We start from the raw sequence: 72,089 nt of genomic DNA, 5'->3' as shown, positions 1-72,089 counted from the left end.
GGAGGTGGTGAGGAGACGTGGGGATAGCAGATCAGCACTGGGAGGGACACAGAGAGCTGCAGCAAAGTCTGGAGAAACCTGAGAGAGCACATAGGCTTCATGTTCCTTCCTTTCCTGGGTCCAAACTAGCTGTGAGTTGTGTGCAGGTAGAACAGGCACTAACTGGTATCCAGTTTGATAGCTAATGACTGAATGTGGGTTGCACAGAAGTGGTGGGTTTACTAGAGCTCCTCATCCTTGGAGCCTAGGAGTCTAAGGACCCATGGGTGGGAATTGTCAGGAAGCAGCCCTTTCTAGGCTGATAATAGCTCTGGGAGTTGGGGTTGATGGGTCTGGGTAGCTCAGTTCGCTCTTTTTTGTCTCTTTGCTTCTCCAGTTGCTGACTGGTGTGGCCAGGGAAAAAAGGGACCCAAGAGTGACCACAGTTTGTGGCTTTTGACCACTCACCTCTGGAAAGATGACTGAGCTGAGCCTGAAGGCTCCGGTTTTCTTCCCTAAGGACTCTGTTCTCACTGCAGAGCTGAGGCGTGGACTCCAGGCTTGGATTGTAGAAGTTAGAGGTGGGTCCTGTCTCGGGAAGTGCAAGCAGGCAAGTCACACAGTTGGGTATCAGAGCCTCCCTGTGTTGCTCACTCTGTGTCTCCAAACACACTGTCTCAACCCAGCAGAAAACCCTGAGGACTTGAGTCCTGGGCCTAAAGCCTGTTGGGCCGAATGCCTGGCTTTCGAGGGGCTCCTCTGCATGGGTTCTTTGCATGCATTTCACATGCCCTGGCTGCAGCTGTTCAGGAGGCTCTCCTCCCTAAATAGCGGCTGCTGCGGTGTGGGCAGGACAAGGGCGTGTGGAAGGGACGGCCTCCAAGTGTCAGCAGCCTGCGGGAGAGTGTGGGGAGGAAGGCCACCTCGGGAAGCGGCTGGGGGAGGCCCTGCAGACCTGGCTCTACCACTTGCCAATCACAGGACCAGGGCACAGAAGTCAGCAGGCAGCATGTGAGCAGGTTAAGGATGGATGAGAGAGAGGATTCTGGGGACCATAGCTGGTTAGATGTGCAGTGAGGAAAGCTACTCTCTGAGCTCAGATGCAGCTGCAAAGGGAGGAGAATAGTACTTACCCCCCTGCCTTGTTGACTGTAAGGAGCAAGTGGAGGGAAGCAGACCAAGGTGCTTTGAAAATTTTGAAGCTCTGCCCAAGGGCAACTTTCATATTCTCCCTAATTTATGACCAGAAATAGGAAGCCGAGGGCCTCTCCTACCGCTTCCGTGGGCAGTGGAGCTGAGCCTGTGTTCCAGCCGCTCCCCCAGGCAGTCGTTAATGCAGATGGACTCCTCCAGGCGCTGGCGCAGGTTCTGGATTTCACCAAGATGCTCATGTAGCAGGTCAGTCCCTGCAGCCACCCAGCAGGGCAGGAGGAGGTTGGAGATGAGAAGCTGGCCCCCTGCCTTTGGAGCCCACGTTAGGGGCTGGGGCTCTGCCAGCAAGATCCCTAAACATCACTGTCCTCTCACAGGGGCATCTAGAAGCTCAGGTGACTTGTTTAAAGAGTCAGTTGGCTTCAAACACAGGACAGCTGATGCTAACCAAGCCCCATGGGCCTCCTCCATACAGGGGTGTGTGTAAGGGAGTTGTAAGTGCACATGTACAGTTACTAGGGTAGGTGCTAAGTGTCAGGGGTTTCACATGGTTTAAAGAAAAATCACTGAAGGGACTCTCTTGGTGGCGCAGTGGTTAAGAATCCCCCTGCCAGTTCGGGGACATGGGTTCGATCCCTGGTCTGGGAAGATCCCACATGCAACTAAGCCCATGCGCCACAACTACTGAGCCCATGTGTCACAAGTACTGAAGCCCATACACCTAGAGCCCCTGCTCTGCAACATGAGAAGCCACCACAATGAGAAGCCCACATGCAGTAACAAAGACCCAATGCAGCCAATAAATAAATACATTAATAAATAAATTTTTAAAAAATCACTGAAGGCTGTGGAAGTCGGCCTAGCACTTGCTAAACGTCTGGCCATCTCCTGAGCTAAGTTTGCACGTAATGAGGCAGGCCTCTCCTCTACCCTACTACCTTTCCTCTTACTGACCCTTGACTGAACATTTGTTAGCAAAGGACAAAGCCCTTCCTCCACCCTTAGAGAGAAGGCCTAAGGTAAAAGTTAGGTCCTCACGTCAGCTCATCCTATGTGGTTAATGACTACTACTCAATGCTTCCTTCAAATTACTTTTAACGTGAAAGGAAGAAAGCCCACTTAACTGTTTCCACAGGGACATGTCAGGTGGTGTCCACTGCAGAGGAGCTGGAGTGATTGTACTACTGCCTTCCCTTAGTGTTTCAACGAACCGTTCCATTGCCTCGTCAAGGCCAGTGCCTTTGGTGGCTGAAGTTTTCAATACTTGCCATTCCTAGTCCTCCAAGCTGGTAACCCAAGTGAATATGCCATCTCCAAGGGAGACATGGCCTGGCCCATGTCTTTTTTACTAGCAAACAGCACTAAAATGGCTTTTCTCTGCTCTTCTTCCTCCAACACAGAAACTAACTCTGATTTAGAAAAGCCAGTTAGGTCTCGGTCACAACTGTCCACCACACGAATGGCTGCATCTGTGTTTGCCTAATAACATCTCCAGTAGGGCCTGCTCCTTGTCAGTATGGCACCGATCCAGGGGTCTGAAAGCTGATTCGAGAGTTGGGAAAAACACCCCCAAGAAAAGAAAAAGGATGCAGAAAAGAGCAGTGGGAGGGGTGCCAATGACAGACTACGTCAACTGCCTCATTTTGCTTTAGACACAGCCTTTTTCTGAAGATCACAGTTCTCTTGCTGTTGGCACTGAGCTGCATCCCAGCGTTCTCCCGTACAGCTACACCTGTCCAGGTGGTGAGATGCCTCTTGGACCTGACCAGGGGAGCTAGGAGTGAGAGGGAGAGTTTGAATTGGGTTTTCTCCACAAGACATGTTTATGGGGTGGGGATCTGTGTAGAAATGCCTCCCTTTCTGTACAACTCCTGACTGATGGAAGAATGTTCTGTGACTGTTGGTGCCTGGCATTCTGGAAGGGTCTGAGAGTGGGCTGCGAGGGGCCCAGGCTGCAGGGACAGAGAAGGACATGAATGTGAGAGCACAGAGGTGGCCGCGGACTTGCTCCTACCCCTGCTCAGCACCGAGGCCCTGGGCAGGGAGAATAACGGATGCACTCAGGAAGGACTAAGCACTGAAAGGGCCCTTTCCTTTTATCCCCACGCCGTGAGCCAGACACCAGAGGAGAAATGGAAGAGCCACCCAGGTAGGAAAGGGGTGGCTCCTCAACGAGATTTCACTTCACAGGCTGAGCTGCTCGGCTGTGTGCTTTACCTGTGGGTTTGGATCTGGGCTGATACCCGCAGGAGCCCGGGGAGAGGTCCCCACATATGCTCTCTGCCGGAGGCCACATCCTGTCCCATGGCCACTGCTGCCCAGCCCTGTGCTGCCCCTGGAGGAGAGTGGGGCTGGGCGGGGTTGGGCCCCCATCCTGGGAAAGGAGACATTTCTCCTTGAGAGGCCACCTTGCCAAGGGACGTGCTGTACTTAAGCTGCGTCATCCTTGTTGCCACTGGGGATTCCTAGGCTGTTTCTTTAATGGTTCGGCCTTTCCTTGCATGAGAATCTCCTTCAGATTTTTGTCTGAAATGCAGTTTCTTGTGCCGTCTCCCCAGAAGTTTTTAACAGTCCCATAGTGACCGTGACGTAGTGTTCTATAGGGTGCAGCTAGTGCCCAGGGATTGGAGCCTGTCTGCTGCATGATATCACAGTTACTCATCCAAGGTTAATACTATTTTCTCTCTTTTACATTGTACAGTGTTCTCTATTAAACTTGCGATCCATATGTTCCAAGGGGGTAATGAAATCACCATGTAAAGCAAGCTAGGTGCATGGTGGAGTTGGTATTTGCATCTTGGACTGCTTTTCCTAGGACTGTGCTTTCATTGCTTTTGCACAGACCTAGGGTAGAAACTGATCGGAATTAGGGTAGAGAGTAGATGACACTGGTAAAAGTTAGTAACTCCTGGTAACTAGCAGTACATAAATACTGCTTGACAAGTATTTACTGAATGTTCTATGTGGCAGGCTCTTGAGCAGGCACTGGGGAGGAGGGGGGAACAAGGCACGCAGAGCACCTGCTCTCAGGAAGATGACCCATAACACAGGAGCCAGATGTTTGTAGAGAATCACATACATATTGATATATTTTTTAAATTAATGACCATGATGTATTTAATACTCATGGGTACCTTGGTCCCATTGTGTCAGCCAGGATTGATAACTGAGTATCAACAGAAGACTATTGAACAGCAATAAAATTATTTTTGGAGAATGTCCTTCAGTTTTTTTTTTAATTACTTAACATTTTTTGGCTACATTGGGTCTTTGTTGCTACTTATGGGCTTTATTTCTAGTTGTGGCTAGCGGGGCTACTTCATTGCAGTGTGCAGGCTTCCCATTGCGGTGGCTTCTCTTGCCGCAGAGCACAGGCTCTAGACGTATGGGCTTCAGTAGATGTGGCTCGAGGGCTCTAGAGCACAGCCTTAGGAGTTGTGGCGCACCGGCTTAGTTGCTCTGCAGCATGTGGTATCTTCCCCGCCCAGGGATCGAACCCGTGTTTCCTGCATTGGCAGGTGGATTCGTAACCACTGTGTAACCAGGGGAGTCCCCCTTCAGATATTTTTGTCTTACTAATGGAAATACGTATGTTTGATCTAACGTCCCCTGAAATTCAACCATGGGTTCCTGGTGCTTTTGGACAGAAAGGCTTATGGTCAAGGTTTGTGTGGTGACTCTGCTGCCACCAAGTGGTGTGGGCATGTAGGGAACATCTCCATACAGATCTCAGCTTCCTGGTCAGTAAGATAAGGTTATTCAGGTTCTCCAAACTCCCTTCTTGCTGAATTTTTTTCCGAGGGCACGAGAGACTGAGATGCATGTTAAATGTGCGCTGGGACCCGCAGCCAAGAGCTGACCTTGGTCCCTTCTCTGTGTGTCCCCTACAGGAGCCTCAACTGAGCTCACACACCAAAAACACAGAAATGAGGGAGGAGATGGAAGAAAGAAAATCAACTGGTCTGAAGGATGAGAAAAATCCAGAGAAAAACAAGGTAATGGTATGGGAGGTGGTTGCCAAGGGAGGTGAGACGAAGGACAAGCTGAGTCCAGAAACATCAAGGGATAGTGAGGCGTGCACAGAGCATCGTCCAGGTCCTCAAGGAGCACCTCAGCTGAGCAGGGAGGACTGGGAGAGTAAGTTACTCCACAGTGAACTTGCGCACCTGCCGAGGAGATCCACAGGTTGGTTCAGGGTTGGCTTATACTTCTGGGAAGCACCAACTCCAGGGGGAAGAGGATGGGACCTTGATGCTCTGTCCTAGACCCCCCAAACTCAAACTTGGAGCTTCCCAGTGGTGGATGCCCTCCCAAGTAAGTGTTCACTAAGACGGATAAATAGTGTGTGGAGAAGAATTAGAGATATTCATTCTTCCCAGGGACCAGGCTAATGGGACCCTTGTTTCTGAAGCAGAGAGAGTAATAATATTCTTCTGCATTTACCGTTTCAAAGGCTTTACATACAACATCTCTGAACTATATGTTGAGTGCTTAATTTGCCTTATGTTGTGTTAACAATTTGGAGTTCCTATATGAGTAATATTTCCATGAGGAGATTAAAGCAGTGAGAGGAAGAATACAAGTGCATAGTTTCAACAAAACGTGGTGGCCCTCAGTTGGGATTTTGTGGCAGCCCAGAGGATGGGAGGGGAGGCCAAGGACTTCTCTTCCTAATGACAGAGTGAACCATTGAGAGGAATCCCTGAGGACAGTTGTGTCTTCATCAGAGTCACCACAGGCAGGTGTCCTAGGATGAGGATAGCGTAGGGAAGGCTCCTATTAAGGAAAGGGATGCTACATCCTGGGAGAAAGCAGAGCATCCCTGACAGGACAGTTGGACAGAAATGTCGTTAAGATGAGTGGAGACTTGCAAGCATGTTTATTCAGTCAGTGAACAAATATTGCCGAGAGCCTCCTCGGTTCTTGACTCAGTGCCAGGAGTCATGCACACAGACGAATCAAATGTTGTCCCAAACTTCATGGAGCTCTCCATCGAGTAACAACAAAATCATGAGAGGTGTATTGGTGGTGGGCTCATTGGAAGAGATGATCAGCGCTGCTTAGGGATGACCTCATGGGTGGTCCTGGTCCCCCTTCTCTTTTTTCCAACGGCTACATGGTCTCTCCTGGCCCAAGAACCCTGGTTCTCAGCCAGATTTCAGCTTCTCAGGATACAACTCACACCTGGGCTCCATGTTGGCTCAAGGCATTCAACACTGTCACGGTCTTCAGAGATAACTGCTAATATCTGTAGCTACTGACTATGTCCTGGGCAGCTGGAGAGACAACGAGGCAAGTTTGATTTGTCTTATAGGTTCATCCTTGTCATCATGATGCGTGATTAGCTGTTTCCTCTCAAAGTTAAATACTCTCCAGTCTTCAAGATTCTCTCTCCATATCAAAAATCATTTAAATATCAGCCATATTTCTAGACTTGTAGAATTTGGTGTTTTATCTCTAATTGTAGATCAAATAACTAAAGTGAAAAGGAGTAAAGCAAACTCCAAGTTTGCAGTGAGATGTAGGATGGTCTGGGATTGAAATCCTGGCTTTTGATATTCAGATGGTTGATAAACCCAATGACTTTTGTTTTCTTAAAAACAGAATTACCTAACACTCCCGAATTCCCTCCTCTTCTTTGTCCTATCAAGTTCTATGAAATATAACATTTCTGCTCGTCTAGATAACTTGGATTCTCAGTTAGTGGAGCTCCATGAAGACATTACTGAGCCCTTGTGAGTAAATCACTATGGTCATTCCACAGGAGGATACAAAAGGAGGATACATAAATCTTTACTGAAAGAAGTTGAAAGGTGATGGTGCCCAGCTCAGCCTGGGTGTCTGTAGGTGAGAACATCAATAGCAGACAGCAATAGCCTCATCCTGATCAAAGGGAAGATGTGAACAGGAGCAATGACAGCACCTGGCTTTCTACCTCCTGAAGAGTCAGGTTACAAAGCACCTAGAGAGTCTCCTCCAGAAAGTGTCCTGGGTACCAACTGTCATATTTGACTGTCACAAATTCTTGGCATGGGCTCCCTCGCTGTGTTTCCTTTCCCAGATTCTGTTTAGATGGTAGCAAATTCAAGAGAAAAAGCAGAGGGTTGGACTTGAAAAGAATGAATAATGTGTGGTTGGGCAATGAATCTTTAAAAGATCAAGATCCCACTCAGAAAGTGAGGTTTCAGGGAATGCAGTGCATGGGTGGGGTTTAGTGTCATGTAGTGAGAGAAAATGTATTGCCTTTAGAGGCACCTAATGACTTGTGAAGGCAGCACATTCCTCAAATAACCCAAATGATAACCCTTCCTACCAAATGACAAAGAGAGCCTTTCACTTCCACTGGTCTTATGGAAACAAGGGGCCCTTAATGCACTTAAATTAGATGAGCTTGAAAATGGCTCTTCCTCTAGGGCCATGGAATGAAACAGATCCCATGGTCGGTGACCTAGGAAGAGGCAGAGCAGGTTTTATGACAATAGCCACAGGTGGTGGAGAAAAATGTCTTGAGCTTTTGGAGCTGCAAATGAGTTCGCTCGGAAGAAACTTCCATGTAACAAAAACATGTTTAGCAAAATTTTGTATCCCATGGACACTAACTGTTCAGCCCATTATCTGCAATCATCCTGTACATAATTAATCTGTATTGTCTTGGACCACCAAGGACCTTTGAGAGGAGTTCAGGAACCTGCACATCAGCACACATACCTGAAATGGAAATGGCATATTTTTTTCACAAGCTAAAAATAATAAAGTTCTTTCTCATTTTCAAATTATAGTCTTTGACCTAACTGAAGAGTTGACTACCAAAATATTAATGGGTAATCATGCTCACTAATATGCAGCTTTACACACAGCTTATGATGATTTTGATAAACAACAATGTATAGCAATTGTTTGTACAGATTGCCACAATGTCATCCTGGAATGTCAATGGAAGTAGTGAGTGACATTATACCACCTGTCAGACCCCCCACAGGAAACAGGTAAAAAGGACGGGGTCAGCCAGCTCACTGTATACAATGGTATGTAATGTACATAACTCTTAAATTGGTTGATCATAAACCACTGAGAGTAAATCTATGTTTATACTGAGTTTTGGGTCCAGTCAAATAGGCAGAACATTCAGAAACAACTGTTTGGACTGTGAAAAGAATGGAAATAAATTCTTTGCTCATGAGTTAGAAGACTCACTATTTTTGAGGTGTCAATTTTCCCCAGTTTGATTCAGCGCAATCCAACTAATAAACACAGTGAGCACCTTTGATGGTAACTGATCAGCTGATTTTAAAATGAATTTGTAAATGCACAAGACATAGCAGAGTCAAAACACTTTCTATAAAATGAGGAACAAAGTTGGATGGCTAACTCTACCTGGTTTCAAGAACTATTTTCAAGTTGTAGTAATCAAATCACTATGGTATTCTGTAGTGGTCAGTCAACAGATTAATGGAAGAGAATAAAGAGTCCCCAAATAAACCCATATTTATAAAGAGCCTGACCTTTTTTGACCAATGAAAAAAGGTAATCCAGAAAAGATACTCTTTTCAACAAATGGTGAAGAAATCTTTCAAACGGTGATGATCTCTTTCAACCTTTTCAGCTAGTGGATATCTATATCCATACGAAAAGTAGTTAACTAAATGAGCAGAATCCATATCTCACACCATGTACAAATAAGTAACTCAAGATATATCATAGATCTAAATATAAACCTTAAAACTGTAAAACTTGTAGAAGAAAACATCGAGGAAAGTAGTTGTGACTTCAGCTTAGACAGAGATTTCTTAGCTCAATACCAAAGATATAATCAATAGAACAATACGTTGATAAAAAGGACTTCATAACCATTGAAAACTTTTGGTCTTTAAAAGGCACTAGGGGGCTTCTCTGGTGGCCCAGTGGTAAAGAATCTGCCTTCCAATGCATGGGACACAAGTTCAATCCCTGGTCCGGGAACTAAGATCCCACATACCATGGGACAACGAAGCCCACGAGCTGCAACTACTGAGCATGCAAGCCACAACTAGAGAGCCAGTGTGCCACAACTACAGAGCCCACGTGCCGTAACTACTGAGCCCACACACCACAACTAGAGAGAGAAGCCCACATGCCACAACAAAGAACCTGTGCGCCACAACAAAAGATCCTGTATGCCACAGTAAAGATCCCGTATGCCCCAGCTAAGATCCAGTGCAGCTAAATCAATATATATTTAAAAGGCACTGGTAAGTAATGGCAAGTCAAGCCACAGTTAGTAAAAAATATTTATAAATTGCATATCTGATAGAGGACTTATACCCAGACTATACAGAAACTCTTAAAACTGAAAAAGAAGACAAAGAGATCAACTTTACATTGGGGAAAAGATTTGTATAGTAATTCTGGAAACAGGCAATGTAAGTCATCCACCTAACTCTTCTCTTGTAAAACTGCTTTGATGAATCAAGAACATTCAAATTTCTATATATCTTTTAGAATTAGCTTATAAATGTCTACCAAAATATCTTCTGGAAGTTTGATTGGGTTTGTAGAGATCTGTTGATTAATTTGGTGAGAATTGACATTTAAAACATTGAGTCATCTAATCTACAAGTTTCCCATTTATTTATTCTCCATTTATTCAGTTCTTTAATTTGTCAAAGTAATGTTCTGGGTTTTCATTGTACTGTTCTTACACATGTTTTGTACGATAAGACAGTGCAATAAAAAAATTGGTTGGGGGTTGGGGTGGGATGAATTGGAAGATTGAGATTGCCATATATACATTACTAATAAGAAAATAATTATCAAATTGTACACTTTAAATATATGCAGTTTATTGTGTGTCTATTGTACTTCAATAAATGCTCTAAAAAATTAAAAATATTAAAATAAATAAATAAATTAAAAAAAAAGAATTGGTCAAAAGACCTGATGAAATATGAAGTTTTTGCAGAGTCTCGACAGTGTGGGCAGAAATGTGCAGATGTGCATTGTCATGCAAGATTACCATGCCCTTGGATAGCAGTCCTCTGCATTTAATCTGAAGTTTAGGCTTCAGCTCTTCAATAAACATCTCACTGTAACAAGCACTGTTGATTGTTGAACATTTTTCCTGGCAATGTTCCAATATTGACCCTTGGGAATCGCAGGAAATTGTAAGCATCAATTTTCCTGATGATGGTTGAGTTTTGAACTTTTTCTTGGTCAGTGGTTGAGGATGTTTCCATTCCATCCTCTTCCATTTACTCTGAAGCTCATAGTGATGAATCCACAGCTCATCACCAGTAATGATTCTCTTTAAGAAACTTTCACCTTCCTTAGAGTATGGCTCCAAATTTTCTTTGCAGATATCCAAGCACTTCTGTTTATGCTGTTCCATGAGTTGTTTTGGGTACCCATCTCACAGACACTTTTTGAAACCTAAGTCTATCATGGATTACTTCGTTTTGAGGTGTTAAAGTGGCCTCCCTATAGTTCTGATCTTGCTCCATTGAACTTTCACCTGTTTGGTGCCCTGAAAACATCCCTATGAGGACGAAGATTCACTTCTGATGAAGAAGTGAAGACAGTGGTGCATTCGTGGCTCGCAGCTCAGCCTAAAACATTTTTTAATGAGGGAATATGAAAGTTTTTTAACACACGGACAAAGTGTATTGAAAAGCAAGGAGATTATGTTGGAAAATGATGTATTTGTCTTTTCTAAAAGTTAAACTAAATTCTACAGCCAGAACGTGGATAATTTTTGACTCACCTTCTTGATGAGTCTACAAAGCTACAGTAGTCAAGACAGTATGGTACTGGCACAAAAACAGAAATATAGATCAATGGACCAGGATAGAAAGCCCAGAGGTAAACGCATGCACATACGGGCACCTTATCTTTGACAAAGGAGGCAAGAATATGCAATGGAGAAAAGAGAGCCTCTTCAATAAGTGGTGCTGGGAAAACTGGACAGCTACATGTAAAAGAATGAAATGAGAACACCAAACACAGAAATAAATCTGAAATAGACTAAAGACCTAAATATGAGGCCAGACACTATAAAACTCTTAGAGGAAAACATAGGCAGAACACTCCATGACATAAATGACAGCAAGATCCTTTTTGACCCACCTCCTAAGAGGAATGGAAATAAAAACAAAAATAAACAAATGGGACCTAATGAAACTTGAAAGTTAAGAAGATGAAAAGACAACCCTCAGAATGGGAGAAAAAATTTGCAAATGAAGCAACTAACAAAGGATTAACCTCCAAAATATACAAGCAGCTCATGCAGCTCAATATCAGAAAAACAAACAACCCAATCCAAAAATGGGCAGAAGACCTAAATAGACATTTCTCCAAAGAAGACCTACAGATAGCCAAGAGGCACATGAAAAGATGCCCATCACTTATCATTAGAGAAATGCAAATCAAACCTGCTGTATCACCTCACACTGGTCAGAATAGCCATCATCAAAAACCCTAGGAACAACACATGCTGGAGAGGGTGTGGAGAAAAGGGAAAGTAAACTGTTGGTGGGAATGTAAATAGATACAGCTACTGTGGAAAGCAGTATGGAGATTCCTTAAAAAACTAAAAATAGAACTACCATATGACCCAGCAATCCCATTACTGGGCATATACCCTGAGAAAACCATAATTCAAAAAGATACATGTACCACAGTGTTCACTGCAGTACTGTTTACAATAGCCAGTACGTGGAAACATTAGCACTGTTTACAATAGCCAGGACATGTGTCATGTCTATCGACACATGAATGGATAAAGAAGATGTGGCACATATACACAATGGAATATTACTCAGCCATAAAACGGAATGAAATTGAGTTATTTGTAGTGAGGCGGATGGACCTAGAGACTGTCATACAGAGTGAAGTAAGTCACAAAGAGAGAAACAAATACCGTATGCTAACGTATATATATGGAATCTAGAAAAATAATACTGGCGAATAGCATGGCAGAGTGGGAATAAAGATGCAGGTGTAGAGAACGGACTAGAGAACACAGAAGGAAAAGGGAAAAATGAGGTGTAGTGAGAGAGTAGCATTGACATATATACACTACCAAAGGTAAAATAGATAGCTGGTGGGAAGCTACTGCATACAGAGGGAGATAAGCTCGGTCCTCTGTGACAATCGAGAGGGATGGGATAGGGAGGGTGGGAGGGAGGCTGAAGAGGGAGGAGATATGGGAATATATGTATACATATAGCTGAGTCACTTAGTTGTATAGCAGAAATTAGCACAACATTGTAAAGCAATTATACTCCAATAAAGGTGTATAAACAATAACCAATAAAAAGAAAAGATGCATGTATAAACAGAGCTGATATATTCATACAAATGGAATACTACTTAGCAATAAAAAGCACGAACTGTTGATGCATATAGTAAGATGGATATACTTTAATCATTATGCTGCATGAAGGAAAGCAGACAGAAAAGAGTATATATATGGATCCACTTATATAAAGTTGTTAAAAAGGCAGATTCATCTATTCTGGCAGTGGTTGCCTGTGGCTGAGAGTTGAGGGAGTGCTGGACTGCAAAGGGGCACAGGAAAGTTGTGACAGAAGGGAAATACCCTGGATCTTGATTGTAGCTGTGGTTTTAATAGTATATACATCTATCAAAATGCGTTGAATTGTATACTTTATTTTTTTCAGTATCTACCCAGAAGTGAAGCATGTCACTTCCACGCATATTGCTTTGGCCAAAGTAAGTCACAGAGCTATTCCTAACTTTTTTTTTTGGCAAAAATTTATTTATTTATTTATTTATTTATTTATTTATTTATTTATTTATTTACTTACTACCTTACTTACTTACTTATTGGTTGTGTTGGGTCTTCGTTGCTGCACACAGGCTTTCTGTAGTTTTGGTGTGTGGGGGATACTCTTCATTGTGGTGTGCAGGCTCCTCATTGTGGTGGCTTCTCTTGCTGTGGAGCACAGCTCTAGGTGCGCAGGCTTCAGTAATTGTGGGACACAGGCTCAACAGTTGTGTTGTACAGGCTTAGTTGTTCCACAGTATGTGGGATGTCATTGGGACAGGGATCGAACCCATATCCCCTGCAATGGCAGGCAGATTTGTCACCACTGCGCCACCTACGAAGTCCCTTATTGTATACTTTAAAGTGGTGCAGTCTCTTCTACCTGTATCATATCTCAAGAGGATCCATATAAAAATCCACTGCAATTCTTTCTTCATACTAGCAGTGTTTAGAAAATAAAATTCAGTGAAACATAATAGAGATTCACATCCATAATCATTAAATGCTTAAGAACACATATACTGAAGACTCCTGAAAACCATTGCTGAGAGAAATTAAAGACCTAAATAAATGGAAACATATGTCATATACATAAATTAGATGAGTCAATATTTTTAGAATGTCAAATCAATGTTATTCCGAATAATATTGCAGCAGGCATTTTGTGGGGGAATTTGCAGGCTAATTATGAAATGTATATGAAGTCAAAGTATGTAGATTGGCCAAGACACACTGAAGAAAAATTAAGTTGGAAGACTTACTCTACTGGATTTCAAAATTCAGGTGAAAACTATAGTAATTAAGACACTATACTATTGGTGTATGTAAACACAACACAATTATATCAATGTGAAAGAGTAGAGAGTAAAAAATTTACCCACATCCGTATGCAATTATTTGATTTTTTAAATAAAGTCACCAATATGCATAGCAGAGTAATGAAAAGCTTTTCTGCAAAATATGATAAAACAAATGACTATTCATTTAGAAATAATTTAATATTAAAAATCACTTCTTTATAAAAACAGATGATTGAACTTGGTGTACCCCCCCCCAAAAAAAAAAAAAAAAAAAGAATTCCAGCCAACACATGGGACAGGATAACAGAAAAAAAAAAAAAAAATCACTTCTCTCCATATACTAAAGTTAATTGGAGATGTTCTTTTTAAAATTGCAATGCTTTTTAAAGAATGATGGAATGTTTTCTTGACTAAGGCATAGACAAAAATTTCTTATACAAAATGGCAAGGCACTCACCACAGATTAAAAAATTGAATAAACTGGATTTCATACATTATTGAATCTTTAACTTACCATAATTTCCATTTAAAAAGTGAAAAGGCAACCCATAGACCCGCAGTTATTCCTTGCAATACATATATCTGACAAGAGACTTCTGTAAAATATATAAAGAACTTTTATATATCACAAAGAAAATTACAAACAATGTAGTGTATTTTTGAGCAGGAGATTTGAAGCAGCATTTCTCAGTAGAAGATAGCCAAATGACCAATCAGCTTTTGGAAACCGAAATGGGAAGCCACTATAGACGTCAGAATGGCTAAAATTTAAAAGACTGAATATATAAAGTATGTGGGAACATACAGAAACTGGAACAGCTCTATATTGGGGGGAGAAATGTAAAATGACGCAACGATTTTGCAACCTCTGTGTCAGTTTCCATTCATTGACCAAGCAATTCTCTTCTTAGGTGTATGTACCTAGGAGAAACACGTGGATGTGTGGACAAAATAATTTGTGCACCATTATTCATACTTACTTTGTGCAGAGTAGCCAAAAACAAATCTGTTTATTACCTGAAAAATGGATAGTCCAATTGTGCTATAATCATAAAACAGAATATTTCTTAGCATAAAAATAAAGCCAAATTATCGACGTGGCCAATTAAGATTGAACCTCAAAACCAGATATCGTGTGAAAGAACCCAGGAAAAAGAGAACATACTGCATCATGCCATTCATATGAAGTGCAAGAGTAAACAAAATTATCTCTGATGAGGAGATCAAAACATGTTTGTCTTTGGCAGAAGGGGATGGTCTGGCAAGCAACGCAACAGAACTTTGGGGAACGGTGGGGAATGTTCTATACCTTGATCTGGATGGTGATGATACAATGCATCCGTATGTTAAATTCACTGATCTGTACTTCTAGGTTTTGTGCATTTTGTTCTAGGCAAATTACACCTCAATGTAGAACTGAAGGCATTGAAAAGAGGGATGACAAAGGGTAAAACAAGTGATAAACGACAGAAAATAGATGAGATATTCAACATATAAATAACAGGCTCCCTTGAGAAGAAACCCAAAGCAATGGAACAAAACAAACACTCAAAAGTATACTTAATGAGAAAAGTAATAAAATTTAAAAGTCCAAATGATATTAAAATGACACACTGCCCCCTTGGGAAAAATCACCCTAGAACAACAAATGCAGATGTAGTCTTGTAAAAGTACCGCCATTGAGTTTAATATAAAGGTACAGGGTTGCCTTTGAAGGACAAATTGAAATGGTTTCTAATGATCAAACCTCTCCTTGCCAAATTTTGATGTCAGGAAGTTTTATAACCATTCTGAGCTTTTGTGTCATGAGGAAAAGAACAACACCTGACTTATAAGATTGTTCAGAGGATTAAATATGATCACTTGAACTATAACAAGTGCTAAGAACATACTTGACTTTGTTCTCCTTTATTCACCTTAAACTGATAGAATGCAATTGGCAGAGAACACATAATGTGTCCTAAAATAAGTATTTTCCCACCATTTCTAGAAAGAAGTCCTGTTAATAGTAGAAAGAATTGGAGAGGGACAAGAGCCTTTTGAACAGCCATCCTTCAACCCTGGAGCATGGCTAGTTTCCTTCTAAAAGAGAGATGAAAGTCTTGACCAGGGCTCACCCCTGCAGTCTTCCCTGTCTGGAATGAAATGAGGAAGTCCACTATAGCTTTAGAACAACCTTGACTCCCAAGTGCCCCTCAGAAAAACAATCAGTTGTTCCACTCTAAAGATACTGAACAATTTTTGAAACCAGGAGGGGTCAAGGCTAAACTGAACCACATCACCAGAACTCTCACTTGAATCACAGCCAGGATAGTAATACGGTTTCCCAGATCGCTGTTATAGCACATGAAGGCTCCACTGCACTGGGTGACAAGCCTGTGGATATCAATCAGGTCTGTCACTGTATATATACAATGTATATATATTCATTGATAGGAAACAAAATTCAAACATGTCCCCCATCCTAAAAACCCAAGGAAGTTCTCATTCGAAGCAATGCGTTGGAAAACACCCAGGCATAATCTTTGTAATCTTTGATGAGGTAATGATTTCTTAGATGACATCTTAAGCAAAAACAACAGTGAATAAATAGATCAAAGGATTTCATCAAAATTAAAATCTTTTGTGCTTCATGGTGTCTTAACCCTGTGAGCTACCGAGGGGAGTGGTATGATTTGTCAATAAGAACGCTGACCAATACAAGGTCTTTATTTTCCAGCCCTGACAAGTTTCTTCAGCCTCCCTCTTGGCCCTTTCCCCACGTGCTTCATGCTATGATCTGACTGATTAAAAATATCTGAAGTCACCAAACACTTCATTCTTTCTCTGGCTCCTGGGTTTTTCTACATGATGTTCCCTGTGTTTGAGACATTCTTACCTGCCCTTTATTTACCTATTTATTACTCTTATTCAGTTTTCAGGTTCTATCTTGTTGTCACTTTGCCTGGAAATTCTTTCCTGACTCTCAAGCCTGTGTGAAAGGTCCCTTTCTGACCGGTACTTCCTGAGCTGCAACCCATAAACTATTGCATTTTCATAGACTATTAACTCATTTATATCTACCTCTGGATTATGAGAAAATAACATGTTTATATGATTCATCCTTTGCAATGAACACCTATTGTTCTGCCTGCCCATTCTTGCTCTTATTCTGGAAAATATTCTGTTTAATTCAGAATGGGACTGCTATCTTTTTACTGATTCCAACCTCCCTGGTAATTAGTAGGGTGGAAACCTGATGCAAGCTGGGCCATTCAGAGCCCTCTGTTAGGATTTTTGAACAAGAAAGGTGACAAAGTGGCCTTCAGATCCATTCAAGTTCCAAATTTTGAGATGCGGGTCTGGGGATTTTAGAGGCCATACCTCTTGTGTTATTTATCTATTGTACAACAAAATACCACAAACCAAAACACATTAAAACAGCACACATTTATAAAAAAAAAATTAAAATCTTTTGTGCTTCAGTGGATATGAATAGGGAAGTGCAAAGACAATCCACAAAACCAGAGAAAAGTGTTGCAAAACTTATATCTGACAAAGTGTCTAGTATCCACAAGATGTAAAGAACTCTTACAATTCAAGAGGAAAAGGAGAAAAAACCTAATATATTAATGCAAAAGGGATTTGAACAATCATTCTCCTTAGAAGACTTAAAAATGGCCAGTAAGCATGTGAAAAGATGCTCAACACCATTAGTCATTAAGCAAATGGAAATGAAACCCACAATAAGATACCACTTCACCCCCGCTAGTATGACTGTGATAAAAACATACACAGGGAGATGTGAAAGGTGTGCAGAAACTGGAATCCTCTTACAGCGCTAGCGGGAATATAAAATGTTGCAGTTGTCTTGGAAACAGTTATCAGTTTCTCAAATTCAATATAGAGTTGACACTGACATACTGGGAGCAGTTCCACTCCCAGGTTTGTACCCAAGAGAATTGAAAACATATGGTCACAAACTTGCACCTGAATACTCAAAGCAGCATTATTCGTAGACGTCAAAAGTAGAAACAACACCAAATGTCCACCAACTGAGGAATGAATAAACACAATGTAGTAGAGTCATAAAGTGAAATATTATTTAGGTGTAAAAAAAATAAAATAATGAGACATGCAAAAACATGGATGAACCATGAAAACGTTATGGTAATGAAGAAGCCAAATACAAAAGGCCATATGTCTGATGATTGCATTTTTTTTTATTATATTATTTTATTTTTTGGGGGGTACACCAGGTTCAATCAACTGTTTTTATACACATATCCCCATATTCCCTCCCTTCCTTGACGCCCCCCCCCCCTCGAGTCCCCCCCACCCTCCCTGCCCCAGTCCTCTAAGGCATCTTCCATCCTCGAGTTGGACTCCCTTTGTTATACAACAACTTCCCACTGACTATTTTACAGTTGGTAGTATATATATGTCTGTGCTACTCTCTCGCTTCTTCTCAGTTTCCCCTTCACCCCCCGCCCCCTCCCATACCTCGAGTTCTCCAGTCCATTCTCTGTATCTGCATCCTTGTTCTTGTCACTGAGTTCATCAGTACCATTTTTAGATTCCGTATATGTGAGTTAGCATACAATATTTGTCCTTCTCTTTCTGACTTACTTCACTCTGTATGACAGATTGTAGTTCTATCCACCTCATTACATATAGCTCCATCTCATCCCTTTTTATAGCTGAGTAATATTCCATTGTATATATATGCCACATCTTCTGTATCCATTCATTTGTTGATGGGCATTTAGGTTGCTTCCATGTCCTGGCTATTGTAAATAGTGCTGCAATAAACATTATGGTACAAGTTTCTTTTGGGATTATGGTTTTCTTTGGGTATATGCCCAGGAGTGGGATGACTGGATCATATGGTAGTTCTATTTGTAGTTTTTTAAGGAACCTCCAAATTGTTTTCCATAGTGACTGTACCAACTTACAGTCCCACCAACAGTGCAGGAGAGGTCCCTTTTCTCCACACCCTCTCCAACATTTGTTGTTTCCAGATTTTGTGATGATGGCCATCCTGATCGGTGTGAGGTGATACCTCATTGTGGCTTTGACTTGCATTTGTCTGATGATGAGTGATGTTGAGCATCTTTTCATGTGTTTGTTGGCCATCTGTATGTCTTCTTTGGAGAAATGTCTATTTAGGTCTTCTGCCCATTTGTGGATTGGGTTATTTGCTTTTTTGGTATGAAGCTGCCTGAGCTGCTTGTATATTTTGGAGGTTAATCCTTTGTCCGTTGTTTCATAGGCAATTATTTTTTCCCATTCTGAGGGTTGCCTTTTAGTCTTGTTTATGGTTTCTTTTGCTGTGCAAAAGCTTTTAAGTTTCATGAGGTCCCATTCATTTATTCTTGATTTTATTTCCATGATTCTAGGAGGTGGGTCAAAAAGGATGTTGCTTTGATGGATGTCATATAGTGTTCTGCCTATGTTTTCCTCTAGGAGTTTGATAGTGTCTGGCCTTACATGTAGGTCTTTCATCCATTTGGCGTTGATTTTTGTGTGTGGTGTTAGGAAGTATTCTAATTTCCTTCTTTGACATGTTGCTGTCCAATTTTCCCAGCACCACTTATTGAAGAGGCTGTCTTTTTTCCATTGTATACTCGTGCCTCCTTTGTCAAAGATAAGGTGCCCATATGTGTTTGGGCTTACTTCTGAGTTCTCTATTCTATTCCATTGATCTTCCTTTCTATTTTTGTGCCAGTACCATACTGTCTTGATCACTATGGCCTTGTAGTATAGTTTGAAGTCAGGAAGCCTGATTCCACCTACTCCATTTTTCCTTCTCAAGATTGCTTTGGCTATTCGGGGTCTTTTGCGTTTCCATACAAATCGTAAGATTTCTTGCTCTAGTTCTGTGAAAAATGCCATTGGTAATCTGATCGGGATTGCATTAAATCTGTAAATTGCTTTGGGTCGTACGGTCATTTTCACGATGTTGATTCTTCCAATCCAGGAACATGGTATGTCCCTCCATCTGTTTGTGTCGTCTTTGATTTCTTTCATCAGTGTCTTAAAGTTTTCTGCATACAGATCTTTTGCCTCCTTAGGCAGGTTTATTCCTAGGTATTTTCTTCTTTTGGTTGCAATGGTGAATGGGAGAGTTTCCTTAATTTCTCTTTCTGCTCTTCCGTTGTTAGTGTATAGGAATGCAAGAGATTTCTGTGCATTAATTTTGTATCCTGCTACTTTACTAAACTCATCAATGAGTGCTAGAAGTTTTCTGGTAGAGTCTTTAGGGTTTTCTATATATAGTATCATGTCATCTGCAAAGAGTGATAATTTTACTTCTTCTTTTCCAATTTGGATTCCTTTTATTTCTTTTTCTTCTCTGATTGCTGTGGCTAACACTTCCAAAACTATGTTGAATAACAGTGGTGAGAGTGGACACCCTTGTCTTGTTCCTGTCCTTAGAGGGAATTCTTCCAGTTTTTCTCCATTGAGAACAATGTTGGCTTTTGGTTTGTCATATATGGCTTTTATGATGTTGAGGTAATTTCCTTCTATGCCCATTTTCTGGAGAGCTTTTATCATAAATGGATGTTGAACTTTGTCAAAGGCTTTTTCTGCATCTATTGAAATGATCATATGGTTTTTATCCTTCAGTTTGTTGATATGATGTATCATGTTGATTGATTTGCGTATATTGAAGAATCCTTGCATCCCAGGGATAAACCCCACTTGATCATGGTGTATGATTTTTTTAATGTGCTGTTGCAGTCTGTTAGCTAGTATTTTGTTGAGGATTTTTGCATCTATATTCATCAGTGATATTGGTCTGTAGTTTTCTTTTTTTGTGACATCTTTGCTTGGTTTTGGTATCAGGGTGATGGTAGCCTCGTAGAATGAGTTTGGGAGTGTTCCACCTTCTGCAATATTTTGGAAGAGTTTGAGAAGGATAGGTGTTAACTCTTCTCGAAATGTTTGATAGAATTCACCTGTGAATCCATCTGGTCCTGGGCTTTTGTGTGTTGGGAGATTTTTAATCACTGCCTCAATTTCTGTACTTGTGATTGGTCTGTTCATTGTTTCTATTTCTTCCTGGTTCAGTCTTGGAAGATTGTATTTTTCTAAGAATGTATCCATTTCTTCCAGGTTATCCAATTGATTGGCATATAGTTGCTTGTAGTAGTCTCTCATGATGTTTTGTATTTCTGAGGTGTCCGTTGTGACTTCTCCTTTTTCATTTCTAATTCTGTTGATTTGCATCTTCTCCCTTTTTTTCTTGATGAGTCTGGCGAACGGTTTATCAATTTTGTTAATCTTCTCAAAGAACCAGCTTTTAGTTTTATTTATTTTTCTTATGGTTTCTTTCCTTTCTTTTTCATTTATTTCTGCTCTGATCTTTATGATTTCTTTCCTTCTGCTCGCTTTGGGGTTTCTTTGTTCTTCTTTCTCTAGTTGTTTGAGGTGTAAGGTTAGGTTGTTTATTCGATCATTTTCTTGTTTCTTAAGGTAGGACTGTATTGCTATAAACTTCCCTCTTAGAACTGCTTTTGCTGCGTCCCATAGGTTTTGGGTTGTTGTGTTTTCGTTGTCATTTGTTTCTAGATATTTTTTGATTTCCTCTTTGATTTCTGTAGTGATTCCTTGGTTGTTTAAGAGTGAATTGTTTAGCCTCCATGTGTTTGTATTTTTTGCAGTTTTTTTCCTGTAATTGATATCTAGTCTCATGGCGTTGTGGTCTGAGAAGATGCTTGATATGATTTCAATTTTCTTGAATTTGCTGAGGTTTGATTTGTGACCCAAGATGTGATCTATCCTGGAAAATGTTCCATGTGCACTTGAGAAGAAAGTGTAGTCTGTCGTTTTTGGATGGAATGTCCTATAAATATCAATTAAGTCGAGATGGTCTAATGTGTCATTTAAAGCTTGTGTGTCTTTATTTATTTTCTGTTTGGATGATCTGTCCATTGATGTAAGTGGGGTGTTCAAGTCTCCCAACTATAATTGTGTTACTGTCGATGTCCCCTTTTATAGCTGTTAGCATTTGCCTTATGTATTGAGGTGCTCCTATATTGGGGGCATAGACATTTACCATTGTTGTATGTTCTTCTTGGATGGATCCCTTGATCATTATGTAGTGTCCTTCCTTGTCTCTTTTAATAGTCTTTACTTTCAAGTCTAATTTGTCTGATGTGAGTATTGCTACTCCAGCTTTCTTTTGACTTCCATTTGCATGGAATATCTTTTTCCATCCCTTCACTTTCAGTCTATATGTATCCCTTGGTCTGAAGTGGGTTTCTTGTAGGCAGCATATAGAAGGGTCTTGTTTTTGTATCCATTCAGCCAGTCTGTGTCTTTTGGTTGGAGCATTTAGTCCATTTACATTTAAAGTGATTATTGACATGTGTGTTCCAATTACCATTTTCTTAATTGTTTTGGGTTTGTATTTGTAGGTGTTTTCCTTTTCTTGTGTTTCCTACTTAGAGAAGTTCCTTTAGCACTTGTTGTAAGGCTGGTTTGGTGGTGCTGAATTCTCTTAACTTTTGCTTGTCTGGAAAGCTTTTGATTTCTCCCTCAAATCTGAATGAGATTCTTGCTGGGTAGAGTATTCTTGGCTGTAGGTTTCTCTCTTTCAGGACTTTCAGTATATCCTGCCATTCCCTTCTGGCCTGCAGAGTTTCTGTAGAAAGGTCAGCTGTTATCCTGATGGGTTTTCCCTTATATGTTGTTTGTTGCTTTTCTCTTGCTGCTTTTAATATTTTTTCTTTGTGTTTAATTGTCATTAGTTTGATTAATAGGTGTCTTGGTGTATTTCTCCTTGGGTTTATTCTGTATGGGACTCTCTGTGCTTCTTGGACTTGGTGAATTATTTCCTTTCCCATGTTGGGGAAGTTTTCCACTAGAACCTCTTCAAATATTTTCTCAGACCCTTTCTTGTTTTCTTCTTCTTCTGGGATGCCTATAATTCGAATGTTGGTACGTTTAAGGTTATCACTGAGGTCTCTGAGGCTGTCTTCTAGTCTTTTTATTTTTTTATCTTTTTCCTGTTCTGTGGCGTTTATTTCTCCCATTCTATCTTCCAACTCACTTATTCGTTCTTCTGCCTCAGTCATTCTGCTGGTTAGAGCATCTAGAGTATTTTTAATTTCAGTTATTTTGTTATCCATTGCTGTTTGTTTTTCTGAGTTCTTATGAACTGTTTCTTGTACTTTCTCTATTTTGTTATCGAGATTTTGTATCATTTTTACTATCATTACTCTAAATTCTTTTTCAGGCATTTTTCCTATTTCCTCCTCATTTATTTGGTCTTGTGGGGTTTTTTCCTGCTCCTTTGCCTGCATGGTGTTTCTTTGTTTCCTCATGGTTGTCCAAGCTTTTGGGGTTGCTTGTCCTGGTGATAGAGGTGTTTATAGAAGACTGTCCAAGCCTCAGACTAATGTCCAAGTATTGGAGTAGACGAATATTCAGTCTTTTTTTTCTCTCCCCTTGTGCTTAGTCGAGCTTCACTTGCTCACAGGGCGCCTCCTGCAGGGGCCTCACACCCGGCCCTTCAGCCCGGAGTCCCTGCCTCGGAGCCTGCCTGCCGTCCGAGACCACCACGTCGGTGTGAGCCTCGGTGAGCTCCGGGCCTCAGCACTGCCTCACGGCCTCGGACGGAGTAGGGAGCAACTTCCACGGGCTCAAGTGCAGCATCTCAGCGCCTGGGATTGGTGTCCGTGTCTGACTGGCCCCGCGTCCTGAGGTAAGTCCTGTGGAGGCACTGGAGGAGGTCTGGAACCGAGGTCCGGGGCGACCCACTCGTTGCTGGTCAGCGCGCTGAGGAGACCTCTCCACAGTCAGCCGAGGTGTTAGTTTTTAATGTCCTCATTTGACTAAACACATAGTTGGCAATGATATGTTGGTCTACCCAAATTTTCCTTTGATCCCGAGCCAGTGCTGCATCTCTGTCTCTTTTCTACAAGAAAGTTGCCTAATATTGATCCTCAGCCAATCTTTCAGCATCAGCTGGGCAGATTCACCATGAGAAGCTATTTTCTTGGAAGGGGACAATTCTGGAGGCTGGCTTGTCCAAAATCTTCAGCCTAGGCCAGCAGGCTAAAGACCTAGGGAAGAGTTGATGTTACAGATTGAGTTCAAAGACAGTCTGAAGACAAAATTCCCTCTTCTTTGGGGGGACCTCAGTCTTTTTTCTTAAGACTTCCAACTTGATGATTGCATTTTGAAGATATGCCCAGAAAAGGCAAATCCATACAGAGAGAAAGGAGATTAGTGGTTTCCAAGGGCTGGAAGAAGGAGGGAATAGGGAGTGACTGCTAATAGGACCAAGGATTATTTGGGACGTAATGCAGTTGTTCTGGAATTAGATAGTGGTGGTGGTTTCAAACCTTGTAAACAGACTGAAAATCACTGACTTATACACAACATGAATGTTATGGTGCATGAATTATGCCGCCATCATCATCATCATCAACAAGGCATCTTTGCAGGTTCCATGCCCTGTAGTTTCATTAACCAGTGTCTCAAATTAATAGCCAGTGACCAGAATGTGATGTTGTTAGCCTGTTGAGAAGAAAGATATCAGAAAAAAAACAAAAAGTAAATTTAGACAGTTTTTGGTAGAAATGCAGTACAGGTGAAGGAAGCACCTACTTGGAAAGATCTGACAAAAGATTGAACTGGACAATGTGGGATGGGATTTTGGGGTGGAGGGGCACTCTACCTGGGTTCTGGCTCCAGCACTTACAGCAAGGGGGCCTTGGCCAGTGACAGACTCTCTCTCTGCCTCAGTTTCTCCATCTGCAAAGCAGCAGAGAGTAATGATCTCTGCACAAGTCAATTGTGAAGACTAGAATTACTCATATATATGATATACTCATGCGCACAAATCATGAGGAAGGTCACTGAAATCAGTGGGTAAATCTAACTGCACATCTGAGTAACTTTATCAAATACATTCCAGGTGCCACCTCAGCCCAATGAATCAGGATTGCTACAGATGAGGACTGTGAACTTGTATGGGTACTAACTCTCCCAGGTGACTCTTACAGGGATCAACTTGAGGGCAGAACAGCCCGAGCTGCATAAAATTTACCCAAAACACAGAAGTAGGACAGAGCAGAAGAACAAAGATATTTCCAATCCAGTGACTAAAGCAGACGAGAGCTATTGGAGGACTCTAGAATTGAAGGGACCTGGCCTATCTGAACCCATTTTACCCTTGTCCAGTTTACAGCGGAGACATAAGCCCTTGGGGACACATGGCTGAGGCACCTGACCACCCATCTTGAGAAAAGTGAGAGCCCTAATTTCAAATTCAGGCTGGTTTCGAGTGAAAGTTCAGTTTACCTTTTCTTTTTCCTTATTGATGGGACCAGTCTTCTTCAAGCTGCCACTTTATACAAATAAATCGTATTGCTATAAATGCAAACTTTTACAAAGATGTTTGTTAGAAAACCTTATAAATATTCTAGCCACCTAACAAGAAACCAGAACGTTAGCAGGTGCATTCAGTTTCAGCACAGGTCAGCCCAATAGACTACAGTCCCTGAGATTTGAGACTCCCAAGTTAAAGGGAGATGATCCCTTTCTGTCATGGGACATCATGTCAACTTCAAGGAGGTGGGAAAGCAGCCATTCTAAAAGATGGGCTGCTTTTGCCTCCAGACTTTGGTGTCCTGACGCCTGTAACCACTTCAGGGAGCCTTTGCAAGGGCCCAACCATCACTTCTGCATTGGACTGTGTATAGAAATGGTTTCGTAAGACAAAAGTAGGGGTCTGGGAACAAAGCCAGGTTACAGAGGAAAAGAGGAGAAGTAAGTGGCACAAATGAAGGATAAAGACGAAAGCAAGTTTCCTTTACTTACAAAACACAAAGCAATAGCTTACTTGCTTTGGTAAATAAAAAGCATTTTCTTCAATTCTTAATTTGGCCAGATAGATTATTTAATGTCCTCTTCTGTACGTTTCTTATTATTTACTTAGCACAATCATATTACCTTAGATGATTATAAGGAAAATAAAATATCATAATCACAGGATTATACAAATTGCCTGACCCCAATATCAGTCAATGAACTAGAACTGTTGTGATAACTTTTATTAGCCCTGTAAAAGCTAATCCGTGTTTGACTTCAAGTACATCAGGTACCTTTTGTGAGCCTTCCATTCCATGATTATTTGAATGAAGGAATGTGATACATTTTTCTTTCCCCCACAGAATGTCAGGCCCACAGACACCAGAAAATAGATTTCCTTAATGCATTTGCTTAATCTCACAAACCAGTCTCATTAAGAAGGATAGGGGACTTCCCTGGTGGTGCAGTGGTTAAGAATCCGCCTACCAGTGCAGTGGACATGGGTTTGATCTCTGGTCCAGGAAGATCCCACATGCCTCAGAGCAACTAAGCCCATTTGCCACAACTACTGAGCCCAGATGCCACAACTACTGAAGCCCATGTGCCTAGAGCCCATGCTCCGCAACAAGAGAAGCCACCACAATGAGAAGTCTGTGCACTTCAACCAAAAGTAGCCCCCACTCACCTCAACTAGAGAAAGCCCGTGCACAGCAAATGAAGACCCAACACAGCCAAAAAGATATAAATAAATATGTTTTGTAAAAAGGTGAGAATTAAAAACAAAAAAAGGAAGGATAGTTGGAGTATGGCTTGGGGTGCGGGGACGAGGAACTTTCATAACTGGTTGATCCAGTCCTCCATCCTTTACCTTGACACATATGACCCACGCTCACATCCATTTCACCCTCAATCCAGGTTAGACCAGCAGCTAAACTGAAGAGACGGATGTTGCAAAGGGGTCTCCCAAGTCACAGGCTCACAAGACCCGGCTAGGAGCAGATGCTGAAGAAGTGTGGAGTTGGTTCAGAACATAACTCCCTTCGGGCCTGCCTGTCCCTCTCTCCTCAACCTCAGCTTTTATGTCACTGAACACATCCATATGTTCCCTGTGGATCATCAGCCATCCCTGACCCAAGATCTTGAACTTAACCATGTGCTGTTTTGGGAGTACAACCACAGGTCAATGGCAGGAGGACAACTCAAAGAGATCTATCAAGCAGTGTCCCATAAACTCCGCCCTGGATCCCTGGTCTGTTCATGATGTGGGTGAATTTAATCAACACAGATCAATAGCCTCAGGCTCCCAAGTCTTTCCTAAACAGATGGTCATGCCAGGTAGCCAACGATATACATGTAAACTCTTTTAATCACTTTGACAGCTTGGAAAGAGCTCTTCTGGGACTACAATGAAATCCATAAGCGAAAGTATGAACTGTCCTGTTTAGTGACATTTAAAAAAAACCACACGTAGAGCAACCCACATACAGAGGAGGAGCTTAGAAGGTAGGGATGTCAAACTTAAGTTTATTCTAAAGCCATCATGCTGCCCAGGGAAGATAAGAATCTGATACAACACTGTGATGCAGCAAAAGAATATTACATTGGGACAGAAAACAGTTTAAAAAATTAAGTATGCATTCACATAGCATTATACTCTGCTTTTTGTCCTACAGATTTCAGGATATAGACAAACCTGGAGAAGACCCAGTGAAGAACTTCATGACAGTCTCAAAGTTTGACATCTCTCACTTGTGGAAAAACCTTAAGACCCATGTAAAGAGAAGGTGGGATGGCTTCATGACAGCCCTATGGAAATTAAGACTTGTTGGCAAACTATTTCTCTCATGAATTTTTTTTATGCACAGAAGAATGAACAGGGAGAACTCAGCTTAGATATGTTTTGGAAGGAGACGGGTAAGTGGTATCAGGACATGTGTGGACAACTGAAGAGTGGCTGCTGAGGGGTTGGGTGCTATCCGGGGTGACCTTCACAGGACCTCAGGCAGCCTTGTGTATCAGCATGGCCAAGGCAACTGGAAGGCAGGGGCCCCCAAGATTCCGTGACCCGCCCCCACCTACCAGTTCTGTTATTGCAACTCCAGATGGTTACCTGGCACACTGGGTCCCCTTCCGTCACTCCTGTCTGAGTCTGAGCTACAGGCAGTACCTCTGGCTCTGAGCTCTGGCATCTTGAACCTTATTTTTGCAGTTGTGAACCCTCCGTTGTTCCCAACAGTAAGTTAAGAACGCCAGTTTTTGTCGTCCCTCAGTCCTGAGTAAACCTATGTGATTTCACCTGATTTTAATCCAACATATGTTTGGCTTTCTTTTCCCCAGCCCCTGGCTCTACCCCTTCTACCACACATCACCATGGCAGTATCTCTTGGCCCTTTATCTGATCCGAGGGCAGAACTTACACTGACGGAAATCAACCGGGAGCTTCAGTTGCAGCTGGCAAAGAACAAGCAGGACTTCCGAGAGCTCACGGAGAAATTCCTTGTATCCCAAGCAACTGCCTACTCCCTGGCCAACCAGCTGCAGAAATACAGTAAGTCCTAGGGGTCACGGTCACCAAAGTGATGAATGATCACCGTCTTCCCTCCAAGAAACTAAACTCTCTAGACTTTATCTCCTATTTCCTTTGTCATTTTGAATTTCATTCTGACCACAATCCAGGAAAGGTAGAAGTGGCTGTTTTACCCTCAGTTGCCTGAGGATGGGAAAACTGAGGTACAAAGAGTGTAGTCCCTTTTCCAAGTTTGCGGTGCGTTGTAGGGTGAGAATCAAGTTACAATTCTAGACATTGATTCCTGATGCAGTCACAGAACCGCCTGTTTCTCTCAGCAACAAGCTAAAGTGTGTCAACTGGAATCTTTTCTGTGCTGTATCTGATCCTGCATCACTGTTGGCTGAACGTCTGCCACTAATGAACTGCATCAGTCCCAGCTCCCCTGAGGTCCCACTGGCAAAGCCCTGTGCTTGTTACACTGGGGTCACGTGGTGGTTACACACTGGGGAAAGCAGAGGATAGTACCTGCTTTAAAGGAGCTTAAGGGTGAGGTTGCTCCTCAATGAAACTGTGGGCTACTTGTTTCAGTTGTAATGAATAATGAAGAAATTCTGTCAAAGCTCTGCAAATAGTGCCTGTCACAGTGTAAGCACAGTACATTCACACTATACGATTTCTAATCACAAAAGCTTTCGTAGTGTTTCGGCACATTTTTTTCTAGGTCTTTATACTTTCGCATATTCTATTTCACACAAGTGTATCCAGGTGAGTTTTGACTCAAAGGTGAAAACCTTTGAGACACTTGTTCATTAGTAAATTCCAGCAGAAGGGAACCATCAGGCCTATAGTTGTATGGACCCCATCAGGGGTCTTCCCGACCACACAGCAATCGCCACCTCATGGCCCTGTTCCGCGTGTCACCCAAGAGGCTGCAGGTCTTGGTAAAGTGGCCCAGGATTCAGAGGCAGTCTCAGGGGATGTGAATTCTGACTTTGCCAAATGCCAGTTCATCTTGTCTAGTTACTTTCTGGGCCTTGGAGCTTCTCTTTCCTCAGTTCTCAAACAAGAGGTAACCGAAGGCCACGCAGTTGGGAGGCTGAGGGATCAGATGTGGAGATCGCTGCATAGAGCCTGGTATTGGAGTTACATCTGCCCCTGGGGTGGACCCTGCCTCCTCCCTTGAAGGCCGTGACCACAGCAGCAGGTCCAGCTTTCCCCTGAGGCAGCGTCTCTCTTTCCTCAGAGTGTGAAGCCTGTAAGGACATCATTGAATCCGTGCTGGGGGAGAAGCTGTCGTTTGAGGCGCTGAGGCTGGCAGAGAAGCTGGCAGAGAAGCCAACGCTCGATGAGAGGCTGAGGTAAGGAGGTCAGAGATGTGCGTGGCAGGCACATGGGCACAATATTTATCAGCCAGGTGGAGGACACCAACTGGTGAATTATGGACTCTGATTTTATTCAGGGCTCCAGTTAGTCTGCTTTGAAAAACACTATTAATTTGAAATCACATATCATGCATGAAATTCACCAAATTCAAGTGAACAAGTCAACTCAGTGGCATTTGGTACCTTCACAGTGTTGTTCAATCAGTACCTCATTGACCTTTAAATCACAATGTCCTCCTGACTGACTACAGCTTGTCATCCTTTTTTGACCCTGTTATTCTCTTGTTCTTTCCAACTCACACCTGCTGTACCTGTCCACGCTATATGTGGCTGTGTGTCATCCACTGTACCATGCCCTCTGTCTATTTTTATATGGAAATGGGCATGGCTGAGTGAGGAAATGAAGAGACATCTTCATGTAGGTTTAGAAAGACCCTAGGTTTTGTTTACAGAACAAGATGAATGGGCAATCTTATAGGAGCACGCCCTGTCTCAGGGGAGTCCTTTGTTGTCCCTCTTTCTCTTTGGCACAGGCTGGCCACCAGATATGGGCCACAATGCTGCTTCGATGGCTCCTTGAGGATGTTCTCACAGGAATCCCTCGCAGTCATCATGCAACTCTCTGCATTTTAAAATTATCTTCTGTCCCACCTTAGGACGTGTGATATCCTAATTCGAAGTCAGGCGCGAGAGCTGACCCAGTTACGGCAGACATTACGGGAAGGGAAAGATGACTCTGTTCTACTCAAGCAGCACCTCAAGGACCTCGTCACCCACAATGACCTTGACAACCACCAGGGGCAGGGCTTCCGAGAGCAGCTGACTGAGGGACATAGGCTGGCAGAGCGCCTTGCCCGCAAGCTCAGCCCAGGTAAGGGGCCCACAGAACCTGATAGCACTGAGCCACTCACAAGAGACTGTGCACCTCGACTAGGATGTGGTTTTCTTTTTTCTCAGCTTTCCTGTTTCATGGCCCATTTGGGGCTCTGATAGGAGCAGGACTGGCTGAGTGGGAGGACGGGGAGAAATGCACAGGGTAGAGGGCATAGTATTGCAACTGATTCCTTCCTGATGGACCATGGCCTTTGGGGCAGGAGGCAGCATCCGCTCAGTGTTAAAGCACAGAAAGGACGATGTGACAGGAGGCAGCTTGTGAGAGTGGAAAGAGCCCTGGACTAAGCATGCAAGTTTCCAGGTTGAGCCTGAGTGCTGCCTTCAGTAACAGCGAGCGAGTGACTGACTTTTCCTCTCTTAGCGTCTGTTTCCTCCTCTGTAAAATAGATCAAATAATCTGTTGATGGTAGCTCTAGTGATAAAATGAGGAAATATGTATGAATGAACAGCAGAAAAAGAAGCCCTTCACTGTGTGGTGTCCGATAAGGTACTTGATATAGTCAGCCTTGGTGCTGGGAATGTTGTTTAGACTGGACCCCTTTCCATAGAGAGACTTTCCCTTGATAACACACAGAAGCCACCTTGAAGAGCCCAGGATGTTCCCAGGTGGAGGGATGCGGGACGTGGTTGCTCTCCTCAGAGGAAGGAAGGGATCTTGGGAGAGCTGAGAAGGTTTAGAGAGCCTGTGTCTTTGGCAGAATTTGTGGCAGGATGGTTGATGCAGATGTAGAGGTCGAGATGGAAGGTGGACAAGTGTGCAGTGATATAAGGAAGAAAAGACCTTTTAAATGTCTGCCCAGTTGCAGGCAGAAGGTACCACAATGGTGATCCTCTGGTCTAGAGTCAGACGTCCTGATGGGTCAGAAATCCATGCTGGGGGCGGGGTGTGTAAAGACAAGGCACTAGAACTTCCACACAGTACCAGTTCACACACAGACAGTCATGACTCTACGACCATATGGGTTGCTGTGTTTGTCGTGGGTGAAGTGGCAAGAAGCTGACTGGATATTTCTGAATTTGCTTGTAGAAACTGATGAAGATGAGGAAGGTGAACCAGCAGAAGAAACACTCACGCCCAGGTACCAATGAACTGTCAGGAGCAGGTAATGTGTAGGTAACATATGGACAGGGTCACAGAAAGAGTAAGTGAGGTCAAGAGAGTCACAGATGCCAGATGCAAGCATAAGCAAACCTGCAGGCTGTACTGAGTTACTTCACTCAACCCACCTGGAGATGGCCTGGTAACTTGGTCGTCTGTGATCTCTGTGCTACTTGTACGTGTGACCCAAGCTGAACGCACCATCCCTAGGATTTCCTGCACACACAGAGGATAGCTGTTCTCTCCTAAAGGAGCTCCAAGGGGAGAGGAATATCTATTCCTACACAGTTGTTTTAGGTCCTTGGGAGGAAGGTACCTAGCAAAGGAATTAGCAGAGAAGTAACTAGAGAAACTAAAGATCAGGAAAACTATCTAGACAAAACATTGGTTGCTATTTCACAAGAGTAAGAGAAAGAGGCCTTGGAGGCCTTTCTATTCCTAAAAAGAAGGCCTAACGTCTCTGAGAGTGTATACTGCCTTAATAGCAGTATTCACTTGACTACTTGATCTTACATTGAACATGGCGTAGGACCAGGGGGCAGCACCTGGCGTGGAAGCTGATTTGTGCTTCATGTTCCTGAAGGTACCATCCTGGGAGGGTTGAGTCTCATTCCTCATCAGAGGGTATGTGGCCAGTGCTCGGAGCACCTGCTGGTCTCCCTCTCCCACCCCATGGCAGCCACACTCCACTTCACATAAGCAGGATAGTTCCTTCCCTCTCTAAGGGGACTGCCCTTTTGCTTTCTGTGACCACTCCCTAGGCCTCCCATCAAAACCAACCAGGACGGCAAGGGGTCGGATCCTTTTTGTTTACTTCTCTGTCATCCCTCTCCCACTTGACACAGCTTGGAGCTGCAGGAGGTTGCAAAGGAGGCAGTGCATCAGGAATCCCAGGATGAGTGTGTTTTGACTCCTTCGCGTCTCCCAGGAAGTTCTGACTGCAGCCAGCCTTGCAGGGATGGCAAATTCGCATGTGATGCCTGGGAGGTGGGCCCTGCTCTGGACGGAGCCTGTGGTTGCTCCCATGCTGCAGAGGATGGAATGCCAACCGATCTGCCAGGTAGCCTCCATGTTCTTTGTTCCCCACAACCTGTGTAGACTGAGGAAGCTCGTCTCTGAAGACAGGCCCTATAGACACATCTTGATTTAAACCAGGGAAAAGGATCTATTAAGACACACAGACATCGGGTGGACCAGGGAGCCTTCACCCCTTTCTAGGCCCTGGTCATGCCTCTGTCACCCTGGCCCCAGTGTCAGGCATTTGGACCCAAATCAGTGTGACAACTCTCACCCACCTCGGGTGGACATCCACAGGAGGTGTCTGTCAGACTTGCTTTAGATCAGATATGCCTTGTCACCTGCAATGATCTAACTTTGTTTTTGTAAATGTCCCTGGCCTTTCTCTTCTGATCCAAACACAATGGCAGACTGGCTTATACCTTAGGAGAGGTGATTTCTCTTTTTGGTATCACTGCTCTCAGCCCCAGTCTCCATCTTCTCTATGTTGGCTTCTCTTAGCTAAGCAGTCATCTGAAAACCAGGACAGAAACAACTGTACCATTGTCTTGCCTGGTTGTTTCCATGAAGCAAGGCTGGCCTCTGGCAGTCCCTCCAGCCTTGAATGGCCATGGTTTCTTTGTAGCACCAAAGATTCTTTTTAGTTTGAGGGTTTGTAAAATTCATCCATCACTCTAGTGTTAAGGATAAATTTCTCTAAAGTATCAACAGCAACAAAATCTGATGGGCCTAACCAATATTGTAGAAACAATTCTAGAAAATAATTCAGCTCACTTTCTAGGATCACTGGGGAAAATTAACTATTTCCACAGACTCAGAACAAAGGATATTGGGAGAGCGCTCCTGAGGATTTCCCTGATGGGTCTGGAAGTGGTCCCCCCTGATTCTAGGAGTTAAGTGTCCTGGAATATCGTATTATGTTCTTGCACTGAGAGTATGAATGTCCTTGTGGTAAATGTGTTCACTGAGTTGGTACGTGTGCGGTGTAATTTGTTTCTTGTGACCCACTGTGTCTGAATTTCTTACTAGACAATCAGCATGATCATGTGCAAGTGGATGGACAAGAGCCAGTGTCCCCCAGGTAATTCTGAAGATTTGTGGGCTGTGAATGTCAAGAGTGACATCAGGAGACCTCAGATCCAGGGGGGAGAAATTACTAAATATAACTCTTTCATCCACTCAGTCAACAGCGAAATATCCCTTTTAAGAATGTTGTCTATTTTCACTTCAGAAGTTGTGTGTGTTTCAATTTCTTAATCCTTCAAGTACAGTGAGGTACAGTGAGTTGACCCAGGTGGAACAGGCAAACTTGGGAGCTCCTGTAATCAAGTGTTCTTCCCCGTGTGGTTAACAGTAGGGCGAAAGTCACCTACTTTGCGCCTGTTTGGCGTCAGCATGTTGGTAAATACTTGACTGCAAGTGAAGAAGCTAGAAAAAAATTCATGTTATAACCAAATATTGAGAAAATAGTTACTGAAGGGAGAATATCTAGAGTCTGTAATTCCTCAAAAGCTGTATCACTTTGACACTGCAAGTACAGATCAATACAAAGCATGCAAAAGAGTTGGAACCACTGTCTTAGTTCTCCGTGTGGGCTGGGGGTCATGACTAGAGCGTGCAGGGAGCATTCATTCTCCTCCTTCAACAGCCGGTTGTGTGGCCAGTGCACTTAGCATCTGCTGCTCTCTCCCTCTCCCACCCCATGGAAGCCACACTCCACTGCACACACAGAAGGATAGTCATTTCCGTCTTTAAGACCACTTCGCCTTTGCTTTCTGTGACCACTCCCTTTGCCTCCCATCAAAACCAGCCAGGATGGCTTGGTGTCTGATCCTCTTCATTTAATCTTCTGTCACCCCTCTCCCACCTGACACAGAGTGGAGCTGCAGGAGGTTGAAAAGAAGGAAGCGCTCCAGGAATCCCAAGATGAATGTGTTTTGGCTCCTTCAAGTGTCCAGGAAGGTGCTAACTGCTACCAGCCTTACAGTGATGGAAAATGTGCATTTGATGAAGGGAAAGTGGGGTCTGCTCTGGAAGGAGCCTGTGGTTGCTCCCATGCTAAAGAGGATAAAATTCCAACTGGTCTTCCAGGTAATCTGCATCCTCTTTGTTAGTCTACTTGAGAGAATGAATCTCCTTAGATAGACAGTATACGAACATATTGAAGTTCAAACCAGGCACTACAATGGCATTTAAAACAAGACATTCCACAGGTCAGTGAAGTTTTCTCAGTTGCTAGTCATGTACGACCCTGTGGCAAATCACTGGACCCAAGGTGGTCCTGCCAGACTCACATGTACCACTACAATTGTGGCACAGGAAGTACCTTTCAGGCCTCCTAATTTTGAATGAATCTTTTATATCACATGAAATGCTCTAATCTTCATTCCTGAGCAATGTCCCTGAGTTCCCATACCTGTCCGAGGCTGTTGGCAGTCTTGTTTATATCTATGGAGTTGCCACTCCTTGGTTTCACTTCTGTCAACCCATATTCCAGCTCCTTTCATTTGTATTATCTTGTCCAGAGTTTTCTGAAACCAGAACATAAGCCCCACTGTCATCTTTGGTATGTTTCTCTGAAGCAAGGCAGGGCCCTGGAACGTCCCAACCTGACAAATGGCCACTGTTTCTTTGCAGCTTTGAAGATTCCTTTGACTTGATGGTGTATGGATTCCACTCCCACCTAATCTCAAAGTATAATTCTTCTAACCCATTAACAAACAGCATTTCAGATAGAAAAAGCCTGAATGTTACAGCAGTGCTCTAGGTAGCTCGGTAGTTCCGCAGGATCTGTAGGGAAAGGATTTGTTTAGCTGTTTGCACAGACTCAGGACATAGGATACTGTGCTGATGACCTGTCATATCAAGCAGATTTGTCCAATGGCTCAAGAAGGAAACCCAGCGCCTTCTTATGAGGCTCCATCTGGGGTCTCTTAGGATATTTCCCTCAAAGCCTGTTAGGACAGTGTGAAGGTTGGCATCGAATTGGGCTTTTGTGAAAGGGTTTTGCCCCATGTAATTGTCCTGTTAATTTATTTGCAGAAAACCAAAGTGATCAGGATGACCTGGAAGGACCAGAGGCTATTGCCCCCAGGTAGTTATGAATATTTGTGGGCTGTTCATACAATGATGACATCTGCAGACCTCTGATCCAGGGGAAAGCAGAAAGTGCTGAATATTTTGTATCATCAGTTTTGCCAACCATGAATTATCCTTTATCATAATGTCTTCTGCTTTCATTGTGGTACTTACACTGTTTTCCATTTCTTTGTAACATCTCAAGTTCATAACCCAAGTCGGTTGACCCAGGTGAACTAAATGAGAGTGATTTTCTTGCATAGACTTGTTATCTCCAGGATGGTTTAGAGAGTGAGTGCATAGCTCTTTTCTGCCTGTTTGGTATTAGCACGTTGACATGTATGTCACAGTAAGAAAAGTGAATAGATAATAATATTGTTATATAATGCTACAATATTTAGAGAGGCCTTGGTGGCATGAGATGTCTGGGATAGCAGAATGCCCCAAAAGCTGTATGCTCGTGGCCCCTGCATGTGACACTCACTGCAATGTAAACGAGAAGGTGAAAGGCACTGTTACGTGACCCTATATGTTGTGAGTCATGGCTGTACCATCTGGAGATAATTCAGTCTCTTTCTTCACCAGCTTGTTATTTGGCCAGAGCACTGAGCACCTGCTGTCCTTTCTAGCTCCTGCCCCTGTAGAAACACACTCTGTCCCACACCCAAAAGGGAGTTGCTCCATCTTTAGTGGATCAGGTCCTTGGCTTGCTTCACCACTCCCGTAAACATGCCATCAGAACCAGATAGGACTCTAGGATAGCTGATCCCTCTTGGGTTAATCGTCAGTCCTCCCTCCCCCACCAGGCTCAGCGGGGAGCTGCCACAGATGGGAGAGAATGGTGTCCCACGGGACTCACTGGATGAATACCACTTGACTTACTCAGTGCTTCCTGGTCGGTCAGACTCCTTCTGGCCTTATAGGAGCACCGCCATCTTCTCATGTGAGGAAGTGGATGTCCCCTATGCTCCAGATGTAAGCAGTGAGTATTCTCTTGCCGATGTGATAAAACTCCAACTGGACTCCCAGGTACACTCTGAATTCCTTGTACCCCACGCCTCAGGTGGTGCTGAGATTTTTCCCCACTGTGTACAAGCTCCGTAGACAGAGTGATCTGAATCAGGCTTTATGATAGAGTTTTAAGCACAGACATCAGGTGGGTCAGGGAGCAGTGTCTCTTCTTCATCCTGGCCGAGCCTGTGGGTCAGGCCCTGAGTTAGATCACTGGACCCGAGGTAGGTGTGACAAACTCACTCAGTTGCAAATGTGCAAGTGCGCAGAGATGACTGTCTTCTTTCCTGATACCCATGAAATGTCTCTTCTTACCCCAAATGCTCCCATTTCCATACCCCCAAACATCCCTGGATGTCTGTGCCTTTCCAGCGATGTTGACAGCCTTAACTCCATCTTTGGATTTGTTGTTTCCCTGGTGTCACTGCTGTCATCCCCAGTGTCTGTCTCCTCTAAGTTGGTCCTCTTAGCAAAACCGTCATCTGGATATGAGGATACGAAGACCCCTACCCTCACCTTGCTTGTATGTTTCCGTGAACCAAGGCAGAGCCCTGGCATTCCCCCCACCCACCCACCCATGAATGGCCAAAGATTCAATGGAGCAACAAAGATTCATTTTCATGTGAGGTTTTGTAGATTCCAATCATCATTCAGCTAAACCAGCCAGCATATGATGAGAAAAGCCTGAATATGATTCTGTTAGAAGGCAGGTGGACTGTTCCCCAGCATCTGTCTAGTTTTTACTGAGACTTGGAAGGGGATGCTGTGGTGGGGATCTGCCAGGTCAGGGTCTGAGTTTCAATGAGGAGGATGAGTGATGCTCAGACACAGGTCTCACGAGTGAGATGTGTGTGATGTGGCCCAGCCCTGCTAGGCCCTCATTCAGAACGGCCCCGGAGAGGCCAAGTCACCCACACAGATGGGCTGAGAGGAATGAGTGGAACATCTAAGTAATCCACGGATCCATCCTGTGTCTGGGTTCTGATGATAACCTGAGAACAGTGTGGATATAAGAGTGTGGACAGCTGTGATGCAGCGGTGTGGGCACAGGTGGTCGCGTCTGCCCCACCCTCTCTCTGTATAAGGAGAAACCCTGTGGAAACAGTGCAAACACTATATTTTTAAATTACAACGTGAGCTTTTCTTAGGGCCTCTTCCCATCATGCCAAACTAATAATATGAGGCAATAGTGTCGATGTTTGATGAAATGTTTGTCTTTTTCCCATGCAAATGCAAAGAATATTCAAAGCATAAATTTAATAAAGCCCATTAGTCTGCAGAAGAGGGTAAGGAGTGATCACTGAAAACAATCCTAGGGACTTCCCAGGTGGCTCAGTGGTTAAGAATCTACCTGCCAATGCAGGGCACATGGGTCCAATCCCTGGTCCAGGAAGATCCCGATGCTGTGGAGCAACTAAGCCCGTGCACCACAACTACTGAGCCCATGCGCAGCAACTACTGAAGCCCTCACACCCAGAGCCTGTGCTTCGCAACAAGAGAAGCCACTGCAACGAGAAGCCTGCACACCACAAGGAAGAGTAGCCCCCACTCGCCACAACTAGAGAAAGCCTGCGCACAGCAATGAAGACCCAACAAAGCCGAAAAAGAAAAAAAAACAACCCTTCAAAACTACAACTACAACAACAAACAATCCTAGACCTTGATTGAAAATCACATTGGAGAATGGGGATACCTGGTTTTGATACATCTTTCACCCACCTAATTTGTTAAATTAAAAGGTTTGACCCATATGAACTGTGAATTACCATATGATCTGATGAAGTGTCCTAACATTGATGATTAATGATTAAAATACTCTGCCTGGAGGAAATATGAAGGGCACACCAGGCTAAGAGAAGTGCTTGTGAAAAAAGCCCTGGAGGCTCAAAGAGGCTCCTGGTGCAGGGCTGGGGTCAGGGAGGGGCCCGCCTGAGTCTGGGAGGATTTTAGAAGGGAGGTGTGGGAAATGATTTTGCAGAAGAAAGAGGAGCCAGATGACAGGAGGACTACAAAGGCGTGAGGAGTGCAGAGCTCGTGTAGTAGAGAAGGGAGGATGAATTTCCATAAGCCAAGGAGTGTGCGATGAAACAGGATTTGGGGGTAATAAGACAGGTGACCTTTGACGGTGTGGAGAGGCCAGAATCAGAGAAAGCAAATAGAAGGAGATTGGATGAATCATTGTTGAGAGTCAGACATAGATGCTCTCTGGAAGACTCAGTGGTAACAGATACATGAGAGACACTTTAAAGAAACAGTTAAACAAACCTTGTTGAGGATGCGGATGTATAGGAGAGAGGCCAGACGGGAGCCTCACAGCAATGTGGAGCAGGTCCTGTGGGGCACAACCCCACCTGAGCCTGACCTGGACTGGATGAGGGTACTTGATATCTTTGCTTAGCCCACGTTCTGAGAATATGTATTCATTTCACAGGAGAAATAGCAACACATTTGCTTAGGGGCACTGCCCAGACCCCACTGGAGGGGTGTGTAATATAAGGATTGTGCATTGTGTTACATTCTCCCTAAAGAAGCAAACACTCTGATTCTGTAGCCCTTCTGCACCTAAGCTTCCAATAAGGGATTCGGGCCTCTGCTACAACTGCTTCTATCTGCTGATACTATCCACGCCCACTCTGCCCCATGTGGCAATAGAATATATATATGTATGGGTGAGTGGAAAGGTAGACAAAAATTACAAGTAAGGAAGTTAAAAGGTTCCAGAACTGTGAAGCATTCTCTTAACTTGGTTCATATACTGTCGTTACCCAACTCACTTTTCTAGTGGTACCTGAAGCCTTTAGGCCATACTTCTTCCCCTGTTCTTTTATTCTTGTGGGTAGATATCAACAACTCTTTCTCCTCCATGCCTTGAGGCCTGCCTAGAGCTTTGTCTGTAAGCTACAGGATTAAGTTTAGTAATAATTTAGTAACAGATGGGACCACATCTGCCATCCAAAACCCTCTAGACTCAAGTGGGTAATTTTTCATTTCAAGGATACTGCAGCCTAGCAACTGCCATCCCAGCATCTGCCCAGCCAGAAACATGACCTCTCCTTCATGGACACGATTTCTGCCTTTATTGTTGGGTCACTGGATGGTCTCACTGATAGGAAGGCACATCCATTCTGGGAGGGATTAGCAAAGGAAAACTTGGATTGGTCCTACTGCACACTCTTTCCCTTGCAGGTGACACATGGGAGGACTGTCACCGAGGGCCTGTGAATTTCCAAGGGTCAGAGGTGCAAACTTCACAAGCACAGTTGCAGAAAAGCACCCAGGATACCAATTATCTGCAAGTACGGCTGGACCAGGATTTCGATTGTGGTGACAGCAAAGCCTCGCTCAGTCTTTCCTTCACCATCGGGGGCTTTAACACCGACACTGATTATGTAAACCAGGGACCACTCTTCCTAGGTAAGAAAAAAACAAGGATTAGAAGCTCTAGTCATCAGAGGGTTGTGGGTGGAGGAGGCAATGGGGCCTCTTCCACACCTGCTGTAGGTCAAGTTGAAATCTGTGATGCTCTAACAGAGTGAGTGAGCAAGAACCTGGGATTTAGGACCAGCTCTGCCTCAGGTCCTGGGTTTGCAAATGCCTGGTGTTTAACTGGTGTCTCCATCTCACATCTCTCATCTGAACTCTTGAAGAATTCTATCTTCATTCCATGGTTGCTGAGAATATTAAGCAACGTAATGTCTAGAGTGCATGATTCAGTAAAAATGGCTTCAGAATTACTATGAATATATAATCCCTAACCATTAGGTCTTTCTGGTGCTTAACACTTAGTAAATGATTGCACATGCATTGTTTCTCCTGCGGTAGCATAGTTTTTATGATCTCCATTTTCTCTGGACCCCATCTACCTTTGCTTTTTCAGAAAGGCATGTTGGCCAATATTTTTCTCTCCCTTCAACATCTATGCTCAAGCCAACTTTTCCCTGCTAGATGCTCTCAGTAACAGTGTATTAGTAACATTCTGTAGCAATGTAAACAGGGCCCCACAACTCAGTCTCCTGTTTGCTTTTCATATCCAGGTTATTTTCCTCTTGTTTTCCTCTCTTTTTAAAATAAAGGGCCACCCTCATCCTTGAAGTGCACTGATCAGTCTCTTTGACGACACTCCCTGTGATTCACCCTCTTCACTCAGCTCCGTGGCCGTGTCCTCAGTTTTCTTTTCCCCAGGATCCACCACTGCTCAGATTGTCTTAAAAGAGCTTTGAAACCCTCACATCCATTTCACCCGGGACGAATGTATCCTTACCCTCCACCTCTCTCCACATCTGCACCGGAGCCTGGGGCTGCCTGGGGCTTATCCCTCAGGTGATGGCCTCATCTGAGAAATGAGGAGAGCCCCACATCCTCGGTGGGGGTGAGATAAAAAGGAGCGCCCCTGTGGCACCAGGGAGAGTCTCATAGAAGGTGCTCAGGGAGTGCAGGGATGCACAGCCCTGCCACATGCCAGTAGGTCTTGTGGTATTTAGTTGTCTCCTCTTCCCTCTAGTCTCTCCTTTTCTTGTCCTTGGCTTCCCACATTTCCAGCCAAGACCTAACCCCGCTGGCTCAGTCACTGTCTCCTACTCAATTTCCACAGAGGACTCAGCATAAATCCAGGCTTTGCATCAGACTTTGCAGCAAAGGATAATCTTTGTGGACTTTATGTTCATACTCCTCCACCCTGGGATCCCTGCCCCCCCATATATAACAGTTCATGTTTCCCACCAGAGCTTCATTTTTTCATTCTTCTTATTTTCCTCCTTGCTTTTTCAAACTCAGCTCATTAGGAGGCCGTCAGAATGATGCAGTCGATATCGCATCACCCTCATGCATTCGTTCCTTTATACACACACACTTGTGAGTGTTGTTGCATTGTATCATATCTTCCATGCCTTATTTAGATTGACTATGTATAAATATTACACATAGTATGTGTGCATATATATGTGAAATATATATTGATGTATATTTTTAAATTTTCCAGTTTGAGACTTCCTGCATTCTCTTCTATCTCAAGGTTTTCCTTCAACTGTGACTTTGCCTGATCTCTACACTCTCTTTCCTCCAGAGAGTACAACCTGTATCTGGAATGATTTCCTTGCCTTTACCTTTTCTAGCTAGGAACTTTTTATCAATTCTATTTTTCTTGACATTTTTTTTATTATTTGGGAGCATGTTTGCCTACTGGCAGTCTTACCATTTATGGGTAGTGTAAGGAATATCGAGAAAAAAGAAAATACTCATGTCGCCATTGGCTTCACCTGACCATGGCCTTTCAGGTGGCCTTTCTTATTCCTGGACACTTTCCTTACTTGCTGTCCCTCTTGGGTGGGGGAATAAGTCATAGGAAGGTCATGAGTAACAATGGATCCTGTTGTCTGTGGTTTTATGTCAGAGCTGGGTTTGGATGCCTCCATCGGAATGAAGACCCCTCCCAAGCTGGAGGGTGAGGGCTCAGCTGCCAGCAAGCATGAGTGTCTGGTCTGCAGCAAGATTCATGCCTTAAGTGTCCTGAAACAGAAGATTATCAGAAGAAAACTGCTGTTCAGCACGTGGAGACTAGCATGCAGATTCCCTGGCCTTCAAGCTTAGGGTACAGAGGTAAGCACACCTGAGGCTCTTCCATGCACTCCTGACTTTTACTCTTCATCTAAGGTTACAGCTCAGTCTCACACTAATTTTCCTCTTCCTCCTTTGTTCCCTCAACAGCTGATGCTACCTCGTCTGGTCTTTGCTCTGTTTCCCATGGGGGCTGCCTCCCTGCCAGGCCCTTCCATCTCCTTCTCCTGTTTGCACTCTGAACCCTGTTCAGTCTCTGTAACTGCTCTCCTGATATTCCCTCTGACCGTTCCTTTCAGCCATAGGGAGGCTCAGATCCATGGTCCTCCATCAGAAGAGCATCATTTAAGACACTGAAGACATGCTGCTTCGCCTGATACCACATATTCTCTTGGTTTCTTCAGCTTCCTTTCCTTGCCCATCCCCCCCAAATCCACTGCCTCTTCCTTCCAGGATCGCGACTGAATGAATTACTTGCATGTGGGTTGGGTTTTGGAGGACCCAACCTCGGACAGCCCTTAACCCTCAACTTCTCCACCTGAATAAGAAATGCTGAAACTGAGGAAAAGAGCCCTGATTATAAAAACTAAATAAGAACCTGGGTCATAGGTGGGAGTCCTGGACTGGCCTGGAGTCAGGGCTCTCCTCGGCTCCAGGTGGGCAGTTCTGTGCTGATGTGCATGGGGCTTCCAGGGACCCACTGGAGCTGGCAGTAGTTGGAGGACAGTAGATGGAGGACAGTAGATGGCACACTAAAGGGACAGTGGCCAAAAGGAGATGCAGAGGCCAGGTTTTCAAAATGCATAGACGTGAGGTGCATAGGCATTCAGACCTCTCCCTTTTTCCAAATGACTGCTTCTACATGTTCAGTAAGAATCCAGAAAAATGAACTGAGTTGGAATCTGAGACCAGGGAATGGAGGAGAGCATTGGAGTGAATTACCTTTGGGCCAGATGTATGAAGACCCAGTTAGATACAGAAGAATATAAGATAATCATTGCTTCAGACAAATCTAATTGAGAAGGCAAGTTATGTATATGGGAGTGTCGGAGAAAGGCCAAAAAATCTTTAGGGCCAGTGGAAAAGGAGACCATGGTGGACTAGATGGAGAGAAGAAAAAGAATGGTATGAAACAGTGTAGGTCTAGTGAGTAGTTCTCAATCATGCAATTAGAAAATGAAAACTGGGTGAGTTTTGATCTAACTTGAATGCCTTAACCCAATCTCTTCAAATTCTGATTGTAAAGTTCTGTGGTGAGGTTTGGGTATCAGTATTTTTAAAAGCTCTGCTAATATGCGTCTAGGGATTAGAAGGACTATGGATCTGGTAGGACATCAGTAACCAGTATGGCAGTGTCCATCGTGTGGCTACTTCATAGCAAAGCTGAAGATCAGCCATTAAGGGAATTAGCATTCTTCTGTCAACAGAACTATTTGTATAGCTCAGAGCAAAGAGAAAAAAGATGGATACGTAGGTTCGATATATAATCTCTCTGTTTGGATCCAATGTTTTTTACAATTTTTATAGTACAAGATACAATAAAAAATACACATTACATAGAAACCCACAGTATAAAATAGTACCTCCCCTTACCACAATAATGAACTGGAGTGTTTTCATTTCTACTGTTAAAATGCAACTTGCAGTTCACTAGTTACTAAATGGATTTCACAGCCTACTAATTGGCTCAGAACTGCAGATTCAACAAATGCGTTTTTTAATTAAATTCTTTCTTTATGCAAAAGCCCCATAATGAATCTTAGGCCTCATTCTCCTGTGTGTATCCTTTTTCATGCCCGTCTATACACTAGTGTAAAATACTAGGAGAGACTCTTTCTTTGGGCAAAGTTAGAGAAAACAGTGATGAGAATCTAGTATAACTAAAACTAATGCTTTTTCCCTTTCACTTCAGAGTTGTGTTTGTCTAGAGGTTGAGAACGTTTCTAGCAATGCTCTCGGGGGATCCAGCATGAAATCACCTTCATAGACTGTTGGTGTCCATGGGATGCAAAGGGGTTGGGCCGCCGTTACACTCCCTGCTCTCATTTTGCTAATTTCATTTTGAGTTCTCCCTGTTTCCATTGTTTCCTCAGCCCCTCTGGAGCAGGATTTCTCTGTAGAGCCTGATCCCTGTCCAGGAGGGTGACCAAACAGCCTCTATTAATTGCTGACACCTCCACATGGGAGCCTCTCCTCTCTGTTCCCCCAAGTGTATGGAAAGGGCCTGTGGCCTGGGTCCTAGACCAGGGTTGGCAACCACAGGCCACGTGGTTTTAGTTAGTCCTTAGTTCCTTGGCACCAGAGCTCCTCATCTGTAAAAGGTGGAACTGGACTTGGATACCTTCTGAGGTCCCTGTTGGCTCTCATATTGCAGGGCTCTCCCTGTAGCCGGTCCCTCCTCCTCAGAAGGCAGGGATGTAGAGGTAGAAGAGAGTGTATTTCTCCAGCAAGCATCTCTGCTCCCATAGCAGTCCGTTTCTGAATGTGTACGAGGGATGCTAAGTACATCCATCCCTGGTACATGTGAGAATGTCATCATTCGATTCAGATGAAGGGGTTCAAGAGTAAAGTGGCTGCTGCGGATTGGGTGGTAGGAAGCTGGCTAAGGCTCTGCAGCAGCTTGAGCTGCAATATGACCAAGCACTGGTGCGGTGAGGACAGGGGTCCCTAGATTCTGCTCCACAGGCTGGATGAAAATTTCAGGAGCTATTTCTGCTAACTTATGCATCTCACTTTCCCCTTCAGCCAGCCTGTGGCTCCCCGTTCAGCTCCTCCTGTCAACAGGAGCTCAGCCTGCCCGGGCCTCTGTCATTATGTAGCCATCCCTCCAGGCTCAGGAATCAGCAGGACCTAGGAAAACTCCCGTTTCATCTCTCTCTCTCCCTCTGTCTTTTGCAGATACCAGTTTCCCTAGGAACTAAGAAAAGATATTCCCAGTTTGGATGAATCCATATTATAAAATGCACCTTTTCCATTTGATGAAAAAAATCTACAACAGCAAGTCAAGTTCAAGCCTCAACAGAATATTGGAGGGATCCTTTCCTGAGAATCGACATCCCAACCAACAACCACTTTCCACACTCCAAAAGACAGATTTGATGGAAGAAATCCCAGCCATCAGCCTCCAAGTGTGATCAGTCAATAAGGAGACCAATGCTTTGATGGACACACAGTTTGGAGAGACCTTAACTCTTGTTCCTCTCAATACGCCTCCTCCACACACCAGCATCAGGAGCAACTGGAAGAAGGCAACATGTCAACCTGGTCATTCTTTGCCACTAGATGGACTGGACCAGGAGTAGATGGCATTAACTATGCAGTGTTCTTGCTGAAAATGTTTAGCCTGAGTTTCCTTACAAGGTAGTGATCAGACAACTGCAGAATTTAGGCCACCGAGCAAGACAGCTGGCCAGTCTTTCTTCAAACAGTCAATGTCTCCACAACTAAGACCACAAAAAGGAGAAGAGATGTTTTGGGTTCCAAAGGCCTAAAAAGATTGTGCTGCTATATTTCTCTAGCCCTTGGGAACCTCAAGCCTCTCCTCACCTTTTGGTAGCTGTCTTCAATGGTGGTGGCATTGACTTGTTTGCAGAGGACAGGTCAGTTGTCTGGCTCAAAGGCCTACAGTTTGCCATTGTCTGATCATTTCCTCGTGATTAAATTCAGGGGAAACCTTTTTGCCTAGAACACCACCTAGTGCATGCTGTGTGCTTCCTAGCGCAGCCCCTTTGGAGGCTGAGAGTGTCCACTTTGCCTGTCACCACTATTGTCATTTTAGCATTGGGCACTGTTGTGCAGGGCTTCATGAGATCCATTCATTGGAAAGACATGTTTGCTGTCTATAATCAGTAATTTGATTAGTGGTGCTTTGAGAGTGTATGAATATCTTATTCTATGATGCTTTCTCTAAAATTTTACCAGCCCTTATCGATCCCTGATGTGTGTCAATTATCTTTGTGCTCCTCTATGTGCAGAGTCTTTGCCGGTTCCTCTACTTCTGTGTGGCTCCCACACCAGGCTAAATACAAACCAACTGGAGTCCACGGTGTCCTCTGGCCCTTGGTTGGGGCAGGGTTATGACTGCTGTCCTTGACTCTCTCTGTTAGTCCCTAGCCCTCTGAAATGCACGTGGAGAGTTCCTGCTGCCATTATCCTAGGTGGACCTGTGCTCTCCTATCATTCTTTTTCAAATGCAGGTTTTCAATAGTACACAAAATAGAATTATATAAGAACATCCCCATCTTTGTTAGCCACGACCAACAAATATCAGCTTATGGCTGCCCTTGTTTTACTACAAGCCACCCACTTACCTTTCCCTATATTCTGTGAAGCAAATCTCAGATATCATATTTCGTCTGTCATTTTGCCAGTATGTTTCCGTAAATGAGGACTCTTTTTGAAAGTATTCTCATCATAGCATTATAATTGTTCATAAATTAATTCAGCATCTTTAATGTCATAAAAGAGTGCTCAAATTTCCCATTATTGTTTTTAAGTTATTCTTTCTTGGGACCCAAAGAAAATGCACAAACTGTAATTAGTAGGATATGTGTTGAAGTCTTTACACACATATTTACTCTGGGTTTCTTCCTCCCTCCCTCCCTTCCTTTCTTCCCCTGCCTCTTCCTTCCTCCCTCCCGTTGTCCCTCCCCCCCTTCTTTCCTTGCTTCCTTCCCTCTCACTCTTGCTCTAGCTCTCTTGGTCTCTTGCTGTCCTTTTCTTTTCCTTTCTTAAATCATTCATTTGTTGAAGAAATGGAGTTGTTAGTTCTGTAGCATTCACACAATGTAAATTGTATAACTGGGTGTACTTTAATAAATTCTTCCGTCCTCCATACTTTCTTTTTGGTGGTAGAATCTAAAGCAGTGCTGGAATATAATGAAATTGCAAACCACATATGTAATTTCAATTTTCCAAGTAACCACTTTGAAAACTGAAAAGTATAAGCACACAATAATACAAATATTATCTTCTACACAGCTAATTAATGCTGCACATTAAGGGAAACATAATTCCACCAAAGCTTTAAAGTTGTGTTTAATAGAAAAATGTTGTGCATATCTTCAGCCTTTAAGTTTACATTCACATAAATTATAAATTAAATATAATTAAAAGCCAGTTCCTTAGTCGTCCTAGCCACATTCTAGGTATTCAATAGCCATATGTGTCTAGTGGCCCCTATTTTGGACACAGTAGATACAGAGGCAGAGGAGATTGTGTTTGGTATCCTGGCAAGGGCACCTCAGAAGTGGTGTGTGCTCTCTGATCAGGAGGCACATCAACTCCTGTGTGTTTCCTCAAATAATGTTAGCAGCCCTTGGAGTTCAAGGCCTAGATCCGTTAACTAGTTATGTGGAGCAAAATGGTGATATTCCATGGCCATGTGTTATCTAGCTGGTACACTTGCATAAAAAAAAACTTCCCCTTAGTACTAAATACTGTGTAGTTACTTAGTGGTTCCCTCTGTAAAGAAAACTGCAGCTTAATGAGCAATTCCCCAAGCATCCTCCATGGTCACCAACTAGTTTCTTTTATTTCTTTTTTTTCCCCCTGTGCTAATATGAAATCAAAGTTTCAAACACATTGAAGTATTTCAATTCATTGCAACAGAGTCCTTACTGATACACTAATGATCCTCTCTTTCAGCAGTGAATGTGCCTTTAAGCTGGCTCCTTTCTCCTTTTCATAAGATTTTAATAGTCTTTGAGACCTTTGTAGATATCACTATGACAAGGTGCTTCTGTCTCATCTGCCCCTGACCGGGACTCAGTCATATCTCTCAAAATCTCTGATTCCTTTCTGTGAAAAACATTATTCCCAAATCAAATTGTGTAACCTAAAGACACTCAATGGAAGTGGTTGAATTCTAGACCTTTGCAGTGGACAGAGCTAGTAAATACATACTCATATTTGTATGTGTTCATGCATTCACATATATTCACATTCACAATTCAAACTCAGAACTACAGGCTTTGATTGAATGTCTGTCTTTCAACTGAGACTCTTTTCTCTAATACCACTAGTTTTGTTTTTAAGGGCACTGGGAGTAATAGAAATACAATATCTTATACCGCCTCCTTTGCTTTTTCCCACACTATATTGACAAAAGAATAAAGAAATACCCAACAATGCCAATCATAACACAATTGACGAAAGCAGGTGTTAAAATTTTGTCACTGTTCTGGGGTACACATAAATTATTATGTTTTATACTCTCTTCGGCTAGTTCTTATCCATGTGGCTGTTCCACAGAAGGCCTTGCACAAAAGGTTTATTTGTTACATGGTGTTTTCCATATCCAGAGGCAACATTTGAAAAAGGAATTTAAGTTTATAATGATAAAAAAATAAATCTGGTTTCCACCCAAATCTAACGAAACAAAGTATATTCGCTACAGGCTAGCCTTGATGAGAAGCTCTGCAAGTGTCTCAAAGGCCTGGGTGGAGAGGGGTCACGGAGCCCTGGTCTCCCCAGACGCTGGAATCCTTGGCCTTTCTCCTCTTTCTGGCTGAGCTTGGGAGGAAAGCACGGGACTTCCTGGGGTCAAGATTGAAATCTCAGCCTAACAGCGGCTTTTCGTGTCCAATGGAGACTTAGGAGCTAGAAATTCTGAATAAAATCGGAACACAGTGGAATAGGATCAATCAAACTTCAGAATAGAATAGGCACCTCAATACAGCACTACCCATTCGGGTCTGGAACCATAAGAGGCTGTCACCCTGTCTGACCAGCGACATCACAGCCCCCACAGCGACCCCTGACTCACAGGGACAAGCGCGCAGTTACGCCTGCGGTGTGACGCCCCCTCGCGGGGCAGGACTCAGGCGGCGCAGCCTCTGCCTTTTACCCCCGAGACCCAGGGTCCCCGACGGCGGGGTGGCACTGGCTCGGTCGCTGCGCCGCTTGGCGGCGGGGCCGGGCCTCCGATGGCCAGAGACGGGCTGACCGCCCGGGGCCAGCGGGGACACCCCGGGCTCGTCCCCCACCTGCGCGCCACCTGCCCATGTGGACCGCGCAGGTCGGAGAAGCGGGTTTTCTTGAGAAGGAGCCGGCAGAGGTCAGGGACGCGGCTGCGAGGTGCCTGCGGTGGCAGGAACAGGAGCCGGAGGAACGCGAGCTTCGGCAGGAGACTGAGTTCTGGCTGCGGGAGTAAAAGACGCCGGCACGGCCTAAAGGGAAAGGTCCCACCGAGACTCGAACTCGGATCGCTGGATTCAGAGTCCAGAGTGCTCACCATGACACCATGGAACCGCCGCAGGCCCGCCCCTCCCGCCGCGGAGCCAGGCCTCGCGCAGCCCCGCGGGCCCAGCACCCGCCTCCCGCCGGGCGCTCTCGTCCCCCCGCCCCGAGCCCGCTTCCTCCGCGACGCCAGGAGGCGCCTGACTCGCCTGCCCTCAGGTTTGTACGTCGTGGAAAGACACGAAGTCCATTCGGGAGGAGCGACAGGGGACGGCTTGGCGGCCTCCCCCAAATGCGCCTGCTCTGCCGGCATTTCTAGAGTTTTCTGCCCTGAGGTAAAATTCCCGCCAGAAAAAAAAACCCAAACGCCAAAAAACCCGCAAACTTCCTTTCCCCTTCTTTGCAGTTGTCCTCTAGCCGCTGCCCTGGGAGCTCTGAACGTCCTCAGGACAGGGCTAGGCACTTCTTGGGGTGTCCCCTCCCTGGGACCCAGGTGCAAGGGTAGAAGCGCGGGGCGCTGCCGGCTTCGTCGGGGGACGGCGCGTCCTCTCTCTGTTGGGAACCGGATGGGAGCCGAAGCGGCCGCGGCCCCACCCGTCGCACCGCGAGCACCCAGGCCGCTGGCGCCCTGAGGGGTGAGGTCGGGTGTGAGCAGCTGACAGTGTTTCTTCTGGGCTCTTTCCTCCCTCCCCTTCGTGCTCCTCCTCCGCTTTCCGGGTTCACCCCCTCTCCGCCCACGCGCGTCCCCGAGACTGAGGCGGCCGCTGGGTCCTGGGAGCGGAGCTCAGCGCGGCCCACGGGCTCCCCGTCGACGTTTCCAGCCTCTGGACCTTTATATGGCTCAGCGGCCAGTTTTAAAGTTTTGAACGTCGGCCACTTTTGAAAGCCTGTCCCAGCCTCGCATTCCGCGGAGGGGGATGCGCAGGGAAGAGGGGCACAGGGCGGGCTGCAGCCCCAGAGGCTGTGGCGGTCCCCTGTCACCTGAGCGGAGGCTCCCGAGGCGGCGAGGAGCAGGCAGCCTGGCCCATTCCCTGGTATCAAGGCCCTCATGTGCCCCATGTGAGAACAGCGTGTCCTGAGTGGCCAGTCTGAGTGTGTTTTCAGAACCGGAGGGAGGGGTTGGGGGGCACGTTCTCACCCCGTGGCAACAGCAGAAGAGTGTGTAATGCGGCTCTGTGAGTACAGTATGCGAGCGTGCTGTTACCTGGAAGACTGGTGGTTCAAGCCACCACGGAACATGCGAGTCGTACTTCAACTCATTTTCCTGCTTCCCATTCTCAAAATTGACCAAAGCCTCCTGAGCTGCTTTTATCTTTCAGGCAGCCACCTCATCCGGTAGCTCTCAGTTCCTGTCCTCCCTGTCCTTTGCTCTGTGGCCGCGGGTGGGGCAGCTGCTGAATCTGAGTCGTCCTGGATCTTCACCGACCTCGGCCCTCCGATGGTTTCTCCCCGCCGTCACCACATTCCAGTGTTCTCTCTGCACCATATGGAGCTCTGCGGCCACCTTGACCTACATGTTTCCACAGCCAGATTCCAGGGGAACTGCCAGGCTGCAGAGGCTGATGGCATAGGCCTGGTCAGACTCCAGGTTGGTGCACCTCAAGGGCTAGTATTAACTATGCAGTTATAGGATGCCAGCAACACTTTGATTTGAGGGTGTTGCATCATTACATTTTTTTAAAAATTTATGACATTACTTGTTAGAACAGTTTTAGGTTTACAGACAAATTGAGCAGATAGAGACTTCTCATATATGCTCTGTTCTCTCTCACACAATTTCTTCTATTATTGGTATCTTGCATTGTTGTGGTACAGGCGCCAGGGAGATCCCATGATCAGGAAGATGGTTTTCCAAAAAAAAAAAAGGCTTATCCGTTGCACTCCGGATGTACTGAGCCCTTTGATTTCTCCAAATTTAGGAAACTCGACGGCACAATTTGTGGTAATGGGGGACAGTGTTTGCACACTCTCCTGACAGGTAATGGTTAATAACAGACCACTGTAAATATATTCAGTAGTTTGGGCAAATTCTTGGGGAGCATTTCCTAGATACATTTTCCTGGAAGATAAACCTTCCTACTCCCCTTCTAAGTTTGTTTTGGGGAAAAATGCTGTATTCCTTTCCAGGGCCAGACTGAATTGACAACCATCATAGTTGATGAGGATTAAGGCCCTAATCAGCCAATGAAGAACACTTTATTTCAGACCAGTCCCATTCCCCATTTTCTGCTGGAAAGAAAGTGGACCAGCTTATTCCTTTACTGCAGAACCACCACCAGAGGTCTTAAACTCAGGGAGACCTGTGTGGCCAGGTGACTGCCTCTTGCAGCCCCGGGAGGACAGATATTTCTAATACCTCACCTAGCTTTCCCGTCTTTCTTTTCTTTTGTATAACTGGCATGGCAATACACCCAAGAAACAGTAGTATCTAGCGCTGTGTCCCCTGCTTAGCAAATAAGGCACAGGGTCATTTTATACCACCAAGAGGAGGAAGATCCTGTGAGTGGAGGACTTTGTGGGGTCTCTTTTGGAGCAACCGATGAGGTTCCTGAGAGAGGGTCTGGGAATCTCTGCCCCTCTTTCAGTGCCTGGGTTGTAGCCCACCAATTTGAAATGTTTGGTGTCTCTCCCTGGTTCCTCAGGGAACATAAGTCAGCCTGGAAGCAGTGTTTCCTAAGAGATACTCCACGAAAGCCCCAAAGCTGGAACTTTCCATTGGGCCACTTTGTAGTCACGTTCACCCTTCCTTTGAAGGACCTTTTGGAGAATAGGAATAATCAAGGGTGACATGCTTTTCAAGAGGCATCTCCACTCACAAAGGACTGGTTTTCACCACAGACCTCAAGGGAACATTCCCTCAGCCTTTGGGCAAGGGGCTATGGGGTTTGCAATCCCCAACATAGAGTCAGGCCAGCATTGTCCTTAAAACGGGTATGGTGCTTTTAAAATACACTTTTTGTTTTTGGTCGTAGAGTTGATATACATTATTATATAATTTACACATGTACAATATAGTGATTCACAACTTAAAGGTTATATTCCATTTATATGTATTATAACCTATTGAGTATCTTCCCGGTGTTGAATAATATACCCTTGTAGCTTATTTTATTCATAATAGTTTGTACCTCTTCATCCCGATCCCTAGGTTGCCCCTCCCCCTCCCCGCTCCCCTCTGGTAACCGCTAGTTTGTTCTCTATGTCTGTGAGTCTGTTTCTGTTTAGTTTTATTCACTAGTTTGTGGTATTCTTGAGGATTCCACATATAAGTGATGTCTGACTTATTACACTTGGCACAGTACTCTTCAAGTCCATCCATACTGTTGCAAATGGCAAAACTTCATTGATTTTTTTAAGACTGAGAAGTATTCCATTTACTACATATACCTCATATTCTGTATCCGTTCATCTGTTGATGGACACATAGATTGCCTCCCTATCTTGACAATTCTAAATAACCCTGCTATGAAAACCGGGGTGCATGTATCTTTTCAAATTAGTGTTTTGGGGTTTTTCTGGATGCATACCCAGCACTGGAATTGTTGGGTTATGTGATAATTCTGTGCCCACTAACCATGTGTCAAGGTTCCCTTTTCTCCCCATCCTGGCCAGTGTTTGTTATTTGTGTTCTTTTTGATGATAGCCATTCTGATAGGTGTGAGGTGACATCACACTGTGAGTTTGATTTGCATTTCCCTGATGATAGTTGATGTTGAGCTTTTTTCCTGTTGGCCATCTGTATGTCCTCTTTGGGAAAACGTCTGCTCAGGTTTTCTGCCCATTTGTTAATTGGGTTGTTTGGGGTTTGTTGATGTTGAGTCCTACAAACTGTTTATATATTTGGATATTAGCTCCTTATCAGTCAAGTTTAAGGGTTTTCCTTCGTTCACAGTCTTACCCTGGTTGTGACTGTGCTTTTTATTTTGGAAAAGTTTCTTTTCAGGATCTTGATAGATATTTTCCAACTGTGATTTTATAAAGGGGGTGCCACACGAATACACACTAACAGAAACTGGATTTACTCTCCCACTTGAAACAGCAAAAGAAAGCAACAACAATAAACTGGACAAAATAGATGAGACAGAGATTTTCAAAAGACTGGCCATCAGGCAGTAAAGGTCAGTGAGTGATCCTGAGAGATGAGAAACAAGCAGATGAGCCTACATTTGCTCCAGTTTACCACCTGGAGAGAGTTTCCAAGCAAGGCAGGGGAGAGGAAACTGAAAACAAGCCAGTGGACTTCATTGAGTTGAGGACACTGAGCTGAGTCATTGCACCTCATCCTCATCTTCCCTTTCAGCAGGTGGAACCTATTGGTGTCTGCTGTTGTTATTCTACCTACAGAGAGATACCTAGGCTGAGCTGGGAACAGTCATCTTCACACTTTCTTCAGTAAGGAATGTGTACCCTCATTCGTATCCCACAGTAGAATTAGCACAGTGCTTTACCCACAGGGGCTTTGTAAATGCATTCGTGGAACTCAGCTAATTTAGGATCCAAGTCATCTAGATGAGCAGAGATATTATATTTTGTACAACATGATGGGATAGAGGAGTGACTCAAGGAGTGTTAGATTATTCTGTTTCTAAGAGCACTAAAGAGATATCAGGCATGTGAAAGCCAGGATTTTACTGCTAGACCCCACTACATTCTCACTGCAAACTTGGAAGTTGCTTTACTCCTTTACTTTGCTTACTGGATCTGAAATGTAAGGGTAAAGCACCAAGTTCTAAAATTCTAGGAATATGACCAATATTTAAATTGTCTTTGAAATGGGGAGAGAATTTGAAGTCTAGAAGGCATTGCCTTTTGTAAGAGAAGACAGATAGTCCCTGATTGTTATGACATGATGAAACTATAAGACTTATTCAATTTGTCTGTTCCTTTCTCCTACTGACCAGGACATAGACAGTAGAGACAGACATCAGCAGTTTCCTCTGGAAACGTTGGCAGTGTTGGCTACTTTGAGCCAACATAGATTGCAGATGTTAGTTGTATCATGAGAGGATGAAATCTGGCTGAGAGCCACAGTTGTTGGACCTGGATTGGTCACCAGCTGTTGATAAAGAAAGAAGGGCGGCCACGAGAAACACTGAGGTCATCCCTAGGCAGCACGGGTCACTTCCTCCAGTGAATCCACCCCCATTACACTTCTCATGACTTTTTGGTCGCTGGACTGAGAGCTCCAGGAAAGTTGGAATACCCTTTTAATCATCTCTGTGTTCATGTCTCCTGGCACCGAATCAAGCTGCGAGTAGGGTCTCAGTGACATTTGTTCACTGATTGAATAAAAGTGGTTGCAAATCTTCCACCTTTTCAACTACATTCCTTCCCAAATGTGCTCTCAGAGATACTCTGCTTTCTCCCAAGATGTAGCAAATCCCCTTCCTTAAGGACGTGCCTGCCCTACATTATCCACGCCCTTTGATCCAGACCTCTGGTGACTCTGAGGAAGACCCAACTCTCCGCAGTGATTCCTCTCAGGGGTTCACTGTCATTAGGAAGAGATGTCCTTGGCCTCCCCTCCCATCCTCTGGTCTGCCACAACACCTAATTGAGAAGAGCCCCACACTTTGTTGAAAGTATCCACTTGGATTCTTCTTCCCACTGCTTTGATGTCCTCAGGTAAATCTTACTGATAGCTGAACTCCAAGTTGTTCACAAAGCATGAGGAAAAATAAACCCTCACAAATACTTAAGAAATACTGGGTGTAAAGTCTTTCCAAGTGTAAATGTGGAAGAATATTACTAGTACCTCTGCTTCAGATGGAAGGGTCCCCTTACCCTGCCCCCTCCTGACCTCAGGGCAAAACTGGTGAAGGAAAGAATGGACATCTCCATCCCTTCTCCAAACATTCTTTCTCCCTCTACGCTCACGCTTACTTGGGGCATCTGCTGTGGGGGCAGCTGCGGGTGCAAACAGCAGGGTCCAGCACAGAGCCTCAGGGTCTCCTCCTCCTCCTTTTGGAATTGGTGCTCCCAGCAGTGCAAACGAACCCTGATCCATGCTGTGGATCTCCTCGGCAGGTGCACAGGTTCACTGTGGAGTAAGTTACTCTCTCAGTCCTCCCTGCTCAGCTCAGGCTGCTCCTTGAGGACGTGGATAATGCTGTGTGCACTCTTCACTTTCCCTTGATTCTTGTGAACTCAGCTTGTCCTTCTTTTCATCTCTGCTGGCAGCCAACTGCTCTACCATTTCTTTACCCTTCTTTGTGTTATTCTCGTTCTTCCAAGCTGCTGATTTTCTTTCTTCCATCTCCTCTATCATTTATGTCTTTTCAGGGTTTGGGCTTGGCTTAGGCTCCTGCATGAGACACACAGAGAAGATACCAAGGTCTGCTCTTGGCTGCAGTTCCCAGGTCCCATTTAATATGCATCTCAGTCTCTTATGCATTCAGAGAAATGTGAACTGAAAGGGACTTTGGAGGACTTGAATAACAGCTTTTTTTTACTGATAAAGAAACTGATTCCCAAAGAGAACAGGAGATTTTCAAAACCCTGGGAACAACTTAGTGACGGTAGAACCATCACACAGGTTTGGACACAGGCTACGCTGTCCGAAGCGTACAACACACTGTCCAGGAACCTACAGCTGAAATTCAGAGGACATTGTGTCAAACATCAGTATTTCTACTGGTAAAATAAAGTCTGATTATTTATACTCAGTCAATTTTCAATCCCTGCTGACAAAATGGGAGCAAGGAACATGTGTATGAAATACACCACGGTCATCCTTAAAAAACATATATGTGATTCTCTGTAAAACACCTGGCTCTGGTGCTAGAGGTCATCTTCCTGAGAGCAGGTGCTCTGTGTGCCTTGTTCACCCCTCCTCCCCAGTGCCTGCTCCAGAGCCTGCCAGATAGAACATGCGGTAAATATTTGTCAAGCAGGTAAATATAGGTAACAAGGAGAAACTAACTTTTACTGATGTGTTCTAGTGCTACCGTATTTCCAGTCCGATCCTATCCTAGGACTGTGCTGTAGCAACGAGAGCACAGCCCTCGGAATAGCTGTCCAAGATGCAAATACCAGCTCCACCGCGTACCAAGTTTGCTGTACATGGTGATTTCATTACCGTCTTTGAGCATATGGTCCTCATGTATAATGGAGAAGAATGTATAATGTAAAACAGAGAAAGTAGTATTAACCTTGGATGAGTAACTATGATATCATGCGGCTGACAGGCCCCAATCCCTGGGCCCTAGCTGCACAGCTAAAGAGTACCTACATCAGGGTCATTGTGCTGCTTCTTAAAGGCCCAAGAAACTGCATTTCAGACAGAAATTCCCAGGAGATTTTCATGAAAGGAAGAAGCCACACCTTCAAACAAGCACTTTAGAATGGAGACCCCAAAAGCCTAGTGGCAACAAGAATGACCCAGTGGGATCAAACCAAGTCTGTTGTCCAAGGTGCTCTGCCAAGGGGAAATGTCTTCTTTTCCAGGAAGGGCACCTACCTGAAGTGGAACACAAAGAGGACCCTGCTTCTTCATTCGGGGCTTTTAGTGCCTCCATTGTCTTTTAGATTTTCTCCCCTGCTCTAATCGCTGGGGATCTCAGCCCTCATATGGGTCCTGTTTTATGAAGACCTCTGTTATTTTATTCTCCTCTTGGAGAAGGACATGGCAGAGATCAGTTCTGGGCCTCCACATTCCAGGCTTTCTCCTAAGCCTCTTTCTTTCAGGTGAGCTGCAAGAAATCGTGGGGGTTAGAATTCAGGTCAATAAAGAGGATCCCAGAGGAACACGAGACCACGAGGGCAGCCCCTCATGGGAGATGGTCGCACCACGATGTGGTCAATATCAGCCCTATTCAGGTGGGGAGGACATAGTGGCCAATTGTGTGGGCAGAGGACCCAGCTACATCTTTCCAAACCTCTAATCAACAAGATTCTGAGATAACAAAAATGGATTGCTTTAAACTATTGTTTTTGTAACCTGTTAATAGGCAGAAATAGGGAACTAATTCAGATGCTTATCTCTACTTACCTGATTTTCTGACTTTTCAGAAAAAACGTATGCTAAACTTGTATGCAAAAAAAATAAAAAAAAATCAAAGAATCACAGTAAAAATCTTGTGCTCACCTTCATGTGGCTGTTTCCAAGCCCTTGTAACATGAAGGACACTATGAAGGGCATTTCTGGTGGTAGAGGAATGTGTCATTAATGTTACCAAACAACCTCGAAAAGAATAAAGAGGGTACAACACTTAACTCCACAAAATATTATCCAAGAATTTATCATATATCTCTGTGTCCTGTGGCAGATTTGTTTTTAGATCCTTGTTTTCCTGGGCTCTCCAGACAAGGCTTATGTGAAGTATCAGTTACCAGCATAGGTGAACCAATTCCAGGAGAGCAATACATCAGCCACTGTTATTAAGTTCCCCAAACAAAGTCCTTTGAATGCAGTCTTGTGGGAAGACATTCAGGAGCCTTTCTGAAACCTTGAAAATGTTTAAGTATGTGGGCCGAGCGATGGGATTCAGAAGGTCCCGCTTGAGCAGTGGAGGAGCTGAGGGTGTGGGGCGTGGAGACTATGGGGGCATAGGCAGAGGGTTGGCCGTCTCTAGGGGCACAGCCCCTTTCTCACTTGCACACCTCATATCACCCTGTTTGGCCCTGGAGGATGGCTGGTTAGCCAAAGACGGGAAAGATTCCTCAGGGGAGGAACAACCTAAGACAGGCACAGCCGCAGAGGGGCCAACAGGGGTGGGGCACAGACCCCTAATATCTGAGAGAGGTCTCCTGCCCCCAGGGCTGTTTTGCTCTCCAGGCCCAGCTCAAATCCACACCTGCTCAACTCGGACCTAGAAGGCAAACAAAGATCATTGCCCCAGGCATGTGAGGCCTTTGATTGTTTATGGGATTAACCTGGGAGTGTTAGCCAAGAACTCAATAAAAGCCACGTGGGATGAATCAGCAAGGCTCTTGATCCTAGAGGTCTTGAGTCCCCCGGTCCCATCTTTCTCTTCAGTCTGTGTCTGTGTTTTCTTCAAGCTTGAGGCACCCGTCACTCACCTCGAGTCGCCGAGCTGGTCTCGGCACAGTCTCTCCTTTTGTTTTCACTACAAATGAAGAAAAGATCTAATAGTTAATGTCCGATTCAAATGAAACGTACACTTAGAAATCTGTTTTCTAATTTTTATTTTGCTCAGGCTCAATCATGGAGATTCACTCCTCAGGATGAGTGAGTTCCCAACTGGCAGCAGCCTGGGCTGTCTGTGAAGGGAAGTCAAGTTAACACAACCTCATATCTCTTCTGTGAATCAATCCCTCACCCTCAAAATCGCGAACAATAGGTGAACCCAACAGGCAAGAGCATCCACCAAGCAACAGTGATATGTTTGCACTTGGCTCAGCTTATCTGAGAGAACAGAGCAGTCATAAAGAAGAAGAGAACACAGAAAAATCAAAATATCAGCTTTTCCAGGATGTCAGTTAAACCAATGAGTGTAAACTCACTTGAAGACATCTCTCAATAAGGGGTTAATTGTTGGCAAAATAAATGGCATGTACAGAGCTATCCAGTGTTGAACACAGAGTGGCAAAAAGACTTTTCTCATAAATGATTGAGAATATGAATTTGTAAAGCTTCTTTGCAAGGCAGTAGGGCAGGATTAGCAAAATGAGATACATGTGTACAAACCATTTCTAAGCTGAGAAATTCCTTTTACAAGAATAGCTACTAGAAAAACCCTTACACCAGCGATAATGGGGATATAGTTGGCACTGTAGCCTGCTGGTTGCGCATTCCTGGACTCAAACAAACCACGACTGACAATATTTTTAACAGTTCCAAACACTTAGTTAAAGTCACTCTGATACCCTGTCAGGTTTGCATCTACAGCTTGAGGACCAGAGTGCTTGCTTTTTCTGTTCTCTCTTTTAGGGATTTCCAGTGAGAAAGAAAAAAAATATCAGCATCTGCTGCCCTGAACTAATCTTACACTCACAGCCTGACTGATTTGTTTTCATATTGGAAGTAAACAATCTCAGATACAGAATATCAGCCTCACACAAGATTATTCTGAGACTGAAAATCAAGCAAAACAAGTCTACCTCATAAACATTTCCAGGCACAGACAAAAACAAGGTCACCGTGGAACCTACAAAATCCCAAACCTCCTCTTCTTTTCATAACAAAATGACTGTTACTTCCTTACTTCAATCATAAATTGCCGGTGCTAACAGTACTCAATATGGAACATCCCCTACGTCCTCCCATCCTCCCCCATATCACCCAACCAAAGCCCAAATCTTATAATAGACTCTTTCTAACATCCTCTTACCCTGAAGTGTGTTCTTTCTGGCTACAAGGAATAAAAAACAAACAACAAACAAACAAAGGACAGAAAAGAACCCCCCAAACCAAGTTGTTCAATGAGAGACGTATTCTCGCTCTTTGGCTTCAGGGAATCGGTACCAGCTGTCCAGGAGTGAGCAGCTGCAGAAAACTCAGCCTCAGGAAGAAAGGTTATATTGTCAGTGAGCTTGGAATTCCAGAACTTGTTTTTACCCTTAAAAAAAATAATTCTTTTTACCAAGCCCTTTAGAAACTAACGTGAACCTTAGGAGTAGGGGCAGTATTTTCCTGTATCTGATTGAAAGGGAGAGGGTGAGGATCAGGATCAGAGAAGTAGTGCACAGAGAATGTGCAGCACAAACAGAGCTCAAAAACACCTGGGATCAGTGACAGAACACTATCTGTTGGGCTCAAACCATCAACCATTCAAGTAACAGGTAAATGAGCTCATGGGTTACCCAGGGAAAGAGAGTCATCTTCTAACCTACATCCTATTCATGGTTTGTGAGTCTGGAACATGGGCAGTTCCCCTGATCTGTGTGTCACTCTAACTCTGCTGGGATTGGCTAGGCTGGTGGTTTCACAAGGGTGACAATGGCCACAACGTCCAGCTGTCCCTCTAAGCATTCATGACTAAGTAAAGGAAGGAGCAAGCAGATTGTTTTTCTGCACTGGGGCTCCACCTGCATCACAACCCCCATGCAAACTGAGGGGTGAATTTAGGGTGTGAGGAAGCTCAAGAGTACATTCTATGGCAGGAAAACAACAGTTGGCCAAATTCTTCCTAAACTTCAGCAATTGAAACCTAATCAAAGTTAAGTGACTTGCTTAAAGTCACACTGCAATGATTTATATGAAGTGCTATTAAAATAGCCTAAACCCCATAGACCATATATTAAAGCAATTAAGCACCAAGCTTATTCAAAACCTCTGGAGCCCTAGGCAGAACTTGCTCAGTGCAGAAAGCTAGTTTTCGGAGTGATGATTTATTTTTTAGTTTTTGTCTCATGGAAATCATTTTCTGAATGATTCAACTAAAGTGGTATCTGTTCTGTATAAAAATGTTACCATGAATGGAATAATCAGCAAACATAATCAAAGCCATATATGAGAAACCAAAAGCCAACATCGTTCTAAATGGGGAAAACCTGAAAGAATTCCCTCTAAGAACAGGAACAAGACAAGGGTTTCCACTCTCACCATTATGATTCAACATAGTTTTGGAAGTGTTAGCCACAGCAATCAGGGAAGAAAAAGAAATAAAAGGAATCCAAATTGGAAAAGAAGAAGTAAAACTGTCACTCTTTGCAGATGACATGATACTATATATAAAAAACCCTAAAGACTCTACCAGAAAACTGCTAACACTAATTGATGAGTTTAGTAAAGTAGCAGGATACAAAATTAATGCACAGAAATCTCTTGCATTCCTATACACGAACAACGGAAGAGCAGAAAGAGAAATTAAGGAAACTCTCCCATTCACCATTGCAACAAAAAGAAGAAAATATCTAGGAATAAGCCTGCCTAAGGAGGCAAAAGATCTGTATGCAGAAAACTTTAAGACACTGATGAAAAAAATCAAAGACGACACAAACAGATGGAGGGACATACCATGTTCCTGGATTGGAAGAATCAACATAGTGAAAATGACTGTACGACCCAAAGCAATTTACAGATTCAATGCAATCCCGATCAAATTACCAATGGCATTTTTCACAGAACTAGAGCAAGAAATCTTACGATTTGTATGGAAACGCAAAAGACCCTGAACAGCCAAAGCAATCTTGAGAAGGAAAAATGGAGTTGGTGGAATCAGGCTTCCTGACTTCAAACTATACTACAAGGCCATAGTGATCGAGACAGTATGGCAGTGGCACAAAAATAGAAAGGAAGATCAATGGAATAGAATAGAGAACTCAGAAGTAAGCCCAAACACATATGGGCACCTTATCTTTGACAAAGGAGGCACGAATATACAATGGAAAAAAGACAGCCTCTTCAATAAGTGGTGCTGGGAAAATTGGACAGCAACATGTCAAAGAAGGAAATTAGGACACTTCCTAACACCATACACAAAAATCAACTCCAAATGGATGAAAGACCTACATGTAAGGCCAGACACTATAAAACTCCTAGAGGAAAACATAGGCAGAACACTCTATGACATCCATCAAAGCAAGATCCTTTTGGACCCACCTCCTAGAATCATGGAAATAAAATCGAGAATAAACAAATGGGACCTCATGAAACTTAAAAGCTTTTGCACAGCAAAAGAAACCATAAACAAGACTAAAAGGCAACCCTCAGAATGGGAAAAAATAATTGCCTATGAAACAACGGACAAAGGATTAACCTCCAAAATATACAAGCAGCTCCTGCAGCTTCATACCAAAAAAGCAAATAAGCCAATCCACAAATGGGCGGAAGACCTAAATAGACATTTCTCCAAAGAAGACATACAGATGGCCAACAAACACACGAAAAGATGCTCAACATCACTCATCATCAGACAAATGCAAGTCAAAGCCACAATGAGGTATCACCTCACACCGATCAGGATGGCCATCATCACAAAATCTGGAAACAACAAATGCTGGAGAGGGTGTGGAGAAAAGGGACCTCTCCTGCACTGTTGGTGGGACTGTAAGTTGGTACAGCCACTATGGAAAACAATGTGGAGGTTCCTTCAAAAACTACAAATAGAACTACCATATGATCCAGTCGTCCCACTACTGGCCATATACCCAAAGAAAACCATAATCCCAAAAGAAACATGTACCATAATGTTTATTGCAGCACTATTTACAATAGCCAGGACATGGAAGCAACCTAAATGCCCATCAACAAATGAATGGATAAAGAAGATGTGGCATATATATACAATGGAATATTACTCAGCTATAAAAAGGAATGAGATGGAGCTATATGTTATGAGGTGGATAGACCTAGAGTCTGTCATACAGAGTGAAGTAAGTCAGAAAGAGAAAGACAAATATTGTATGCTAACTCACATATACGGAATCTAAAAATGGGACTGATGAACTCAGTGACAAGAAAAGAACAAGGATGCAGATGCAGAGAATGGACTGGAGAACTCGAGGTTTGGGGGGGCGGGGGGTGAAGGAGAAGCTGAGACGAAGTGAGAGAGCAGCATACACATACATATACTACCAACTGTACATCAGATAGCTAGTGGGAAGTTGCTGTATAACAAAGGGAGTTCAACTTGAGGATGGATGATGCCTTAGAGGACTGGGACGGGGAGGGTGGGGGGGAGTTGTGGGAGGGAGGGAATATGGGGATATGTGTATAAAAACAGATGGTTGAACTTGGTGTACCCCCCCCAAAAAATAAATAAATTAAAAAAAAATAAAGAGAAGGATATTTTCAAAGCTAAAAATTATTGGCTAAAGATACAGACCAATAATCAGGGGGAAAAAAAAGAGTAATCAACAATTCTTGAGGAAAAAAACTCTGAGAAAGCTTATGTGGAACAAAGAGTGCTATTCAACTCCATTGATCCACAGAGAAACAGGAGTCTCTTGCTGCACTTAAACAAACTATACATTCCATCTCTGTCTCTCAAATCATGTAATAATACAGAGACCTTCAACGTACAGGATAAAGTGACTGAAGTTGATGACAGTGACCACAAGGTATCAGGCAAAGATGGCCTTGGGATTTTGGAGCTGCTCATGGTACCTGCAGAAGAACAGTAGTGATTTTGGAAGACACTCTAGCAAAATACGTGGTTATAAAGGCCATTGAATGTTTAATCCGTGATGTGCCAATCAATTTGTACACTGATTAGCCTGGTTTGACTTTGGCCAACAGTGACTTTTAACGAAGTTAAAACTGTGATATATAAAATGTCAGTGAATGGTATACGAGCACATCCACTTGAAATGGAGATAACATGAAAAACACAAAAAATCGTAAATCTTGCCCAGTGTCGAGTTTTACTCACATTTTCAAGGAGGAAGTTAATTGTGAAGGATGAGCAAAGCAACAGAACGTCTGAGCTCACCAGCACTGCCTGCAAGGACCTTCTTCCCACATTAGCACATGCTCTGGCCCAGCCTCAACACACGTGGTCTCTAAGTGATGTATGAGGTCATCAGTTACACAGAATGGAGCTCTTGGGGTCATCTCCTATGCTGACACTTACTTAGTCAATGTGACAGTCTCCAGGGAACTAGTCCACTTAAATCCCGGGATTCTAGGTTTGATCCCCTAAAGAGTTCAACACAGACTAGATACATCCCACTGAAAGTATTCCATAGGTAAATAGTCTCCCAATAGTAACCAGCATTAATGCATTTGCCAGGAGATTCCTCGCTAACTATTTACAAGGGAAGTTGACCAGGATATTTTTCTTTCTTTCCAGGCCATCCCCCACTGAAAGGAAATGATAGCAACTAGAAGAAATACTGTTTCCCTTCTATCCCTAAACTGTCTAGGTGGAGATTTTAGGCACAGTTTATACATCAGTAGGGATTTACTTGTCTTTCTTTGAGAGAAGGTACAGTGGTTTCTCCCAGCATCTCTGATTAGTCAGTGCCATATTTCAGAGAGAGAGCTAGACATGTTTTTCTTCACAATAGCATGATCACACTCCTCTCTGGAATCCTAACTCACTTATGAGCATGCCTGCTTTTTGCTATGCTTTCCCCCATTTGCATTATGCACTATTTGACCTACATCTTCCCCCAGTAATGGAGCCAGCTCAGATGTAGTGCTTAAGCTAGAGGTGGGGCCAAGGAGAAGCAAACACATGGCTATCTTGGGGCTGCATTCAAAGTTAGCCACAATTTGGCTACTTGCTGGTATAAACCCGGCTACAGTACCATTAGGAACATGCACTGCCGAATGTAATGGCAGATTTTGTGTGTTTTGTATTGATATCAACTTTCTTGGTACAAATGTATTTAGACTTATGCATGAGACCATGGCCTCAGAAAAAATGAAAGAAAAACTGCATGAAGCGTGGAAGATGTTGTTATCTGCGTTATACTGAGTTGTATAATTGCACTCTCCTGTAGCCTCCCCACATCTGATAATGAACTCAGGTTCAGCTGTTTGCTGCTCAAAAGCCAGTACTGGAAAGACAAGTGTTGGTAGGAAAGGGAAGGTTGCTTTATTCAGGAGGCCAGTAACACGAGGAGAACGCAGTCTTCTGTCCATAAGCCAATTCCCCAACTGCCAGTCAGTGGGCAAGAGCTTTTAAAGGGCAGTTTCACGAGTGTATAGGTTGAGGGAGGGGGCTTTGTGCAGAACAGGACAGTTGGCTCTGACAGTCAACTTGAAATTGTTCCTGCGGTGGCCTGATGAGTGTCACCTTGATTGTTTGAAGTACGGTTAATCTTCAGGTCCAGAGTTGCTTTGTTCCCATTCCCTTGAGGCGAGTTCTCAGAATTGTGTAAGATGGGGCAGCTTATGTCATGGCTACTGTCTGGTCACCTTGTAGTTAACTTCTACCACCTGGCGGGGTTTTCAGTATCTGCAAAACAGCTCAGAGGCTATGGATTAGAATATCACCTTTTGCCCTTGAGGAGGACCTAAAAGTCCTTCACTTTGGTTAATGGCTAATTATTATTTTGTCTTGTTTGACTATTTTCCTTTGCTTCTGCATTCTCTCATTTTTCTGATTAACTTTATCCTTCAGCTAAAATTTTTCTATAGTCAGGAGTCAGACAGAGGACATGGGTGTTGGGGAGGGGGCTGTCCTGTGAAGGCCCCATGAGGTCATGCTCAGTTACATTTCTTCCTGCAGAACCTAGAACATTTTTCAGTGGAGTCCCCACTTTACTTTCCAGCAAATTCAATCTGAGGACACAATAATTTATACTATTAACCGACACTTTCAACCTGTTCCCATAACCTGTGTTGCATACCACGTTTCAATTGCCCATTCCTATTTTCAGTGAGACCACTACAGTGAGGGCGGTAAGGAATGTGGTCTGTCTACGGAATACTGTATTTCTTTGTCTATTTCTGTACTCAGCATGTCAACTTCTGTCTGCTAGTGTACCTTTGACCACACATGACAAAGCCAGGAATCTTCAAATTGTAGGGTCTCTGGGATGAGCTTGGGAAATGCCAGCCAACGCTTAGGATTCTCTCAGAGCTGAGAATGGCTCTTGATCTGGCTCTTGATCCCCTATCCTTTCCCTAGATGGAGTAACTCCAGATTCCTGATCCACACACCTTATGATAGCTGAGGTAACACATACACACACACGCACACACACACGCACACATGCACACACCCCACTGTTCTCATGTTGGCAATATCGTTTACGAAAGTGCAAAATGTGTTCAATCTGCTGATCCCTCCAGGTATATGTTCACTGAGTTCGTGCTGTGCAAGTCCTCCTTCCCATCCACCCAGTAGGAGACCTTCTAGAAGCCCAACCCAGATCACCTGGATCCCTTTGATCCTTCCTGTGTAACCCTCTCCTGCTTTTGGTCTATTTTGTGACAACGGCCTCCTCTGAGTAGGACAGTCCTCTGACTCATAGAGCTACCTTGTTCCCAGTCCCAGAGAATGGAAGTACATGGAGTGTATGAGCACCAGAACCCATTTATTTGACCTCTCCCTAGGCACTTAGCCGCTCAATAAAGGGTGCAGGAATATGAAATCTCAGTGTCCTGGCCTGGGGGAGATTAACTCTTAAAGGTAATTTACCTCCAAGATCTCTTGCCCTGATAGGGCACTTTGCTTGAAATGACACCACATACAGCAATTAACTCAAAATGGACCACAGACCTAAATGTAAGAGCTAAATCAAAACTTCAAGAGGACACATAGGAGAAAAATCACTGTGCATTTAGGTTAAGCAAAGAGTTCTAAGATACTACAGCAAACATGTTATATAGAAGAGAACTTTCATGAAAATTAAGAACTTTATTTGCCTCAAAAGACAGCATTAAGAAAATGAAAGGACAAGTGACAGAATAGGAGAAAATATATGCATATCAAATTTCCAGTGAAGGAATTGTATTTACAATAGCTCGAGAACTATTTCAACTCAACAGAAAGATGCAACACAATTTTTCAAATCAGCCAAAGACCTGAATAGACATTTTCCCCAAGAAGACAAATACATGGGTCATAATCTTAGGAAGAGGTGCTCAATGTCATTGTCCATTGGAAAAATGCACATTAAAACAACAAGATATCACTTTCCACCAACTAGGATGGCTATGTTCAAATAGGATAGACAATAGCAAGTGCTTGTGAGAAGGTGGAGAAACTCAACCTTTAGATGTTGCTGGTCAGAATGTAAGAATGATACAGCCGCTTTGGAAACCAGTTTGACAGTTTCTCAAAAGTTAAACATAAGCTTACCATAAAGCCAGCAATTCTACTTCTATATATCCATTGAAGAGAAATGAAACTTAGGTGCAGGTAGTTCAATATATGTATCGCAGCATTATATGTAATAGCAAAAAAAAAAAAAAAAAACAAACCCACAAACAACCCAAAAACAGGAAACAGCTGAAATGCCCATCAACTGGTGAATGGTACCTGAAATGTGGTATATTTACACCGTGGAATTCTACTCAGTAATAAAAAGCAAAGAAACTCAAGCCAGAGCATGGATGGACCTCAGAAACATTGTGCTAAGTGAAAGAAGCCAGTCACACAGCACTGCATATTGATTTATTTCATTTATCTGAAATGTCCAGAGAGGAAACTTATGGAGGCAGAAAGCAGATTAACGTTGCTTGGGCTTGAGGGAGGGGTTGTCTGCAGCAGCGCTGGAGGGAACTGAAAGCAGTGTTCTGAACCTGGAATATGGTACCTGCGGTGGGGCAAGAAAAGGAAAACAGAAGGAAAACGACAGTCTCAAATGAAAGGGTGGAGGCTTCTGAGATCGGTCCGTGAATACCGCGCGTTGAGGTGCCCTGCAGGTGGTGCATAGAGCCTGATTGCCGACATCCCAGCTTGAGTAAGAGATTCCCCCTACCCGTGTGTGTGTGCCTTCATCCTCTGACAGCTGCCCTGGAATGTACAAGGCAGATGAGTTAGTGAAAGGCAGCCCTCCAGGTGGTGCCAAGAGACAGGGGCACCAGGGTTAAAAACCAGGAGGAAGGAGTGTGCTGGGGATCAGCTGGGTGGAGATTCCTGAAGAGGGGCACTGGGGAGGAACTGGAAGGGCAGTTGGCAGACGCAGAAAAGCGGCAGCTGAGACCTCCTGAGATTCTAGGCCAAAGCTCGTCCTGGGTGGGCTTGAACCACCAAGCTTTCGGTTAACAGCCAAACAAGCTCACTGATTGCGCCACAAAGACAAAGACAAACTGTTGCGAGGTTCTGTTGTAACATCCTGGAATCAGAATGCATTCCCCATCCCTTCCAATCCAGCAGCAGAGAGTCAAATGCCTCTGTCTTGTCCCACCTCGCTGGTGCCAGAGGCATTGAGTCTCGTCCCTCAGGAACGTCCGGCGTGGACACCGAGCCCGAGTCAGCTGCGGGCTCTGACGAAACAACGCCGGGCCCACGACCATCCTCGCCTGCTCCTGGCCGCCTCAAAAGCAGCCCCTCTAGGCGGGACGACTGCAGGCTCTCTCGGGCCCAAGTCTCCCGTTTCCCACTCATGATCGGCCTCACTCTTCACGCTCACTGCAGGTCCCCCCTCACCCCACCCCACCCGCAGGCCCGGGTGGTCGCGTGGGGGAAAGGACAGCAACCGGCTGTGTCCCCACCGTGCTACCTCCTCTCGGTGCTTCCAGAGAAGGGCTCCATGAGGCACGACCTGGAGTTTGCGCCCCAGGCAGCCCCTCACCCGGAGCAGGGCCTGGCATCCAGCAGGTGCCCAATAAATGTCTGGCTGAGGATGCATTCCGCCGCAGGGGGCCGGAGGTGGTGGGTCCACCGAGAATTCTTATGCCACCTCTAAGTTTTTCATCCTAGAGGAACCTAGAGTTTTCCAATCGGCTGCTCTTCAAAACCTTTCTTCTGGCAGCTGATTTAGAACCAGGTAAAAGTTCTAGAAAGTCCAAGAGGGCACCACCTGGATCGGCTCTGAGCTCCCCATCCAAGACAGTGAGGCGGCCTCAGCCTGCGGGTGCAGGGGGCAAGTCTGAGAGGGATGAAGGAGGAAAGCTGCCAAGGAGAAAGACAGTTGGGGTAGGCAACCTGGAGTATGAGGGAGAGAGGGAGAGAGACTGGTTCATCTCTAGCCATCTGCTTACCTCCAGTGCTAAGGTCGACCCGACCACAGCTCCACGGATCCCCCCGTGGAGAACAGTGGTTGCAGTGTGATTGGTGCGGTGATGGGAGCCTGGCTGCTTGGGTCTGAATTCGAATCCTAACAGACAAACAGCTTCCCGTGCCTGATCACCGCCGGCAATAGCCTGTGGGTCTACCTTTTGGACTTGGTGGCTTGCCCCCTACTGCCCACAGAGCAGGTGGGCGAGGGGACGCGGCGCACACCTCACTGGAGGACTCAAGTTCTGAGGCGGCCCAGACTCCGCCCGAGGCCCCCAAGGCCTGAAGTCAGCATCCCCTCCAGGTCCCGACCGCGCTGAGAAGAGTGCCTGCGGCTCCACGAACAACCTTCTCCTCTGTCTAATTGGGGGCATGTGGCTGGATTGGTCCGAATCTGCCCCTTTCTGGCCTCATAGGGCCAAGCACAGGCCCTGCAGGGGCCTCGAGGGGTCGCTGTGTTCCTGATGATTGGATTTGGCTTGCGAAGAACAAGTGCTCAGGCAGATTTTGATTTCCCTGGCTTAGGCGGTGCAGGCTGATCCAAGTCTCAGGGGCTGCAGCCACCCAAACAGGGAACCTCTCCTGTCTGCCGTTGTCTTTGCGAACGGCAAGCTCCTATACATAGAAAAATCCCAATAACCCACACAACAGAAAACTACCAGTCAACAAACAAATTCTCTATAGTGACAGAGTACAGACAGGCAAAAATCAGTTGTATATCTATACACTAGGAGTGAACAGTCTGAAAAGAAATTAAGAAACAATTCGATTTAAGATAGCACCAAGAATAAATATATATGAATTGAATTAACATATACAAGGAGGTGAAACACTTGCACACTGAGACCTACAAAACATAGTTGCAAGTGATTAAAGCATACCTAAGGAAACGGAAAGACAGCTTCCAGGGATCTCTCTCTTCTCTCTCTCTCCCTCCCTCTCTCCCTCTCTCCCTCATACTCCAGGTTGCCTACCCCAACTGTCTTTCTCCTTGGCAGCTTTCCTCCTTCATCCCTCTCAGACTTGCCCCCTGCACCCGCAGGCTGAGGCCGCCTCACTGTCTTGGATGGGGAGCTCAGAGCCGATCCAGGTGGTGCCCTCTTGGACTTTCTAGAACTTTTACCTGGTTCTAAATCAGCTGCCAGAAGAAAGGTTTTGAAGAGCAGCCGATTGGAAAACTCTAGGTTCCTCTAGGATGAAAAACTTAGAGGTGGCATAAGAATTCTCGGTGGACCCACCACCTCCGGCCCTGCGGCGGAATGCATCCTCAGCCAGACATTTATTGGGCACCTGCTGGATGCCAGGCCCTGCTCCGGGTGAGGGGCTGCCTGGGGCGCAAACTCCAGGTCGTGCCTCATGGAGCCCTTCTCTGGAAGCACCGAGAGGAGGTAGCACGGTGGGGACACAGCCGGTTGCTGTCCTTTCCCCCACGCGACCACCCGGGCCTGCGGGTGGGGTGGGGTGAGGGGGGACCTGCAGTGAGCGTGAAGAGTGAGGCCGATCATGAGTGGGAAACGGGAGACTTGGGCCCGAGAGAGCCTGCAGTCGTCCCGCCTAGAGGGGCTGCTTTTGAGGCGGCCAGGAGCAGGCGAGGATGGTCGTGGGCCCGGCGTTGTTTCGTCAGAGCCCGCAGCTGACTCGGGCTCGGTGTCCACGGCCGGACGTTCCTGAGGGACGAGACTCAATGCCTCTGGCACCAGCGAGGTGGGACAAGACAGAGGCATTTGACTCTCTGCTGCTGGATTGGAAGGGATGGGGAATGCATTCTGATTCCAGGATGTTACAACAGAACCTCGCAACAGTTTGTCTTTGTCTTTGTGGCGCAATCAGTGAGCTTGTTTGGCTGTTAACCGAAAGCTTGTGGTTCAAGCCCACCCAGGGACGAGCTTTGGCCTAGAATCTCAGGAGGTCTCAGCTGCCGCTTTTCTGCGTCTGCCCAACTGCCCTCCCAGTTCCTCCCAGTGCCCCTCTTCAGGAATCTCCACCCAGCTGATCCCCAGCACACTCCTTCCTCCTGGTTTTTAACCCTGGTGCCCCTGTCTCTTGGCACCACCTGGAGGGCTGCCTTTCACTAACTCATCTGCCTTGTACATTCCAGGGCAGCTGTCAGAGGATGAAGGCACACACACACGGGTAGGGGGAATCTCTTACTCAGCTGGGATGTCGGCAATCAGGCTCTATGCACCACCTGCAGGGCACCTCAACGCGCGGTATTCACGGACCGATCTCAGAAGCCTCCACCCTTTCATTTGAGACTGTCGTTTTCCTTCTGTTTTCCTTTTCTTGCCCACCGCAGGTACCATATTCCAGGTTCAGAACACTGCTTTCAGTTCCCTCCAGCGCTGCTGCAGACAACCCTCCCTCAAGCCCAAGCAACGTTAATCTGCTTTCTGCCTCCATAAGTTTCCTCTCTGGACATTTCAGATAAATGAAATAAATCAATATGCAGTGCTGTGTGACTGGCTTCTTTCACTTAGCACAATGTTTCTGAGGTCCATCCATGCTCTGGCTTGAGTTTCTTTGCTTTTTATTACTGAGTAGAATTCCACGGTGTAAATATACCACATTTCAGGTACCATTCACCAGTTGATGGGCATTTCAGCTGTTTCCTGTTTTTGGGTTGTTTGTGGGTTGTGTTTTTTTTTTTTTTTTTTGCTATTACATATAATGCTGCGATACATATATTGAACTACCTGCACCTAAGTTTCATTTCTCTTCAATGGATATATAGAAGTAGAATTGCTGGCTTTATGGTAAGCTTATGTTTAACTTTTGAGAAACTGTCAAACTGGTTTCCAAAGCGGCTGTATCATTCTTACATTCTGACCAGCAACATCTAAAGGTTGAGTTTCTCCACCTTCTCACAAGCACTTGCTATTGTCTATCCTATTTGAACATAGCCATCCTAGTTGGTGGAAAGTGATATCTTGTTGTTTTAATGTGCATTTTTCCAATGGACAATGACATTGAGCACCTCTTCCTAAGATTATGACCCATGTATTTGTCTTCTTGGGGAAAATGTCTATTCAGGTCTTTGGCTGATTTGAAAAATTGTGTTGCATCTTTCTGTTGAGTTGAAATAGTTCTCGAGCTATTGTAAATACAATTCCTTCACTGGAAATTTGATATGCATATATTTTCTCCTATTCTGTCACTTGTCCTTTCATTTTCTTAATGCTGTCTTTTGAGGCAAATAAAGTTCTTAATTTTCATGAAAGTTCTCTTCTATATAACATGTTTGCTGTAGTATCTTAGAACTCTTTGCTTAACCTAAATGCACAGTGATTTTTCTCCTATGTGTCCTCTTGAAGTTTTGATTTAGCTCTTACATTTAGGTCTGTGGTCCA

At 44.3% G+C, this 72,089-nt stretch overlaps 2 non-coding genes across 2 annotated transcripts; one reads left to right on the top strand and one right to left on the bottom strand.

The window, feature by feature from the left end:
• Positions 1 to 49,219: 49,219 nt before the first annotated feature.
• TRNAQ-CUG (transfer RNA glutamine (anticodon CUG)) lies at positions 49,220 to 49,291 on the bottom strand. The gene has a single exon. It is a non-coding gene; the product is annotated as a tRNA-Gln (tRNA).
• A 1,737-nt stretch (positions 49,292 to 51,028) lies between these two features.
• LOC130842053 (U1 spliceosomal RNA) lies at positions 51,029 to 51,193 on the top strand. Its single transcript, XR_009050335.1, has one exon. It is a non-coding gene; the product is annotated as a U1 spliceosomal RNA (small nuclear RNA).
• The last annotated feature ends 20,896 nt before the right edge of the window (positions 51,194 to 72,089 follow it).

Source organism: Hippopotamus amphibius, chromosome 1, assembly GCF_030028045.1.
Source record: "Hippopotamus amphibius kiboko isolate mHipAmp2 chromosome 1, mHipAmp2.hap2, whole genome shotgun sequence".
Lineage (NCBI taxonomy): Eukaryota > Metazoa > Chordata > Mammalia > Artiodactyla > Hippopotamidae > Hippopotamus > Hippopotamus amphibius.
This window is presented reverse-complemented; position numbering and strand designations above follow the sequence as displayed.